The sequence below is a fragment of the Berghia stephanieae genome, chromosome 1 (assembly GCF_034508935.2).
Source record: "Berghia stephanieae isolate SIO BIC M18660-M18661 chromosome 1, UCSD_Bste_1.3, whole genome shotgun sequence".
NCBI lineage: Eukaryota > Metazoa > Mollusca > Gastropoda > Nudibranchia > Aeolidiidae > Berghia > Berghia stephanieae.
In genome coordinates this window covers 47,879,126-47,947,047 of record NC_088360.1, presented here as the reverse complement: position 1 = coordinate 47,947,047, position 67,922 = coordinate 47,879,126, and the positions used below count along the sequence as shown (strand labels likewise).

Sequence of the window (67,922 nt, the reverse complement as noted above, 5' to 3'; positions counted from 1 at the left end):
TCGCCTGGCCGCCGTCCCTTCTCGCTATTCTCATCCCTGTGTAGGGTCAGCTTAGCACCCCCCCCCCCCCCCCCCCCTTCCTCACTACTCTCACCTGATCATCAAATCTCTCGTGGTACTGGACGTAAGGAGGGTGAACATATATGTCGTGCATTTAAAATGTAGACTGGCTGGCTTGAGATATGGGAATCATTGTTGGAAATCTGTCTACGGGACTCTCTCTCTCTCTCTCTCTCTCTCTCTCTCTCTCTCTCTCTCTCTCTCTCTCTCTCTCTCTCTCTCTCTCTCTCTTTTTTTTTTTTTTTTTTTTTTAAGCGAACTGGATTCGCTCAATTTCTAAGAATTGGACTTTTCCTTTTATGGGCATATTATTATTTTGTGTTGACTTAGCTGTCTCAATTTCTCCCTACGTATGGTATTTTAACTTGTTTATATTTTCTCGCTCTCTCCCTCCCCCTACCCCAAACTTTATTTCTCTACATCTTTTATATTGTTTGTATTTCCTTTCTCTCGTCCACTCAATATTTCATATCTCTCTCGCCCTCTCCCCCCCCCCCCCCCCCTCCCCTCTTTCTCTATTTTAATTTGTTGGTATTTTCTTCTTCTCTTTCTCCTCCACTTTCTATTTCGTCTCCCCCCCCCCCCCCCTCCCCTTCTCTTTCTTTCTCTCCCCTGTCTCAATTTATATCTGGCTGTTGGTTAGGTAATAGTAATACGGGATGAGAATAGCGAGAAGGGGTGGCGGCTAGGCTAGGCTACCTACCCTCCCTACATGTTGGTTAACAGGGGTGAGAATAGCGAGAAGTGGCGAGGACCTCTACTCTCATCCCGGGGATGAGAGCTCGATCGATTTTTTTATTCTCATCCCGGGGGTGAGAATAGTCACTCCGATATATTAATCTGCACTTTTTCTTATATCGCACTTCCTCAGCATCATTATTTCAATGGCATACCAAAATGTCCCATCGTCTCAAAATGGCATTATACATGGGTAATTTAATGATAAAAGTTGAATTTAAAGACGGATACGTAACCCATCGTCTCAAAACGGTATTTCATATGGTTAACCAGATGCCAAAAAGTGATTTTAACAATAAAACTAACAAAAAAGTGACATTTCAGTTTATTATATTTTCGGAAATTAGTTCATTTGCTTCAATAAAGCATAAAAGTCCCTTTGTTTTACAATAAATTCATTTAATCGGTTACGAATGAGTGTAATAGTACCTTTTTACCAAAAACACATATCGCCTCTTTTCTCACTCTCCCGCTTCCTCCTCTGCATCCTCCTTCACCTCCTCGCCTCTCTCTCTCTCTCTCTCTCTCTCTCTCTCTCTCTCTCTCTCTCTCTTTTACTTCTTAGCTTCCAAACATCTTCCCACAAATTTGTATTTTCTAAAAAGTTCACCTACTCAACTTCATTTACCCCAACAACTAAAAACATCGTATTCCCTATTAGGGCCGACCTGCTGAAAAGCCCATCTGTGTGTGCCTATCCAACCTTGATCAGCTGGCGGCTGTGGACCCACCCTTCAGTGATCTTCTTTGGAACTTCATGAGGCGATGCTATCCAGGAGGCATCAGCTGTGTGGTCAAAAAAGGAGAGTGGCTAAGGGTAAATGTCATACTTTACATTTTTTGGGCCGAATTTTAAAATATGTTTTCCAGAGTACGATAATCGAATGGTTAATAAACTTTGAAAACTTTTTTCAACCATCCTTTTACCACCGTGCTATTAACATTGTAGGTTTTCACAATTGTGATAAAAGCAGTCGAAGCATCAAATTGGGATAAGAAAGCTCATAAATATAACTAACCTGCCTTTGTTCAATGTATAGTTATAATCAGTTTTCCAATAAATTTAATTTCTCTTTTTATTCAGAGACTGGGTATGGGCGATTCAATTGATTACGTTGGTACCAAAGAAAGCATTTGTATTCGTGTACCCGATAGCTCCGTTCTGGCTTACCTGGTCAGCTTATCAGGACCCATTGCTCTGACGTCAGCGAATCCCAGTGGGGCAGAGGACAGCACACATCACGATATGGTCATCAATTCTTTAGGTAAGTTTCCTTTCCTCTCTCAGTCTCTCTCTCTCTCTCTCTCTCTCTCTCTCTCTCTCTCTCTCTCTCTCTCTCTCATTCTTTATGCTGTAGAAAACATTGACTTTTGTTATTAACCTGAGGTAAAATCGAAAAAAGCTTATGGAAGAACATATCAAAACAAAACAAAAATAAAAACAACAATCAAATAGTGAAATGTGAATGTTTTTACCAAAACGTATCTTAACCTAAAAAACGCCCCCCCCCCCCCCCCCCTTTTTTTTTTCCTCCTCTACTCAGTAGTAATAGTCGTATTAGTATTAGTATTAGTAGAAGTAGTAGTAGTAGTAGTAGTAGTAGTAGTAGTAGTAGTAGTAGTAGTAGTAGTAGTAGTAGTAGTAGTAGTAGTAGTAGTAGTAGTAGTAGTAGTAGTAGTAGTAGTAGTAGTAGTAGTAGTAGTAGTAGTATTAATAGTGGTAGTAGTAGTAGCAGCAGCAGCAGCAGCAGCATTAGTTGTAGCATTCTTCTTCTTCTTCTTCTTCTTCTTCTTCTTCTTCTTCTTCTTCTTCTTCTTCTTATTATTATTATTATTATTATTATTATTATTATTATTATTATTATTATTATTATTAACTATTATTATTTATCATTATTATCTTCATCATCATTACTATTATCCAAGCATAAGAATTGTAGGCAACATTTGGTAACACAAGTATGGTAAAGAAAAAGAAGCTTGGCCAAGAGCTTCATGTTAATATTCTTAAATATTCACAATTGCAGGTGAAAGATTAGACGGAGTGGTGTGTGATGGAAAATCAAATGAACTTGTGGCTTCCACTGTGGTAAATTGTATGAAAATAGACGAAGGTGAGTGACGTTGAAAGTGAATCACTACACGACTAATGAGCATTTATAAAGTTGATTATTCTGTCTTTTTTTAAACCGCTATTTAATCTACACAATTCTATTATAAATCAAATCTGAACTATTGACTTAATGAGTACCGAGTGTACAACAAATAAAGCAAAAGTTTTGATAATTATTTTGAAGAAAATTATATTGTTATAAATTGTAACCCTTTCATTAATTAGATAGTTTAAAAATCTTTGGCTTTTCTTTCAGGGGTGATAACGTACTTCCGGATAGGTTGCACACCACAGGAAATAGTTGACGGACATTTTGAAGCAGCAAAGACAGAAATAGCATCGAGAGCGAAATCAGTTTGATTAGGAAAAGGGGATTTGGACCCACCTCTCCACATTGGATCCATATATGACTACTTTGCACACGACAAAGACGAAGCTAAACAAACGGGGTGAAAAAAAAAAAAACAACAAAAAAACCGTTACCTTCAACTGGGGTCATTTTGCCTTAAGGGGTGACTTTGCCTCTATATATTTGGACAGACTAGATTGCACCCAGATTTGCAACAGTTATTTCTATTGATGAAAAATCAAGGCCTCTAATAAGGGAAATAACTGCAACAAGCCTGAGAATACTCAAAATCGGTTGAAGCAAAGTCACCCCAGTTGACGGTACGTCTGATTAACTAATGGTTTGACACTAGTGTGATGGTAAATCTATCAGACACCGTTTGTATCCAGATATTCAAAGCAGCTGAAAACGCATAACTTATCTATGTATTATAAGATAAGAACAGTCAGTCTATTATTGAGATCGCCGGAAACTTAGCCTTGTCTGAGATTACTCAATTTCTTCTAACCTATGCACAGGCCGCTGGAAGATAATATCTGTAATCTTTTAACTAATATATTATTTGCTTTTACAAGACATACTCTATGTGTCTGAATGCGGGTGTGTGTGTATGAAAGAGAGAGAGAGAGAGAGAGAGAGAGAGAGAGAGAGAGAGGAGAGAGATAGAGAGAGAAAGAGAGAGAGAGAGAAAGAGAGAGAGAGAGAGAGAGAGAGAGAGAGAGAGAGAGAGAGAGAGAGAGTATGTGTGTGTGGCTCGGTGGTATAGTGTCTCGTTTACATTAGAACTTCTGCCCCTATTGACTTGGGTAAGGCACTTTACAAACTCCACTCAGGTGTGGATGATTACTTGGCTTCATGCAGTGGCGGATATTGTACGAGTGTTAGTATGAAAAAAGACGCCTAACAGGCGACTGGTACTATATGAAATGGAAATATGACCCGATATGACCTGCTGGGAGACTAAATGAATCCTTGTGAAAACGCGCCATATAAATGTTGATATTTATTTATCGTTATTTGTGTGCGTGCGTGTCTGTTTATTTATATTTTAAAAAGTACAAGCTTTTGTCAAAGGTTGCTTTATCATAACTGTTTAAAATTTAGTGTATATTACAAAAATTTTAACCACTGCAATCAGAGTATTAGCTAATCAAAATTATATTTAATTTACGATTAAAAGCATTATCATTATTACTAATGATGATGATGATGATGATGATGATGATGATGATGATGATGATGATGATGATGATGATGATGATGATGATGATGATGATGATGATGATGCCGACGATAATTGTTATTACAATTGAATATCTAAATTTTTCTTTGTAAAATGTAAGCCTCTTTTTTTTTATTTATTGATACAATGCCAAACAAAGAAAACAAATTGCGATTTCAAATGCGATTTCATCAAGTTGCTCAGGGTAGTTTGAAAGTTTGATATATCATGATAAATAAACATGCAGCTATCGGAGAGAAAATAAATTGACATTACTTTGAAACTTAAAAAGTCAAAGCATTATTTGTGTCACTAGATGTGTCAAATGAGTCAGTTATTATCGAAAAGCAGCCAGTAAAATTATCTCTCATTTTATGATTATTTTCATTTAGATGTCGTTTTTCCTCTTATACACGAGTGAATGTAGCATAATACAAACTGACAATGTAAAATTTGTTTCAGATGTAGAACTTTTCAACTTATTATTCTCATTGAAAAAGAAAGAGTTATATATATATATATATATATATATATATATATATATATATATATATATATATATAATATATATATGTATATATGTACATATATATAGATATATATATATATATATATATATATATATATATATATATATATATATATATATTATATATATATATATATAATATATAGAGAGAGAGAGAGAGAGAGAAGAGAGAGAGAGATAGAGAGAGATAGATGATAGATAGATAGATAGATAGAAGAGAGAGAGAGAGAGAGAGAGAGAGAGAGAGAGAGAGAGAGAGAGAGAGAGAGAGAGAGAGAGAGAGAGAGAGAGAGAGAGAGAGAGAGATGACGTATCAAAAACAGCATTGGGATAATTATTATGACATTTTTATGTTTGAAATCCAATTGAGTTTTATAGTCTCAATGCACTGATTGTACTCTACGTTTTTTCTTGCTTTAAAAAGTTTACATTGTTTTGTATTAAAATATCGAATGCCGTAACCAATTATATGAATATATAATTTTACAGAGAATAAGAAAGCATAAGCAATGCTATCTGAATTTGAAACCCGTGATATATAGATAGAACGAAGATGTCGTCATTCAGGCCTTTGTTATTGCTTTTTGCCATCCGCGTTTATGAGTAATTCTAAACTGTATTAACCAGACTATAAACGTTCATGGTTACACATAGTTTTATGTGTTGGTCCGTTCTACTTCCGGACTGCAATGTTGTGAGCTTCTTATCCAAGTGCATCTATAGAAGTTCTTCCACGGCTTTTTTAGATAGGTGAATAAAAATGGAGTCAAGTCAACTCTTTCATTAGTCAAAATAAGTTGTGCCCACTACATCAGTCTGGTAATATGTCGAGATGGACCAGCCTTGTTCACAACATTACATTTGAAGTGTAAACTGTACTGTGGAATTTGAGTCAAATTAGGCTCTAACATACTTTATAGTAAACAGAATGAGCATTTTTTAAAGTTATTATTTTTTTTTACGTTTGGTTAACTTCGGCCTAAAATCAGACTGAGGCGACGGGTCACATTAATCAGTGAAGTCCCAGGTTTGAGAACTTTTTTTTCCAAGATGAGGGTCATTTAAATCGATCGATATTTGAAGGACGAGTTTTCTGGTCAAAATGTTTAATACAAATTTTTCCAGAGTACGGCAGTAAACTGAGTAATGTTGGAGGCAAGGGTTTTTCACTTTCAATAATTCAAAGGTTAAATCAAACTAATATCCATAGATGAAAGAAAGTGGGGGAATATTCATGGACGAGTGTGATGCGTTTTTCACCTTAATGGTCAATTGTATAAAACGATAGCTTGGCCAATTCTTTTTATATATTTTTTAAAATTTTCATTTTTACTTATCTGTATGAAAATAACATATAATAATAATAATAAACAGAGTCAAGAATAGACTTTTAAACGTATATTAACTGAATCATTGTATCTATAGTTAAGAAATGAATGAGCTGTTTGTAAATTGTATTTCTAAAATTTTGATATATGTACAAGTTAATATAATAGGATAAATAAGGCTATAGATGTTGTAAAGTGTGGAACAATTTACATTTTAAATTGACACTAAGTGGCAATAAATTCAATATTTGCTCTGACTGAAGTTGTTCAATGATGTTTTTTTTTTTTGTTGTTGTTTTGTTTGATTTTAATAGTTTCCCTTTTTGGTTTCCAACCACCTCACCGCATACGAGACATGGTTATACTAAAAACAAACGATCTCCATGAATATATGTTTCTATTTTCTTTCACAATGATGATGATGATGATTAAGTTGTTTCTCTGGTCCAGAAGTTGGAGATAATTGAATGCCTTCTCATTTGGTCTCTCACCAGTTGAAGATTTTTGAGCCATTGAGTGAGCAATAGTCTATTCAATCCACTGATTGCTTTGGCGCCCCATATCCTCTTTTCACACATTTCTCACAGTTTTCCTAAAAGGCTCAATACACGCGCGGATTTGATCCTGGTTCAGACCCCGATCAGGCAAACCGGGGTGAAAACGCAATGTGTGTGGCCAAATACTTGGCCGATAAACCTAGGGACGGTCCATCGCTCGCAAAGCCCGCTTTGCTTAATATTTTCGAGGCGATCGGCGATCGGGGGCGTGGCAGTATAAAAAATTGGACAATTTTTTTTCGGATTTTCGCTGTTTTGACGTCAGATTTGTGATCAGCGTCCAATTTACAATAGGTTTGATACCAAGAACTATGTTTTTACTCCAAAAATTGATGAAATTAGAAATAACTTTTAATTAATATTGAGGCTATGTGGCCGACAGAACAGTGCCCCTCCCTGTTTTGTGATGCACCAAGTGGTATGACTCTCGCTTTCGGATCGGAAGATTCGGGTTTCGAGACCCGCTCTGAGTGGCGCAGAGTTGAGTCCTTGGAAAAGGCTCTTTACTCCCATTCTCTCACCATACTCAGGTGTAAAACGAGTACATGGCCGTTCGTTGTCTTTGTTGGGAAAAAATGTCACATCGCCTGACAGGCGTCATGTCTCATCTTTCAAGTTTAATATTGCTGTTGCGTTGGGACCCCTTGTAAAGAGCTTTGAGCACGTGGATATTGCGCCAAATAAATGCTGTGTTATTATTTTTTTAAAATAATATTTTTTAAATGTTGCGCCAGGAAGAGGTAGATGGCAAAAGTTTCGTTCTTGATCATTGTAAAATTTATAAAGGATTTCATACAAAATAAAAAATAGTTTTCATAATTTTCAATGTGATGATATAATAATATGCCAATTCTTTTTTTTTTTTCCTCACTCGTTGACACGACATGACGGTCGACCTTGACACATACATTTGGGATTGGCAGATGCCAAAAAGCCTTGACTAGGGGATGACAGGGGTGGGCATTGTAACCTTGAATTATAATCTACAAACAACGCCCCCCCCCCCCCCCCCCAAAAAAAAAAAAAAAAAAAAAAGAAAAAAAGAGCTGTGTGCGTGTGTGTGGGGTGTGGTGGTGGTAGTGGTGGTGGGGGGGGGGGCTGCGAATGCAAGTAGTACCGAGGAGTACCGTTAATTGCCACGCCACGGGAGCACTGTCGCTTGTTTTACAAATAATGTTATATAATAATAATAATAATAATAATAATAATAATAATAATAATAATAATAATAATAATAAATTTTATTATTATTATTATTATTATTATTATTATAATTATAATAATAATAATAATAATAATAATAATAATAATAATAATAATAATAATAATAATAATAATAATATAATAATAATAATAATAATTTATAATAATATATAATAATTATGCCGATTAATAATAAATCTTTTTGTCCACAAAATGGAAAAATGTCCGATGGTCTACATCGCTTTTAAACTTAAATCGGATTGCAATGTATTGATGTTAATGCGTATTGGAAAAATACTTACGACATTCTCCTCGGGTATAACATATAAACACAAATTGCAAACTCGAATGTTATAGTCTGATGATATAACTTAGTGATAGTTAATTATAAAATGGCTGTCTAAAGCATAATATCGGGTTGACTAACGTCAAATTCATTCCTCTATTGATGCTCTGTGTTAAATTAAAATACTCACAAAGTCCGCCAGCCAGAAATATCACTCCAGCCCAAAAATCTACATGGAACCTTGAACTTTATAGTCTGATATATTTTAATGAGAACTAATCATAAAAATGGGTGTCTCAAAACAATAAAAATGAGATGAGTGACGTCAATTTAGTTCCTTCTATAAATATCCAAGAACTTAACTCACTCCATCCGCTCTCTCTCCTTCTTCAATACATATGAATCTATTCTCTCATCACTTTTTTGTGCGTCTATGCATGTGGTCTTGTGAAATGACACTCGCATTTGGATCGGACGGTACTGGATTCGAGTCCCGCTCTGAGTGGCGCATAATTGAGTCCTTGGAAAAGGCTCTTTACTCGCATTCTCTCACCTTGTTCACTGTTAAAATGAGTACTTCGCTGTTTACAGCGTCGTCTCTGTCGGGAAACAATTGCAATATCGCTTAGCAGTCATGTCTCGTCTAACATGTTTTAATGTTGGCCAAAGACCCTTATAAAGTGATTTGAGCACCTTTATTGAATATAGCGGTATATATAGCGCAAGTAAATTTTTCTCTTTCTCTCTCTCTCTCTCTCTCTCTCTCTCTCTCTCTCTCTCTCTCTCTCTCTCTCTTATAGCTATTGCTACATATGATGCGAATATCTTGGACGGTTATTGATGCTATGAGTTTAGGTAAAATACTCACAACATCCATCAGTCGGAAATAACGTACCGTCACACAAAACTACGAGTAACCTTGAACGTTAAAAGTCTGATTGATATAATTTAGTGAGAACTAATTACTAAAATGACTGCCTTAATACAATAACAAAGAGTGGAATGATGTCAATTTCGTTCCTTCAACAGTCTAATTGATATAATTTAGTGAGAAGTAATCACTATTGTGCGCAAGACGAAAGATAGAATAACAGACAGTAACTGGGATCGGTTCTGTCGGCCACATAGCCTCACTATTAATTAATATTTATTTCTAATTCCACCATTTTTTGGAGTAAACACACAGTTCTTAATATCAAACCTATTGTAAATTTGACGCTGATCACGAATCCGACGTGAAAACAGCGAAAATCCGAAAAAAATTGTCCACTTTTTTATACTGCCACGCCCCCGATCGCCTCAAAAAAAATATCTCCCCGTATGTGGGCAAAAATCATCTGCGATAAACGCAGGTCGGGTCACAGCGACGAGGTCATCCGATCCGCGATCAGCGGATGTCAGCGTCTATGGGGGGCTTTACAATTACTTCTCAATCTCAACTGCACTAATCACGAAATCATTTCCAACTTTTTTGCTTGTTGTTGAAAGTTATGTCCACGATATTCTAAGAAGCCTTCAAAACATAAAAACGTGTCGAATGTATTCGATCGCTCGACTTCCATCCCGTTCAAACCAAGATGTGTACAAGTTTTGCAAGAAAGCCGAATGAGACATTTCACTAGTTAATGACATATTACGAGTACAAGATTTCAACACTTGACCTGGCTGTTTTATTACGTTATTTTATTTTATTTCAATATTTATGATCTTCACTTGATGTTTTTATTTTTATCTAGATATAAATAAATATACTTCATTCACCCATAAGGTCATTGGTTTAGTTTCTGTAAATCTCAATTGTTAGTGATTAAAAACGTATAGTCCACGTAATAAAAGGCAATAGTGTGCTATTTAAATATGTGCAGTGTAACGTGTGTCCAATCCAATTTCTTTAAAAGGGCATATCAGGGGATGCTAAATGTCATTTGTTGTCTGTCTGGTATTCGCAACACTTTTAGGTCAAGTAAGCACCTTGATTACAATTTAAAAAAAAAAAAGAAAGAAAATGGCACATTGAAACATCCCCAAAAATGTGACCAACCAACCGGATATCGTTTTATGTCGGAGTGAACCAGATGACAAAAAAAAAGTAAAATTAGACGTAAAAGACCCAAAAATACGACATTTTGGGGGCTTTTATTTGCTTTTTAAGAAACGTTATTCTTTATCCTTTTATGGAACAAATAAACTCTTCAAGGCTATAAATATAAAATCTATTTCTACACCTGAACTTAATACTACGTCTATACGATGTGTCACAGATTGATAGTTAATCAGTTCGTAACACTCTTGGGTTCCAGGTGCAGCTATGTGGTCTAGTGGTACAACACTTGCATTTGGATCGGAAGGTCCAGGGTTCGAGTCCTGTGCGACGCATGGTTGAGTCCTTGGAAAAGGCTTTTTACTCACATTCTCTCACCTTACCCATGTGTAAATGAGTACCTGGCCGTTAACAGCGTTGTCTCTGTCTGAACAAGCATCATGTATCGTCCTACATTTTAAGTGTTGCTGTTGGCTAGGGACCCCTTGTAAAGCGCATTGAGCATGTTTGGGGGATATTGCTCTATATAAAAGCTCAAGTTCATAAAAAGGTTACGCTAATAGGAACAGTTGAAGGAGGGACGTAGAACTCAACAGCAATCTCCATACTATATTGCCAACTAGCCCGGCCGTTTGGTTACCCAGTGAACACATTTACCTGGTTTCCAATACACACACCTTGTGTTGTTGAATGCCAAGTCCAATGTTTGAGAGTTTTGTTTTTTTTTTGCCAAGATCAGGATCATTCAGTTAGATCGATATTTGAAGGACAAGTTTTCTGGCCAAACATTGAAATACGTCTTGTTCCAGAGTATGGCAGTTAAATGGTTAAGAAGAATTCCACCCACCATGAAGCTGTCTTTGCACACACAAATCAAGAAACATTGCTCAAAAACTTGCAACCAACCAGTATTGATTATCAAAATAAATATTTATTTTCCTTTTATTTTCATAGCTTGAAAAACTCATACCATTTAAGAATGAAAACATACAAATTCACAGCTACAACTGGGGACATATATATTAATATATATATATTAATATATATATATATATATATATATATATATATATATATATTATATATATATATTATATATATAATTATATATATATATATATATATATATATATAATATTAGGCCTATATGGGGTGCGAGGAAAAAAACACGGAAAAAAATGACACTATTTTAGTAGTATCCAAAAATATTCGAAAATTGACAAGCAACATGAACAAAAACCTTAAGTTAATTCCTGCCAATTAAAAATGCTTTATTGATTAAGAAACTAGGTCGGCTATACCAAACTCGTATAAAAATCATGATAATGAAAGTTTCCAAAATTGCGTCTTGTTTTAGCAGTGCAGTGTTATTAGTGTAAGAAGTTACTGTGTCTGGTTGAAAAACAAAAGATCAACCAGGGAAAAGTCTAGAACATGTTTTTAGCTTATCATATTCGATTTAGTTTCTAAAGATGAATAGTCTCCGATGTACCCTGACTAAAATCCTATGGACTACAGCATTTGGCCATTGATCGTCTATAAGGGTGTTATAACATTTTACACCCAGAGTTGAAAGAGTCGATTCAAAATGCATGGGATCGACTCACTATTCATGACATTAGAAAATCAATTGGATCATTGAAAAAAAATGCTACGATCAGCTATAAAATAAAATGAGAAATCGAAAGATCACATCAAAATTTGAGAATTACGTCCAAAATATTTGATTACGCATTTTTGCGGTGGGTTTAATAAAACTCTCGTGGAATTAAAATTTGTCAATATAATTTTTTGAAAAATCGTACACATAAATTAAATAATTAGGTTTGACTGCGGTAAAATTTCAGACTTTTATCATTTTTGGTCTGGCACCTGCAGGCTTCTAAACTTTTCCGGGTTTTTTTTCTCACACCTGATATTTGCAAGAAAATAAACATCTTAAACTAAATTTTTTTTGGAATGTCTTTTTAAAAAACATAATAAAAGAAAAATTGACTTAATAAATACAAATCACTTCTATTTAACAAAAGAATACCAATAGTTATTTCGTGTAAAAATAAGTAAGCAGCAAGTTAAGAAGATCTGTCCTAAGACTCTGAGGAGAGATCCTCATAATCTTTCTGGTCATTGTTGTAGGCTGGGAATGTAAACGTAATCATGAATAAATAATAAATAATGATTGCAAGCAAAACACATATCATGGGTTGAGGATTAACTTATTTTATCTCCATATTTCTTGAAATGGACAAAACTTAATTTGAAGCTTTTAATTATTTTTTTTTTAAATATATACATTTAAGATTTACATTATGTTTGTGGCCTATTTCGAATTTATAGTTAGGAAAGGTGCTGGTTTAGTTGACAACCTACCTAAAAATGCATACCAAAAATAATCGCTTATGTCATACTTGTCTTCATATGCCTGTTACGTCTTCACTCGACACCTCAGTCAACTAGGACAGTTAATTTCTGGGTTGATGATAATGATAATGTATATTTTTCAAAAGGTCACTATCATAATATTGTAATATCTAAAATATATACCAAAATCGCTTTTACTTTTACAAAAGAAATGGGACCATTCCATGTGACTTTGGTAAGTAGTCCACTTAACCAGAATTATTGTTTTATCGTCAACTAAACCAGCACCAAATCAAAATATCGAAAATCTAATTCATAACAAACAATTGAGATTCTGAGATTTTTTGTTTTCGTTTTTAAAGGTTTTACGGCGCTTGCAACACATTTAGGTTATATCAGCGCCAGTAAAAAGGAAGAAAATGGGACAGTAAAAAGTTCTAGAATTACAATTAAAGCATCCAAGAAAAAGTAAGACAAAGCGGAATTGGGAACAAATAGGGATCAGATGTAGATTCCAAGAACATACCATCAATGTACTTAGTCTGAGATCACCTATAAGTCTCACCCAGACAAAAGCACAAGATCCAACAAAGAGGAATACATTCAAATGCTTACATTTCATTATACATCAAAAATAGCAAATATAATAATACAAAACAGAGAGATGATTTACAAGGAAAAAAACATCTCCCAAAACAATGACTATGCATTTGACTGTTTCCCTCCCAGCCCAGGACTCCGGCCAGGGTCGGGACAAAACCAAGCAATCTCATACCAAGACAAAGACAGAAAGCATGTTGGAAAACAGATATAAGGGGATAGAAGACACGGTAAGTACCTCCCTGCTCACTGTGGAGGTAGGGAACCCCATCCAGGGAACTGGGAACAAATAGGGATCAGATTTAGATTCCAAGAGCTTACCACCAATGTACTTAGTTTCAGATCACCTATAAGTCTCATCAGGATACAAGCACAAGATCGTTTGTTTTTGTTTTTAAGGGTTTTACAGCGCTTACGCTTGCAACACATTAAGGTCATATCAGCGACAGTAAAAAGGAAGAAAATGGGATAGTAAAAAGTTCTAGAATTACAATTAAAGCACAAGAGAAAAGGCAAGACAAAGAGGGACTGGTTCAAATAGGGAACAGATGTAGATTCCAAGAGCACACCGTCAAAGTACTTAGTTTGAGATCACCTAAAAGTCTCATCCAGACACAAGCACAGGTCCCAACTAAGAGGAATACACTCAAATGTTTACCAATCATATAATATAATATGTAAACTAAACATAATACAATGCATAACAGAGAGATGATTTACAAGGAAAAAAATATCTCCCAAAACTATAACTATACATTCGACTGTTTCCCTCCCAGCCAAGGAACTCCGGCAAGGATCAAGACAAAACTTGACAAGACAATGACAGGAAACAATTGAAAAACGGGTATGGGGGGATAGAAGATACAGTATGTACCTCCCTGCCCACTATGGGAGGTCAGGATCCTCACCCAGAAGCACAAGATCCAACAAAGAGGAATACACTCAAATGATTGCATTATACATTCAAAATAACAAATATAATAATACATAACACAGAGAGATGATTTACATGGAAAAAAAATATCATCTCCCAAAACAATAACTATGCATTTGTCTGTTTCCCTCCCAACTAGGACTCTAGCAAGGGCCAGGACAAAACCAAGTAATCTCATTCCAAGACAAAGACAGAAAACAGGGGGATGGAAGACACAGCAAGTACCTCCCTGCCCACTATGGGAGGTAGGGAACCCCACCCAGGATTCTGAGATTCAACAAGTAATATTCATTAGGTAACCAAAAGCTATTACAATTGACATTTTAAAAACAAAGTGGTTATTCAGGTGTATTTAACGTTAAAAAATAAAACCACAACCCCCCCCCCCTCCCAACCCACTGAAAAAAAATAATTTTAAAATCCAGGATAAATTGTATATTTTTAAATATAAGTCCAGTTTTCAGAAACTACTTCACCACAAAGTAATACCAATATTAGACCTCTGGGTCACACTAGATGAACATAGGGTTGTTCTTATCCAAAATCATGGTAAATTTTAAATTGAAACATTACCCATTAACAATTGTCCTGATTAAAGAAACTTTGCATCTTGATTACAACATCCATTTTAATTATTGAAAAGAGAAAAGAATACATTTTCTGTTATCAACATTTATACACACGGCACAGGTTTGTTAACAAAGTCATTCAATTTTAACTTGAAGTTTGGAAAAAAAACCTTAGTGTTTCCAGAGCTAATCAATGGCAACTTAATTCATCACCACCTTAAAATCATAGTTTCAACTTGCAGACAAAACATTCATTCTTTCCAGCATACATGAAAATGTGAAGTGTGTCCAACCTCCATTATGCTCAGTAATTATTCGTATTATTTCAGATTTTTACATAAATTTTGAGATGCTATCACATGGGCACTTATACGGGAATTGTAGATAACCCATCGAAAAAATATGTAGGAATCTCCATTTGTCTAGATGGGATAATCATATATTCCTTGTAGATAGAAATTCTTAAAGCAGTATTAGGACTAGACTTTGACATTTACAGTGAAATGCCTTTTCAGTGTGACCACTCTCTCCACTCCCAACAACCATTTGTAATTTTAAGGTCGTACCTAAGTAGGCCTACCATTTTCAGCAATTCTTGTAATATTAATGAGCACATTCCTTTAAAATTCTTTTACTTTTTATCTCCCATGGTCAAAAGAATTACAACGGCAACTCAGCATGACGATCAATCAGAAATTGTGTTTTCACTTATCGTAGTGTAACAATGACTCTGGAAAGAACTGAGCAAAATCTTGGCATCCAGGGTAAATTCTCTCCTACTGTTATAAATCCTGCTTACAACAAGTTAAGTAGTGCTTTTCAGTTTGTCTTGTTTTTCGTTTTTTTGGGTTTTTCTCTTGTTTATGTTAGTTTTAGTATAATGAATTTGAACACATTTAACCTTTGTGATCTGCATGCAATAAAATTGAAACATCTTTTGTAATCAAATTCTCGACTTGAACATATAATAATCAACATTTCCAATACGATCAGTGGCCATAAAGTCAAAATCAATATAAAATCCCTTATTCCCATACACCTGTCAATTGGGATATAGAGCATAAAAGGTCAAATAATCTCATTATCTCATGTTGGAATGCATTATCATGAGAGGTTGACTATATTATTCTACTTACATAGTAATAAAATTCATGTAATGAGAATCCATTTTCAATAAAATATTTCAGAGAAGAGTCTGAAAACAACCTAATTTCCATATGTTACAAGTTTCACTACCGGTCTTAGAACTACAGCCTTATAGAGATACAAAAGATTTTTATTGTTTGTCAATATATGAACACAAAATACTCTACATCACTATACTTAGGTGGAAAAATGAGTACCTGGTCAGAAAGTGTCGAGTCTGTTGAAAAAATATTATAATCATGACTTATAGCGTCCCTTTTTCTATATGCTGTAACTGTTACCGTTGCCTTAAAAGCTATTGTAAAAGCTTTGAGCACATATAAGTGAATTTAGTACTAATATTAAAAAGCTCATATTAAGATCTTTTGTTTTTAAGTGAATGTAATTTATTTCGACATTGCTTCAAAAGAAAGTGAAAGAAATGTCTTAATAATTTTGCAAAAGTAATGAACTGAGCTACAAACAAACTATAAAAATGACAGAGCACCATCTTCTAATGCTTATTGTAGGTTAACATTGACATATGTAGGTTAACATTCACATATATACAACTATAAAATATATTCAAAGACTGCCCAAATAGGTGAGTGCAGAAGAAATTGTTTCCTCAGTATAACAGAACAGAAAGAAGTAAAAATATGATAATGCACTAATGCTTTAAACAGCAAATGCTTTTGGAGGAAAATTATTGCTACATCAAAAATCATTTAAAAAGTAACTTATTTCAATACTACAGGATGAGCAAGAAAATGAATATGCTCAAAATAACATGTACAATTATTGTTTTCATCAAATCCTTTTGGGGAGTGATAGTGGTTATAGGAGACTGGAATGAGTAAAAAAAACACATTTCAACCCAAATATTCTTTGAAAATTGTCAATTATTTTGTAAACTGAGTTTATAGCACTGAGGAAGTAAGCAGTTCATAACAAATTCAAGTGATGGTAGACAATGCTAGAATGTGTTGGTTAAATAAAAGGATGCTGATAAAGGATACCACTGCAACTATTTTTATGAAAAACATATCAAAACCATAGCATTTCTATTAAGAGAATGTAATTGTTTCTAGTTTTGATTCCCAGAGATTTAGATTGAAGTATGATCACAAATAAGCATAGAAGACCTGTATGACATGGCATATTGTTTTCTAAAGCAAGTAACATAACAATGGATGAGATGTGTTCATATTTTAGAAAACGATTGACCCTAACAAATATTTCAAACTAGTCATTTGTTATCATCCGAGTGATTGATGAGAATAACACAACTAAGGGACTTGTTTTTGTTTTTGTTTTTAAGGGTTTTACGACGCTTGCAACACAATTAGGTTATATCAGCGCCAGTAAAAAGGAAGAAAATGGGATAGTAAAAAGTTCTAGAATAATAATTAAAGCATCCAAGAAAAAGTAAGACATAGGGAAACTGGGAACAAATAGGGATCAGATAGATTCCAAGAGCATACCACCAATGTACTCAGTTTGAGATCACCTATAAGTCTCATCCGGACACGAGCACAAAATCCAACAAAGAGGAATACACTCAAATGGTTAAATTATACATTCAAAATAACAAATATAATATTAAATAACAGAGAGATAATTTACAAGGAAAAAAATATCATCTCCCAAAACAATAACTCGGCATTTGACTGTTTCCCTCCCAGCTAGGACTCCGGCCAGGGCCAGGACAAAACCAAGTAATCTCATTCCAAGACAAAGACAGAAAGCATGTTGGAAAACAGACATAGGGGGATAGAAGACACAGCAAGTACCTCCCTGCCCACTATGGGAGGTCAGGAACCCCACCCAGAAACTAAGGGACTGAATCAGACCAAATTCACATTGCCTCCAAATGCATTTCTATAAATCTGCATGGGTCCCAGTCCTAGCACAGGTTATACTGTACCTTTTCAAATTTTGAAAATTTAGATTTATGAGGCTGTACTACTGTAGCAAAAAGTATTTTTTGTGACATTCGTCACAAAAATGCTCTAAAAATAAGTTATTTGGAAAAACTAAGGAAAAAAATGTCTTCATTAATTATTATCAATTGAATAATGTAAATTAAACCAAAAACTGCTGATAGAATAGCAGGAATAATTTCTCAAAGGTTTAAAAGAGTGTGGACAGAGTATTAACTTTGTCCACACTTTTTTGACACTTGAAGAAGCTATAACTACAATAATGTTAATGTTAGATCATCAGATTTTGGTTTATTTTTTCATATATGACCCAGAAAAGCTAATAAAGCACATTTTCCCCCTTAGCCATACCAAATAAGCTAGTATTGAAGAATTTTTGTGGCTAACGTTACAATAACCCTTTGACACCAGCTCATATTTAGATATGAATTTGTGCTTAAATCACATTAAACCCATTTTGGCACTCGTAACCTCATTCAGTTAAGTAACTGAGTTGAAAATCAATCAGGTGACTCAATGTTATCACCATTCAGTTTTTAAATCGATGTATTTTGTTGATATAGTTGGACACTTCAATCAAATTGTCATCTGGATCTCGGACGTATAATGACAGAATACTCCCTACAGCACCAGTTCTTTCAATGGGTCCCTCTACTATGGGAATGTCACATTTCTGTAAGATAATAATACATACAAGATACATATTAATTGACACAACTGCTTTGTCTACAACAGTATAAAATATGACATCTTGACATTGTATTAAAAAAAAGTCCATTGACAGAAACTTGTCTACAATTTTTGTTTAAATTACAGAAAATGAGAATATTTCATAAAAACAGGTATATGAGATGAAATCGTGAAGTCATTACATCATGCTTAATTCAGCCTTTCACATAGTAAAAAAATAATTCAAAATATACAATAAATACATTAAAATAACAAAGAAAGGAAAAACATAATACTCTTGGAAACCTTTACAATCTCTTTATTGCATTATTATATTATTATATGAAGAAGTGTCATGATCCCTGTATTGGACAAGATCTGAAAATTGTTTTAAAATACATCCAATCTGATATTCCTTTTCATCAGGTATTTTTAACAAGGAGAATTAAATGTGCCTGGAGTGGTACTCAAAAAGTATGCCTAATAGATAGACATTTTATTTCCAACTTACTTTTAAATGGCATTCAATATCTTCCAATGGTGTTGGGCTTATAAAACAAAGGTCAGCTGAACCAGGGGTAGGAATTTTTGCTTTTGGTTCAAACTCTTTCCCATGTTCGTGAAGATTGATTTTCTGGTCTCCAAAGGTTAGAGCCTTCCTCCCTCCCTTCGGAAACAATAAAAGAAATGGAAGTTGTTTATTCAATGGTCGTCAAAGTTTGGTAAATCTTCAATGTTCTTAAAATACTTTAAAAAAATAGGAAACATTGCAAAGATTAATTCTTTCTACTCTATTTATGGGGCATGCTGTACCAAACAAAATTAGTGGGGGAAAAAAGGACGCACAAGGACTAGAAGGTTGGAGAGGGTAAAGGGAAGAATATGAAAGAAGTGAGCCTGGAGGAAGATGATGCAATGAACCGAGATGTATGGAGATGTGGCATTCATTATGGCAAACCGGCAAAATGCGGGATAAGCTGAAAGGCAAAGAAGAAGAAAAATAATAATAAGAAGCTGTAGCAAAAAATTAAAACTTTCATAATTTTGGTATAAACCAATTCACTTATACTTAAAAGCTAATGATTCAGGAATGTAAAAACTGTAGAATGACATGAGGAATAAAAATTCACCAGTTGCCATGGAAATTGAATTTGTTTGGTGATTATTACCTTTAAAAAAAAAGACAAAGGCTCAAAAACTGATGGACATAGCATAAAAATAAGGGGGAAATAGATTATTAGATTAATTAACATATACCTATCTGACAAGCATTATGAGATAAAAGACTTCGTTTTTATTGAATTCAGGAAGGTAAAAAAAAAAGCATAAAATTGACAAATTCCAGGACAAAAACATTTTTCACTGTATTTAGATGCATTATCAGATGTGCATCTCTAAAAGTTCATTTTATTCACCTATGAAATTGAGTGTTTAACTTTCTTTAAAAAAAAAAAAAAAGAAAAAAAAAAGGAAAGAAATAAAGAAAAAAGTATTGTATTCAAAATGATTGTGTATTCAAATAAATAAATATGAGCATTTATATAGCAAGTTTGGACAAGATTTACCATGCTCAATGAGCTTCACAATGCTTCATTTATTCCCCCATATGAAACCATATTTCCAGGTAACACAGTATCAGTCACCTATTAAGTATCCTTTTTGTCCTAACACATACAACAATATCTGTCACTCCAGTAGCCAGATACTCATTCGCACCGGAGTCAAGAGGGATAATGTGTGTGAAGAGTCTTACCAAAGGACACAGAATCGGGACCAGCACTGATTATGCATAACATTGCTTGACTTTTGTAACAATACAAGCCACCATAATTTTGAGTCACTGAACCAAAAGTTAATTTAGGCAGTTGAAGCCGAAATTTTGAACTCTACAAATGGTTTGTAGTATTTGCCAGAGCAGATCATGCAAGTGACTATCATAAAAGCTTTCAGTGTATTTTTGCCTTCCACATCTACTCTCAGTCTAATGGCTAAGATATAAATATATTTCCTACATAAAAGTAAAACTGACAAGAAAGTTTAAGAAAAGCAAAGCAAAAATTATATGTTTATGAAATTCATACTTTAAAAGTGGTGACTTCCATCCCAAGAACTCTGGTATAGAAATCAACAGTTTTTTCAAGGTCGTCAACTGTTAGTACCAAATGGTCTAGGCTGGTAATCTTAAATGGGCGTGTAGCCAAAGTTCTCACAACAAATTGGGCATTGTTGATATAGAAGATGCCAGCTTTCTGGGGAAAGAAAGAAGGAACATAACATGATAATTTGAAAGCAGTATCAAACAACAAAGCAGTGATCATTTTTAGAATTTGAATCAGAGTACTCTCAAAGTCATCTAGCTTAGATTCAATGAAAACAGGGTTTGGTTTTATCTCACCAAGAAAGCAGTAAATAGTGATGCAACTTGGACAACGATGAAGCCAAAGTTGTTGAACTTTTAATTGAAACACTGTTACTGCTCTCTTGGTGAAAACTGTAAGACAACATGTCAAGTTAGAGTAAAGGTGAACCCCACCTGAACAGGATTAAATGAGAAAAATTTGACTCCGAGTTATAACATTTTGCTATGGAACTATGCTTCAACAAGACCTTATTAAATTTGTTTAACAAATCATTAATCTTGGTGACGGACACAACAAATGAATTGGCAAACCTTTGTACCTAGCTTCCCCGAAATTAGAAGGGAGTAAATATATGAGATGGAAGTCAACTTGGGTCCATCATGGGGACAAGGATGTTGAATTCTCAAAACTGGAAGAGAAGTTGGCAGCAAGAGGATACATTGGTTGGCTGCCAACAGACTCAGGTTTAGAGCCTGTCTAATGGCAGCAACCCTTCATCAGTGGGACCTGATGACATTGACCACTTGTATTCATTGTGGTAGTGGCATGGAGAGAGCAGAGCATCTGGTTGAACATTGCATTGTGATGTGTCTGCCAGGTAAGTTCACAACTATATATGAATGTTATGATGAAGTCACTGCCTAGATAGATCGCCATGAATCGAAGTGTGACAACATTAGAAACGGACGCTGTACCTTCCATTCTCAGAATGTATCTCAGATACAACCAGTGCTGACCTCCAGGCCCACTGACTTCATTGCATGCATAGACCAAGGCACTGGCCAGCATTAAATGACACACAATGTATTCAACATAACCTCATCTATAGAATCCAAGATCCTTCTGGCCTCTCTGTATCATGTCATGTATTGTAAATTACATTTCACACCATATCTTATTTCTATATTCAGTAGATTATTTTCATTAATTCGTTTAAATGTTGCTGCATTTCTAGGGTCAGATTATTATTTTGCAAAATATAGAATTTTACAAAGAATATGAAGAAAAATGTGAGGCAGGGGGGGTAAACGTTGGTTGATTTGGTGAGGTCCCATTATAAAGAGGTGTAGTGTTAAGTGCATATGCTTCTTGTTTTACATTCAAGAACAGGTGGAATAATTTTCCCCTTTACGTGTACTATAATAGGAAGAAAAAGCCAGCACATCCCATTGTTGATTACACACACAAAATGTGACGTCTTTACACGTGAATCAATAGCAAATGAATGATTACGTTCGCAACTTACCGATCAACAAGGAAGAAAACGAAGATCTGTCCTAAGACTCTGAGGACAGATCTTCGTTTTCTTCCTCGTCATTCATTTATAGTTGTAAGTTGGGGCGAAATCGTTAACTTGCTATTAACAGTACAGTAACAGCCTCATGTCATCATTGCCTCACCAGCCCCCACTGGTACTGGTACACATTCGAGTGAGGAATCCAATGCATCAAACACTGGTCAAACGTGCTTCACCCCCTCCCCCTACACACACACACACACATACTCCACATATGCCCACATTTAACATATTATTAACGAATTACATTTAAGCCACATAGAAAGCAACGGCAGTTCTTTTTTCCATTCAATACAAACATAAGGCATAAAAATTTTATCAATAAATGTGAACATTAAGGTGCATTGCATTTTCACATCGGCATGCAATGAAAATAGAGGAATTAAAACAGGAAATTTACACATATGTGTGTTCGAGATTTACATGATTTCAAGAGTTTTGTGCTGCATTTATATTATTGTCTGCCTGCTTGTGAATCTGAATTTTTAGTGACATCAACACCTACTACTACACAACTACCACACTACAGAGGTGTGCCCAAAAAGAAAAACCCTAGGGTCTGACCTCTCTGAGGGAAATTCTGATGTTCTGATCAAATTCGCATTTTATATTATTATCTAAAGTGCGGCTATGTGGTCTTGTGGTATGACACTCGCTTTCGAATCGGAAGGTCCTGGGTTCGAGCCTCGCGCTCGACACATAGAGAGTCCTTGGAAAAGGCTCTTTACTCACTTTCTCTCACCGTACTCAGGTGTAAAATGAGTACCTGGCCGTTAACAGCGTTGTCTTTGTCCGAAAAATTGTAATATCGCCTAACAGGCGGCATGTCCCGTCCTACATGTAAATGTTGCTGTTGGCCAGGGACCCCTTGTAAAGCGATTTGAGCACATTTAGTGGACATTGCGCTATATAAAGCTCAATTTTTTCATTTATTTAATTTAAAGATTTTCCTTCAATTTTGAAGGAGTTAACTAAGAAAAAAATTTTTTTTAAATATTACTTTCTTTTATTCCTCCTCTCCATCTTTTTTCTTACTTTAGTATTAAAAAAAAAAATTCTTCATTATCTAAAGTTTTTTTTTTTAATTGATTTGTTCATATATAATATATATATATATATATATATATATATATATATATATATATATATATATATATATATATATATATATATATATATATATATATATATATATATATATATATATATATATATATATATATATATATATACAGTAGAATTACTTTAAACTGAAATTTTGGGGACCTTCTAAACCATTTCGGTTTAAAGCAAGTTCCCGTTTTGCAATGTTTTTCAAGGGTAGTAATTATTTAAGGAATTTGCTCATTTAATCGTATCATGGGTTTCCCGTTAAATGGAGTTGTTGAATAAATGCCGTCTTCGTAACCATTAATTTTTTTTTGTTTGTTTTTTGTGTTTGTGGTTTTAAAAATATTTTTGGGGGTTTTCGTTTTCAATTCAAAATTGTTGAAAGAGTTGAGTTCGGGATGCCGTGTATTTTACATATCTCCGTCTTGGTCAACTTTTTTTTCGTCGACTTCACATAGTATTTTGATTTTAAACTCAAACGTGTAAGCACAGTGCTTTCTTTTAGTTTAGACATCTTTTAGTAAAATGCAAAGCTAAAATAAGATCGAAAGTTCTTGTGCGATAATTGATAATGAATGATGCGCAGCTACTCAGAGGTGAAGTGAAATGGAAATGAAAAGGCGTGTCAATGCCAAGCTGTCTACTACATTTTGTTGTTCTTTTGTTGAAAAGCCATTAGGTTCAAAGGCCTAATTACATAGATCCTCCCCCCCCCCCCTACACACACACATTTAAACAAAGTGGAAATGAAATGGCATTTCAATGGCAAGTTGTCTACCCCCCCCCCCCCCCCCCTCCTTATCGTCGTGTTGAGAATCCAGTCAGTTCCAAAGCATCAACACACGAGCGAGAACATCTCGCTTGCGTGATTCTACACCCCAACTCCCCCTCTTTCCTCATTTTTCGCCTGCCAGTCACCCTCTGTCTTCCTTTTCCAGTCTGTTCGACTCACAGACTAGGGTCCTGTATTCTCTATGGTGCGACCGTGTTGTTGGCCAAGCCCAAGTGCAGTGATTGAAGTGTTTGCCTCCCCCCCACTCCACCCATCACCCTCATCTTATACTTACGCTCTGTTTAATATCGCTGGGCATTATTACGTGCGGCCTCCTTCCCGAATTTTTGAAGAAAAATATAGAGAGAAAAAGGGAAGGTGCTCTCAAGTTGTTTCGGTTTAAAGAAAGTCCTGCTTAGAAGTATTTCGGTTCATCGTAAGAATTAGTACAAAGAAAATGAAGAAACTAGTACAATTTATTAAATTCTTTGCGGTTTAAGGTATTTTTCGGTTTAGCTTCTTTCGGTTTAAAGTAATTTTACTGTATATATATATATATATATATATATATATATATATATATATATATATATATATATATATATATATATATATATACTAGTAAAAAGCCCGCAATTTTGCGGGGAAAGAACTATTTTCATACAATATAGCCTGAATCATTTCCTTGATTAGCTTGATTACGATTAGATGCACCCTTTAATCGATGTGCTTGTCGTCGCTGCCATGCTTTATTCGGCATGATTTTAGTTTATCAGTCAGTAGATATCAATATCAATAAGTCACAAGTCTTTACCACGCTTGACTTGGGAGGCCTTCCGAAAGCTCCTACAAAGGGAAACAACTTAAATAATATTCCCTCAACTAACCCCAAGAAAAAGTAAAACCTAGACTACCTTTAACTAACCCTAAGAGGAAAATAAAACCCTAGCATTATGACTAACCCTAAAAGAAAAAAAAACCCTCGGACTGCTTTGCACTACCTTTCAATATTTCACAAATTAAAATGGCGGCCGAGAATCAAAACAATGGTCAAATTAGGAAATTTTAAACTTTCCCAAATCTATCAAGGTTTGTTCTAGAGTTATTAAAATGCTTCTTTATGATGACAAATTGAATAAATAAACGCCTGACAAAAGATCTATGGTGAAAATACAAATTGAAAGAATACTGGGGATGTAGGAGCTTTCGGAATGTCTCCCCTTTACCTAACTTATGTGAGGTCAAATGAAAATCTGAAGACGCGAAAAATATCAAGTTTGTTCGGGCTAGAAGCAAGACAGATACAATTGACAGTTTGCCGACAACGTTTAATTAAATATTTCCCAGGGCAATAATTATCACATCGATGGCATAAAAACGACCGTAATATCAGCAGTAATATTAGTTGACGTTGTTAATCGGTGAAACTTGTTTAAAATTTGTGTAAATCCGAATACCTTCATGTGCTCAAGTGAATAATATCACTAAGAATGCCACGATTTGCTGAAAAGTGCCAACACACACACACATGTATACACCACACACAACACACACACACAAACATACACGCAATTAGAACATACTACTACATAACAACACTGATCACCGCTAAATCAACAACACAACGGAAGTAATAATAATACTTGATGTCATAAATAGATGGCGCAAACTGACAACTTTTACAGTGACGAAATTGGTTGATGTTGAGATGTTAGTGTCGTCGGTACGTATTTTATGATATCTATGTGACTCAACGAACTTTCAAACTGATTTTAAATTATAAAAGGAAATCAAGTTATCTGTTTATCTATCTGTAAAAAATACATTTCTAATTTTCAAATCTTTCAGTAGAGTTGTGCGCCGTATCATTTTTTTATTGACTCAAATAAGCACAATGTTCTCCACAATGCTATATTTTTTAAAGAAAGGATATAATATATATATATATATATATATATATATATATATATATATATATATATATATATATATATATATATATAATTTTTCTTTTTTCCTTAGTATTATTAATATTATCATTATTATTATCAGGCAAATAAACAACACTGTTGTCACAATAGTAAACTTATGACTTATGAAAGTCAATGCAGTCGGGGGGGGGGGGGGGGGGGGGGGGGGATTTCTGAGCCATACATAACACGACCAAGCAGGTAACACTGGATATCGCTCTCAAATTTTTATTATTATTATTATAGAATTAGACCTTTTTTACCTACTACTATCCGGATTGTACCAGACTAGACGGTCCCCATCATTCATTGCTATACTAATTACGCTGTGATTATCCCAGACACCTGTCTGGGGATAATAAAAATTTGTTATCCCAGACACCTGTCTGGGGATAACGAATTTTTATTATCCCCAGACGCATATTTGAAACTCCGCTCTTTTAAACAACTATCCACATTCCAGAATATGGAATGTTTCCAGATGCACATAGAAATAAGGAAATTTACTAAAATATCTATAAAAACATAAAATTAACCAACATTAAAATCAGTTGTTACTACATATACACAAAATGCGTCGACTTCGAAGTGGGTGTCATGGCCGAAAGGTTTAGTCGTCTGCCCTGGAAGTTTGACCATAATCGACGTTCTGGGTTCGAATCCTGGTAACGTCACTTTTTTTTTTTTTTTTTTTTAAATTCCCTCTTCTTTTTACAGAACGTTGAAAGGGATAAATGTCCCATCCATCCTCCCCCCACTCTTTTTTTTTATTATTAAACTCCATCTCTCTCTCTCTCTCTCTCTCTCTCTCTCTCTTCTCTCTCTCTCTCTCTCTTCTCTCTCTCTTTTTCTTTCTTGATTTTTTTTCTAGTTTCTAGCAAATATATTCGTCCCCACTCGATCTCAAATAGTGTCTAAAAAGAATAAATAATTAAAAGCAAACAAACAGAAATATTCAGAGAGCGACCAAATGGTCAGATAGAGGAGAAAAAAAACAATAATTGTTTTAAAAATAAAAACAATAATTGTTTTAAAAATAAAAACAATAATTGTTTTAAAAATAAAAACAATTTAAGAAATTCATGCTCAAAACGGAACATTTACATAAAGGTTTAGCAAACAAAAAACTCTTAAGGTTTAGGTCAAAATATAAAAAAAAAAAGAAAAAGAGAGATTTCCCTCGGAGCAGGGAATAGTGTTAACAATAATAATAATAATAATAATAATAACAACAACAACAACAACAACAACAACAACAACAACAACAACAACAACAACAACAACAACAACAACAACAACAACAACAACAACAACAACAACAACAACAATAATAATAATAATAATAATAATAATAATAATAATAATAATAATAGTATGATAATAAGAGTATTAATAATAAAAATAATACTATTATTTATAATAATATAATAATGATTATGATGGTAATAGTAATAATAATAACAAATATTACAATTATTATTATTATTATTATTATTATTATTGTTATTATTATTATTATTATTATTATTATTATTATTATTATCATTGACCAAAACAAAAAAAAAAAACAATAATAGATCTAGAGCAAATTAAATAATGAAATAATATTATCGGAGAAATAAAAAATTCAACTGATTAAAAAAAAACTCTTGCTCGGAACTCGGAACAAACGTGAAAACAATGAAAATCAATTGGGAAGAAAGAAAGAAAAGTAAAAAAAAAAAAATGAGTGGGGGGGGGGGGGGGGGGGGGGCGGTCGCGACTGGGTCGAATCTGTGCAGCTAAAAGGAGTAAAATGAAAGGTGGCCTTACCCACTGAGCTGCCTATCCACACCGCTATCGGAATATTTTAAATTCATATATGAGCTAAACATATTTCCACCATTTTTGCTTCCTTGTTTTGGTACGGTAGTTATTTTCATCTCTGATTCGAATAAAAATAGTTGTTGGATCTAGTTTTGTGGACGTGTGATACTAAATTGTATTGTCTTGTGCGAAGCAGACAGGAAAATGACAGGTGTGGGTTTTGGGCTTTGGGGCGAACAACACCATGGCCTAGGAATTCGTCCGCGACATAAAAATTATTCCCGGTCGTCCCCAAAATTGTGGCCAGAATGAGCAAATTATAGAAACAAGAGATGATCAATAAAGTTAACAGGTAGGTTGGTAATGAAAATTTAAATGGTTGGTGGACTATGAACAGATTTGATGATTAACAACTTTCTTCCTGGTTGAAAATATAAAGTCGAATTGCCAGTTTGACGTTTTCAGATCAAAGTAACAAAAGAAATTTCATTGATCCATTTGCTTTAAAATATTTTTTTTTTAAAGAGCTGGATTTGACATTTGATCACTATTTACTTTCATCTTGTGTTAAATATCACTTGATATATTAACTGTTTTGGGACACAACCACTAGTATTTTTTCCAGAATATTTGGTATTTTTCACGCCTAGTTTGGCATTTTGCATAAAATCTTTCTGCCCACTTGCTACATGCGTCTGGGGATTGTATCCTCAGACAGGTGTCTGGGGATAACAAAAATTGGTTATCCACAGACACCTGTCTGGGGATAACGAATTTTTATTATCCCCAGACAGGCGTCTGGGAATAATGACAGCCATACTAATTAATATGTCTTACCAATACTCTCCGATTTGGAACCAGGGATGTTGATGCAAGTAATTTGAGTACAGTGTTCATGGTTAATGTTTGAGTCAGGTCAGATAGTAAGAACCTGTAAAAAAACAGAGGTCCTCCACTCCGCTTGCACAGCACTTCTAGTGTAGGCACAGTAGACAGTAGTCTAATTCTTTGGCTGCTTTTTGCTTTCTCGACGTAGAAAATGAATAATGATCCAAAACAAAAAAACTAGACTGGTGTCCAAAAGTGCGTTCTAGGGTTCGGGGGCCTGTTGAAATTGAAAGGTTAGGAAGAGGATAGGTTATCTATAAGTTTTATACTTATACGATAAAATTTACATGAAGTTCATGATGAAGGCTGAAGCTGAAGGGTAGTCGGGTCAATTCCTGTTAAATTCAGGTTCATGACATTATCACTTTCTGATTTGGATCATTGAACGATAATATTTTTGTAAATACCAAAGGTAGAAGTCAATTGTGATTTTTATCCTGGATTATGTATGATGATGAAACAGTTTCAGGCCGGTCTTATTAGACTCTATTACCTATGTAATGAAACTTCTCTCACTTACTTTTTCCCCCAGCCTTTTCGAGTTTCGTTTCGTTTTACTGGCTCGTTGAAGCAGAGAGCGTAGAATAAGAGGGAAGAAGAAGAAGAAAAAAAAAATGACAATTTTGAAGTTACCAAAGCAAATAATAACCGAAACGAGTTTTTGCAAGGTGTTACTAATCAATCAATTAACTTGTAAACAAACTTTTGTCAGGGTTGAGTTGGCAAAAAAAAAAAAAAAAAAAAAAGTCCGTTCTCACGAAGCAACTTCGGAATACAATTAGGACCCCAAAAATGCTCGGAGATTTAGTACTATTCGGGTAAATCGTGAATTCCAGATTTTGATGTAATTAGAAATGATTAGACATTAAGAACCCCTACCTTTCTGATTCACATGTCTATCTAGACCCAAGCAATCAGACAACTATTATCTACTCTAGCCCTCCTAGCAATCAGACTCAGACAACTTAGTCTACTTCTTACTATTACACTTACACTCTTACGTCTTACTCTTACACACTTACTCTGACTCTATCCTCTATCTCTATCTTTATCTATAATAACGAAGTGACTATTTTCACCTCCCGGATGCTAGTCTTCATAGTAGTAGTAGTCCTGTAGTCCACAATTGTTGGTTGTAATGCAGTAATTTGTTAAGTTTCTTGTCACAAGTTGCACAATTTAAAAAAAAATCAATCAAATCCAAATCGCAAAAAGCCGGCGACGTTTTTTTCGGTAATCCAATCGGCCGGGGGGGGGGGGGGGGGGGGGTGAGAATAGAGGCAGCCCTATAATAATAAAGCCCCCCCCCCTCCCCCAATAAATTGCAAAAATGATTAGACATTAAGAACCCCTACCTTTCTGATTCACATATGTCTATCTATCTATTACTATTATCTAGCCCTAGCAAGCAGACAACTTAGTCTACTTCTTACTCTTACACTCTTACGTCTTACTCCTACACTTACACTTACTCTGACTCTATCCTCTATCTCTATCTTTATCTATAATAATAAAGCCCCCCCCCCCTCCCCCAATAAATTGCATTATATAAAAAAAGGCTGCCTCTATTCTCATCCTGGGTGAGAATAGAAAAACAGTCGAGCTCTCATCCTGGGTGAGAATAGAAAAACGTTCGACCTCTCATCCTGGGTGAGAATAGAGGGCACCTTCTCGGCGAGAATCTCGCTATTCTCATCCCTGTATTTTCCAACAGGTAGGGTAGCCTAGCCGCCGCCCCTTCTCGCTATTCTCACCAGTGTACCAACAGGTAGAGTCAGCTTAGCCCCCCCCCCCCCCCCTCCCCTTTCAATATTCTCACCTGCTCCTCATCATCTCTCATGTGACTGCTTTTAGTGGTACAGGACGTAAGGAGGGTGAACATACATGTCATGCATTTAGAATTTAGACTGGATTGCTTGAGATATATGGGAATCATGTTGGAAATCTGTATACGGGAGTTAATCTCTCTCTCTCTCTCTCTCTCTCTCTCTCTCTCTCTCTCTCTCTCTCTCTCTCTCTCTCTCTCTCTCTCTCTCTCTCTCTCTCTTTCTTTCTCTCTCCCGAACTCTGTTTCTCTACATCATTTTCTATCGTTTGTTTTTCCTTCTTTTTTGTCCACTCAATATTTCATATCTCTCTCGCTTTTTCCCCTATCCCCCCTCTCGTTTTCCCTGTCTTTCTCTCCGTCGTTTTAATTTGTTGGTATTTTCTTCTTTCCCTTTCTCCTCCACCTATACAATAAATGTGAATGTGTACATACCATTCTGATTATCACCCCCCCCCCCCCAACCACTGGTTAAACGAATCTGAGGTTGGCTCTGAGATAAGTTGGCTCCATAAGAGGTATTTTACTGAAGTTGATGAAAAAAAAAAAAAGGGGGGGGGGGGGTGTCTGTTCGCATAATGCAAGGTGTTCGTTGAGTATGTTCCTCTCCTTACGTCCAGTATTACTAAAAGTATCACTAAGAGCACAGACTATTCTGTGTGTGAGAGTAGCGAGGAGGGGCGGGGGCTAGGGGGGTGTGAATAGCGAGAAGGTGCCTCTACCTCTATTCTCATCCAGGATGAGAATAGTCACTCCCATAAAAAAAAAAGTTTCCCCCCTCCCAAACCCCTACCTACTAAAAACTAAAACATTAAAAAAAACTGAAACCTTCCCTTCATTTTAATTTTTTTAAAAGTTCTCCCCCTCCCAAACCCCCTACAATAAAAAAAAACATTAGAAAAAAAGTTTCCTCCCTCCCATTATCTCATTTATATCCATTGACTATAGAATTGAAAACAAATTACCTGGAATGAAAATATTAAATAAGAACTTCTGGCTTTTATTAGCTAAACAAAGAAAACAGGAAGAATAAAGAAGAGGGGTTGAGAGTGCTTTGTATAAGTAATGAATTGGAAGGTGCGGCAGTGTCATTTCTGTGCTATATGCAGAAGGGAAGGGCAGGAGATTACACTTATAGTACGTTTGTGGTTAGCCCTGAATTTCATGGCAGCATCACTTTTAATTTGGCATGTCTCAAGAGCCAAGTGCCCTCTCCTGTGTCTCATGACTCTATGAATAGGTTAGGATGGCAAGGCTAGTTCTGACAAAGCAGGGATACAACAATTCTCACTCACTTCACAAATATTAAGCCCCCCCCCCCCCATGCTTCTTCTCCCCACCATTCTTTCATTTTCAGTTTAACCAAATGGAATGATTACAAGGAAAGCAAACATTAAATTTATTAGACATATTTTGATAAATTTAAGATATGCGGTTAGACATTCAATACATTCAGGTTATTATCTTGTCAGCTAATGCTAATCCACTTGTCTGAGAATAACACAATGATCTTAATCAATCTTTCTGATTTTGAAGGTTATCAGGAACTGAGTGGAAATACCGTCTTTGAAGTTTAGTGTTGGCACTTATAGATCAAAGGTTTGAATTTAATGAAAGAAGTTAAAATCAATATAGCGTTACACAAGATTCCTATCTTGTCCTTCATAAATTCAGAGCTTGCTGTTGGCCTTCATGTACCCCTTCTAAAGCGTTTTGAGTGAGCACATGGAGACGCTCCATTAAAATCTCACGTCTGTTTTGTTTTATTATATTTTCATCTTTTTAAAAAAAACAACTGATTGACTTAGTAATATTTCACCATGCAATCATATGTATGGACATCATTATTTTTACATCAATTAGAATTGGATTTGTATTGAGTGGTTCTGTTCTTTCTATGGGAATTTTTTATTTCGACATATTCTTGTATAGTAATCTAATTGTGGTGGATATGTGATTGTCATTTCAATTATTATATGCCTCTGGGAACAAAAAATAAATGGATGCTATCTATGGTGCAGTAGTACACTATTCTTTAAGTCTAGTGTTTGGAATTTTGAACATGTTATCAATACTGTTACTCAACCTTTAAGTTAAAAAAAAAAACAGGTTTCTGAGTTCATTCACTGCAATTTTATAAACAAAACATCTAAAAAATGGAAGGAGTAGTCGAAGAAGAATTAAGGATAGAAGAAGAAGAGGCTGTAGTAATTGAAGAAGAAGAATCTCATTAATATTGAATTTTACAGATGACGTATACCTTTGAAGTCATGTACCTGCTCTTAGCTTAGAATTATTCTCAACACTTCAAATCCTCAACGAGACAATTGATATCATTATTATTCTTTGTTTTTTGTCGGGTTTTTTTCTGTTTGTTTCTTTGTTTTTTTAATCGTTTATGCCAAAGTCTCATTATCATCACTACCATAAACTGCATATTTTGTAGTCATCTTTTTAAATCCATTTTAATTAAAGTTTAAACTTTTTTTCAGGACCCTGTTAGTCAATGCAGGAGCAGTTCTCAACTTCAAATTGTAAGACAACTGCTTGTTATAATAATTTATTGTTATTTGTCACTATTACCACCACTCCCACCATCTTCATCATCATATTAATCACGTTCATTATCGTTCATTATCATCATCAAATCATCTTTATCATGTCTGCTATTTGAATAGATACGTTTCTAAATCGTGAACTACTTTCATTTCGTGATCATATAATTTTGTTAGCTCAAATGACTTTAAGGTTAGCCACATTTTTTCATTATCCGAAGGATGGAACAATTCAGGGCATCACCTGACAAAAAGTGTAATCCCCAACATCTGTTCAGATAAAAGGATTTCTTTTTTTCAGAATAACTTTTTTTTTTCATTTTAAGCTTTAATCAAAGGCTGTTCACTTAGATCTTTTTTAACAGGGATATTTCTGTTGCGAGTCAAGGGAAATAACGAGGTTATATCATTACTCTATTATCATTATATAGTATTATCCCTTAGTGTTATATCTTCTCTCAAAAATTCTTCTCATTGAAAAGAAAATGAAGAGCTTGAGATTTTGGCTTTTCATTAAAAAAATGTTGTTCCTGGATTTATTATTTTAATTACTCGCATACTAATTTTACAGAAACTTAAATTTAAATTTAATGAGATGATTAATAACACCAGTTTCAATATTAATCACATCATATCTATAATCTAAATTGATGGTTGAATTATGATAATGTAGTCATTAGGAGCTACAACAAGATATTCATCAGCAAATACAATAAGTGTAATATAGAAATCAGCATCAATTGAACAAAGATATAATATCAGTAAAGAAATTATGTGGTGTAAGGAAAGATAGAAAATTAGATTGATAAATAAATAGATGCAAGGACCCGAACTTTGGTATCTTGTAAACTCTTTAATAAAATTTAATCCAATCCAATCTTTCATTGCTAATATCTGGGAAGATTTAGATAAAACAATCATGATGTGACCCATGGTCTCATAATGGCATTATGTCAGGATGATGAACCAGATGCTATCCCCATCCCCAATCTACACTCCTTTTCTCTATTGTATTGCAAGCTGTTGTATTACAATACATAATAATAATTCCCAGGTGCATAGTTTCTTTCCTCCAAAGTGATAGGGAACAAGAACTGCATTTTTACTTTGGCTCCATCCATGGTGAAACATTTGACTTTTATGAGAAAGTTGATTTACAGTGGAATCCGTATAAATTCAACTTCTGCTTAAGGTCAACACATCAGATTGGTCCCAAATTTTCTCTCCATCATCTATTCCATTGTTAATGGATAGAATCAACTTTTCTTAAAGTCAACCAAACTTTCTGGTCCAGCGATGTTGACTTTTTCGTGATTCCATTGTATTTGATCTATCTTTATTTTATTTTCTTATTTACATATTCCATGGGGGCAGATTCTGTAATAAAAAACAAACCCCAACTTGTTTGAAAATCAACTTAAGTGTCGACAACTTTTGTGGTGTAATCTGTCAGTGGTAAAACAAAATAAGATTTAACTATTAGTTTGTTGAAGAAAATGCAAGTTCATAATGTATTCAAGCTGGACTATATATGACCAGAGTGTGATATTGAGTTTATTTAAGAAAAAAAAGGAAGAAAGTACGACATTGCACATGTTTTTTTTAAATTATTGTTGTGACTTTAATGTTTGCTTTTAACATTTATTGGGGGGGGGGGGGGGGGGGGGGGGGGGGGGGGGGGGAAAGGGGGTTATGTACTTTCATTGTGTAGAGGGTTCCATTCAAAGGAGCTAAAGGTTATATGATTGTGCTCTTTCTTTTCCCAGAAAAAGATCAGAGGAAGACCTTGCATTTTCAAGTGATGATTCAACCACAGGTATATTTTATTAACTCCTCACCCTATGCCCTATGCTATTAGTTCTATTACAAGAACTACTACTGCTACTACAACTGCTATTACGGCAGCAACAACAAATTTTACTACTACTACTACTACTACTACTACTACTACTACTACTACTTACTACTAGTGCTATTGCTTCTGCTACGAATACCACGACTACTGCTGTTTCTTCTTGTCGCACTCATCCTCATCATCCCCACTCCTCCCCTACTCCTCATTCTTCTTCTTCTTCTTCTTCTTCTTCTTCTTCTTCTTCTTCTTCTTCTTCTTCTTCTTCTTCTTCTTCTTCTTCTTCTTCTTCTTCTTCTTCTTCTTCTTCTTCTTCTTCTTCTTCTTCTTCTTCTTCTTCTTTTCTTCTTCTTCTTCTTCTTCTTCTTCTTTCTTCTTCTTCTTCTTCTTCCTCTTCTTCTTCTTCTTCTTCTTCTTCTTCTTCTTCTTCTTCTTCTTCTTCTTCTTCTTCTTCTTCTTCTTCTTCTTCTTCTTCTTCTTCTTCTCTCTTCTTGCTCTTCTTCTTATTATTATATAATTATTATCATCATCATCATCATCATCATTATCATCATCATCATCATCATCATCATCATCATCATCATCATCATCATCATCATCATATCATCATCATATCATCATCATCATCATCATCATCATCATCATCATCATCATCATCATCATCAGTGTCAACATTCATCATTGTGTATTTAGTACAACCAATTATTCATTTTTAAACTAACCTATAATGTCTTTGTTGTTTACTTCAGACTTAGACTTTTGGTTAGGATAGTCAAAGCGAAAATCTGATAATAGAGGCAAATTGAAATTTTTATATCAGTCTTATTAAAGATAGAATATTACTAAATATTTTATAAATGGAATTTCTGAGTCAAGAATATGTGTGTGTTACTTGTCCCAATTTCTTGGATAACACAAAATATCAGATTTTATCCCAGTTTTTATAATGTGAAACAGACAATAGCAATTGTTTGCTATCCTTTGGATAGGATGCTAGTCTATCACAAGTACTTTCCACCAAATCTAACAGACAGCTTCCTGTTCACTGCTATGTGAACAGGGGGGTCAGAAAAAATTCTCGACCTCACCTGGGATCGATCTCGGTCTCTTTACCTGCGAAGCAATTGAGTTATCGTGACCCCTGACATATGATGCTATACTGTCTGATTAATGATAAGGCTACCAAGGTAAGAGAATTGTTAATTTTCTCTTAATTTTGGACTTTTTTTTCTCTCCAGGTGACAAGATCAGAGACTTTTTACTGAGCCTGCGTCATCTAAGAATATTTATTGGTTTATGGAATATATTCATTATTTTTCTCATGTTGGTGTAAGTAACTATCACTTTTTCAAAAATATGCAGATATATGACATCATTTCATATTTTTTGGGGGGATATGATTGCCATCTTCAGACCAAATTTTGTTTTTGTTTTCGGGCAAAGGAAGTTTGTAAAATAATCCATTATATTTAGATGTAGTACAAGGGTATCGGCTTAATGAGCTATTATTTTTAGTTAATTTTAATTCTTCACTGTTTGACAATTGCCATTGTAATTGTAATTATAATCAATTTTGAAAACTTGAAAGCAAAGAAATTAACACTTGTGGGGGTAATTGTTCAGCAGTGTGGTTGTGTATAGCTTTTATTATTATTATTATTATTATTATTATTATTATTATTATTATTATTATTATTATTATCATTATAAATTGAGCTTTTATATAGCGCAATATCCACTAAATGTGCTCAAAGCACTTTACAGGGTGTCCCTGGTCAACAGCAACATTTAACATGTAGGACGGGACATGCCGCCTGTTAGGAGATATTACAATTTTTCGGACAAAGACAACGCTGTGAGCGGCTAGGTACTCATTTTACACCTGAGTACGTTGAGAGAATGTGAGTAAAGAGTCTTTTTCAAGGACTCAACTGTGCGCCGAGCGCGGCTCGAACCCAGGACCTTCTGATCCGAAAGCGAGTGTCATACCACTAGACCACATAGCCGCATTATGGTTATTATTATTATTATTATTATTATTATTATTATTATTATTATTATTATTATTATTATTATTATTATTATTATTATTATTATTATTATTATTATTATTATTATTATCTTATTATTACTTTTATTATTATTATTTATTATTATTATTATTATTATTATTATTATTATTATTATTATTATTATTATTATTATTATTATTATTATTATTATTATTATTATTATTATTATTATTATATTATTATTATTATTTTTATCATCATTATTATTATTGTTATTATTATTTTGATGTTGTTGTTGTTGTTACTATTATTATTATTATTACTGTTATTATTATTATCGTTAGACCACCCGATCCGCATTGTTGGCATCACTTTCGTTATATACAAAATTAAATATTAACAGAATCATAATCCAGCAAAGTCTCACCTGAATTGGTGGATTTCCCTTGTCATTGTATGCAGAAGTCAGCAAGCTAAAGTAGGACTCGAACTTGCCACTCGTAGAATGTAGTCCTTAGAATATGTATTTTACCAGCAATGTTACCACCATTATGGTCTTTTTATTTTGATAATGTGGTATTTATGTTTATTGTTTTCTTTTTGTTTTCCCCAGATTCTTCAGCTATTAGCTCAAGGTTTTAATTAACTATAAAGTATTAAAGTATGATTTATGACTTTGTACATAATATCTTTTATTGCCTTGTTTCTGTAAATAAGATTGACATTTACTGTAATAAATATGGAGAACTGACTTTTGTGTGTACAGTCTGTGTTATTTGTAAAAAGTTATTTATTTATAATATTTATTATACTTTGCGAATTGTTAACCTCTGGGTGGCGTCTTTTGACCTCCCATTGTGAGCAGGAGGTCACTTGCTGTGTCTTCCATCCCCCTATATCTGTTTTCTGAGTTACTCTGTCTTTGTCTTGGAATGAGATTACCTGGTTTTGTTCTGGTGCTTACCGGAGTTCTTGGCTGAGAGGGAAACAGTCATATGTATAGTTTTTGAGAGATGGTATTTGTTTCCGTGTTAATTATCTCTCTGTATGTACTATATTAAGTTATGTATTATATTTGTTGGTTTGGATATTTTATGATTTGTAAACAGTTGAGTGTATTCCTCGACTTTTAGGTGATCTCAAACTAAGAACACTGATAGATTGCTCCTGGAATCTACATCTGTTCCCTATTTGAACCATTCTCCTTTGTCTTACATTTTCTCTTGTGTTTTCAATTGTAAATTAAATCTACACTTTTTATTTTACTATCCCACTTTCTTCCTTTTTCCTGGCGTTTAAATGACCTAAAAGTGTAGAAAGCGTCGTGAAACCCTTAAAAACATTTTTTTTAAAAAATCATCTTTCAAGTGGGGACCTATGTCTATATCTGGGTGTGAATTTATAGTAATTTCAGACCAGGCACACAAATAGATTCAAGGATGCCCAGTTACGGCTAGAGTAAAAACTGGCTTTTTGAAATTTTCTTGTTCACCTTATTCAGTATTCATGAGTGAATTTTTTAACAGATGAACGCAGATGAACGGGGAAAATTTAAGGGGAAGCTAGATGGATATGTATATTTTTCTATAATTTAAGGGTGATATCATTTGATGAAGAGCAGTGTTGCGCGAAATATTTTCATATAATATATTATGAATTTATTTGATCTCTAGAAAAATGTTCATGCTTTTAAAAAGTTTTAGCAAAAGGCATTTCTGTTGATTCTTTGGTTCAGTCCCTTAATTTTTGTTAACAAATCTGTCAATATGATAACAGGTAGAATTGTTTACAGAGGGTGAATAGACCTCTCTCATCTTTCTTGTTCTTTAAAACCAATAAGCATTATAGCTTGAGCTCTATATAGTAAAATAAATATAAATTTTTATATAGCGTATTTCCATGGATTTACCATGCACAATGCGCTTCACAATGTTTCATTTATCTCCCCGGAAGGCCATATGGAACCATAATTCCATTTCATATAGTACTAATTGCCTCTTAGGCAGTCTTCTTGTAGTAACACTCTTTCAATTCCCGTCACCGCCTATAGTCAAGTACTCATTCACATGTGAGTCAAGTTGGGCAATGTGTGCAAAGGACACTGGATGGGACTTTTAAGTGATCTCAAACTAGGTACGCTGACAGTGTGCTCTTGGAATCTACAGCTGCTCCCTATTTGGATCCTTCGGCTTTGTCTTACTTTTTCTTGTGTGCTTTCGATTGTAAATCTATAATTTCTTTGACTATCCCATATTCTTTGGACTTTTTATTGGTGCTGGAATGACACAAGCCACAAGCGCTGTAAAACCCTTAAAAACAAACAGTACGTGTCTGGTTAGAATCTTTAATCAGAGCTATCAGATTCATCGTTTTGAGAAAAGTGCTTTTTATTTTTTAACTCGAGCCATCTTTCAGTTGAGAGTTATTGTACTGTTATCATGATGTATCCCTTTAGATTGTGATCAACGTATATATCTAGGCATGACTTTGGAATCAGGTTCATTTTAGACTTAACGCAATAACAACGAATTATCTCTTCTCAGGCACTGATAAACAATAAACTTTTGATCTTGACCATGCGTATGATCAGTTTCCTTTTTCTTTGCTTCGATGTGATTGATTATTAAAAATAATTAAACAATAGACTTATCGCCTTATATATATATACCATCAAGTAATCAGTCTCCACAATGGTAACAAAGTAGAAATGGGATTGGTGTAGAATGAAGAAAGCAATATCTGCTGTAAACGGTTCTCAAGAGAAATAAGCAAATTAAATAAATGCAATGTAAATTTTATATAGTCAGAAGATTTCCTGAGATTAGCCCGCTCTCAGGATGCCATATTAAATCATTCACAAGTGTGTTTTTCTGCGAGGGAGCTTCTGACCTTCTATGGTGGGCAGGATGTCACTTGCTGTGTCCTCTTTGTTATTGTCAAATTATGCCCTCATACTATACACAAACTCCATTGTTACTTGTTTGTCCATCAAATAGACAAAAAGTGAAAGTGACTGGTCTTGACTTCTAGCTTAACATGCCCTTTCATGTTAATATTATTGAACGGCACGGTTAATTCTATAACAAAGTAAGTTAAAAAGTTAGTTGACTTACCAAAAACGTATTGAGCACTTTGCTTTAGAATCAAATCAATGAACCCTCATCAGCAGTATTTAGTATGAAATGTTTAACCGCTTTGTTAACTACAAGTATAAACAATAAACACCAGTACAACATACCTTTTATTCTTAACAAATCAATGAAATGAAGTTACTGGCTTTGATCTCTATTGCTGCTTTTCATTCATACTCAAAAGTTGTAAAACACTTAATTGTTCTTTGTGAAAATGTCATAGCATGATGATATGAGCTGGTATGAATGCAACCACGTACCGAACGGCCTGAGGGTCGCAGTCAAATGTTATAGGTAAGTACCAAGCGATAAGGGTATAAGGATCAAGAATAGGGGTACATAATACCGTTTGTGATCAAATAATATGTCAAAGCGCCAGGTATTATGTCGGGGTAAATCACAAACCCCTCTCACTAATCTATGGGGTAAACTAGGTGCTGGAACTTGAATCTGTCTCCACAAATGTGACCCACCGTCTAAAAATGGTATTATGTCCGGATGAACAATGTGCAGGAAATAGGATTTATAGTCACAAATATGAAAACTTGGGGTTTGTTTCTCTTCATCATGAAGAAGAACAAAAACTATTTATTCGTGCATTCTAAAAGATAACTCGAAGCTTTTATCCCTCATTATCTTATTTCGAAATCCACTTTTTGGGTACCTATTCATCCCGACATACCTAATACCGTTTTGAAACAGAGGGTCACATGTGTGAAACTTTGGTATAAAAGTTAAATTAGTTATGAACGAGAATGAATAAGATTTCTTACACCCCGCCCCCCTCGCCAAGTATATATTTCTTATGATTTTAATTCTAAATTAAATTTACTTTTCGTGGTCCTATTCATGCCGACATAATACCGTTTAAAGTCTATGGGTCACATTCACATAATATCAGAGATATATCCCATAATAAATAAAATAAGATTCCCTTTATTCATCCTATAGGGGAAATTTGTCTCTAGGGTCTATTCCAAGGGAAGACTGGAATAACCTAGGCGTCAGCCGCAGTGCAGCTAGGGCGAGGTGACTTGCTCAAGGCCACACATCGCAGCGGGTAATCGAACTTGGTACCTTTCGGGTGCGAAGCGAGGACCGTACCGCTGAGCAATTGTCACTACAGTCCAAAGACAACCCAAAAGGCAATTATGTCAATATATTGCATCGCATCACTTGACAACAATATGCATTATTTTTCAAACGTTGTGTTAAATTTGGAAGCAGATGTCACACCTTCCTCTCTTCCAGTTATAGGGGCCAGATTCAGCGTGGGTGCGCAACTGGATGCGCGGGTTGACGGAGGCAGGAAAACAATAACAAAGCCACATGGTTGTCATTACCTCCACCATCATTCTAGCTCACGGTTTGTGGAAAGCACTTCATTACAGGCACGTAATAGTGAATCTAGGTTTTGTTTTAAACATTTCTATTATTATTCTTTGTAGATTGACCCATATTAAAAGAAACATACAAACAAAAAAGGCATGACCAGTCACTAACAATGCAGTGTAGTGTGTAGACAGTAACACAGTACGGTGAAGTAGTAGTAGTAGTAGTAGTAGTAGTAGTAGTAGTAGTAGTAGCAGCAGCAGCAATAATATTACTCTTGCTATAGATAGTATGCGCTTGGCTAAGAAGCTCATAACATTGCCATCCGGAAGTATAACGGACCAACACACAAAACTGTGTGTATCCATGAACGTTTATAGTCGGGTTAATACAGTTAAGTGAGCATTACTCATAAACGCGGATGGCAAAAAAACAATAACAAAGACGTCATCTTCGAACTATCTATAAGAATATTTCATGATTATATAAATCTTATGTAAGCAAATCCCATTGTACAGTATAAAAAATCATTATCATCATGTCATATCTTATGTTGATTCATAAAATGTGAATTATTTGAGTTGTACCAAGGACTTAATTTTTACATTATTAATTTATAATTCAACCTATTAAATAACTAATCTATTAATTAGAAGATTTTACATTATTATTATTATTATTATTATTATTATTATTATTATTATTATTATTATTATTATTATTATTATTATTATTATTATTATTATTATTATTATTATTATTATTATTATTATTATTACTATTATCATTATTACTATCATTGTTTGCCTTGCTTTATTATTGATTTTATTTACTTGATTTGTTGATGAAAATATTATATTCTTGTATGAGTTATATTGGCAATTGCCTACAAATAAACTTTTGAATCTTGTAAAAAAAAAAGATGCATTCGGGCAGGTGTGTCCTGGGACAGTCCTGTCCTAGTGCGGTACCCCTTTTGAATAGAAGTTTTCTCCAGTGGGACAGGACAAATTTGTCCTGGGACAGTTTTGTCCTAGTGCGGAAGGAGTCTTACAGAGAATGAATGTGTATGAATCGGAGTATGCAGTGTGAGTGTGTGTGTGTGTGTGTGTGTGTGTGTGGAGAGAGAGAAGAGAGAGAAAGAAAGAGAGAGAGAAAGAGAGAGAGAGAGAGAGAGAGAGAGAGAGATGGCTTTAAAATCATTTAAGAAATTTTTCATTGCAAATGTCGTGTGTGTGTGTGTGTGTATATATATTATGTATATATGTGTATGTGTGTGCGTGTTTTTGTGTGTCGTGAATTTGCAATACGTCGTATAATGAAATAGCCAAAGATCACAGATACTATTTTTCTTGCAAATTTCTGGTATGTATGTGCGCGCGCGCGCGTGTCTGTGTGTGTCTGTGTGTATGTGTGTTTTTTAAATACTTCCTTTGATAAAATAGCTAACTAAGCGTTATTCAAATGGATCTAGATAAAATATATCAAACAACGTATGTTAGAGGGTAGAGTTATAGGTTTGAATGACTGGTGTGCGAAGCGATGAAAACGTGTGCGAAGCGATGAACACAGGGGTATTTTTTGGGGAAAAAACCCCCGGTAATATGACTAGTTATAAATATCGCTAGAAGAAAGTAATCGCATTCAGAATAAAGACTAATAAATGGGCTTCAAAACAGTTTGTGCAGATTTGTCCCTTCCCTATGGAACTCCCGCCTACTGTCATTCTAATGGGGACAATCGAAATTCATGTTTCCGTCCAACCAAGTCATCAATCATATAACTTGTTGATGTTCAACGATTGGATGCTTCTTAACAAATGTAAACACGCTGTTTTGTTTATGAAAATTGTACACATACTCATGTGTCAAGCTGAACAAAAGGACCAATCGTGATTCTAGATATTTCAAAAGCTGTGAACACTTTTCACTATTTAGGTCATTTTGAGCACACTTTGCAATGTGACCAATGGCCTCGAGCACATGGAAAGGTAATAAAGATCGCTCCCATTCAGTCATGTCTGCAGATCGGGATATTATTATTATTATTATTATTATTATTATTATTATTATTATTATTATTATTATTATTATTATTATTATTAGCCAACTGGGTCAAATTTCATAATTAATTATTAATGCCCCCCCCCCCCCCCGTTTTAAGAATAGAACTCTTAACATGCCAGATCCTAACGTACCATCACAAACAAAAAAATGTCTAACATTAAACCTTTGTAGTCTGATGAATACAATTGAGCGAGAACTATTCATTGAAATGGCTGTCTAAAAGCAAAAATGTACAGTTGAATGACGTCAATTTCGTTATATCTTTAGGGTTTTAAATGCAGATGATATTGATGCATTGCGTTTATCTAAAACTAGATATCTAGAATGGAGAAAAGAATGGGCAAATAATACCCCAACAGGAGGCCAAATTATTGAAGACCCTACCAATGAAATTCCTGGCTCACAGCTTGGTAACTTGGAAATACTGGGTGGCTGCAAATAGGCTACGCTCCAGATATGCGAAAACAGCCGCAAAAATGAACAAATGGGGTCTAAACAACTCAACAGAATGCCCCAAATGCCAAACTGACCCCCAAGATGTAGATCACCTTGTGCTCCACTGTCCTGTTACCAAGCTGAATGGAGGTTATGAAACCATTCACAAATGTGAAGATGAATTCAAGGCTTCGCTCGACGCGACAGATCTGAAAGTGTGACCCCACCATACGATACTACTATCTAAAACTTTACAGCATCCGCCAGCCGGGCATAACATACCGACATAAAACAATGTGTCACCTAAAACGTTTATAGCCCGATTAATACGATTTAGTGAGAACTCATAAAAATGGCTGGCTAAAAACAATAACAATGAGCTGAGTGACGTCAATTTTGTTCTATCGATATCAGACCGTAGCCATCGTTATGCTATAGATAGAATGCGCTTGGCCAAGGAGTTCACAACATTGCCATCCGGAAATATAACGGACCAACACACAAACTCTGTGTAACCATGAACGTTTAAATAAATAAATAAATAAATAAATAATAAATAAATAAATAATGAATTTATATAGCGCCTAAACATCCACGTTAATCGTGCTCTGCGGCGCTTTACATAATAAAAATAAAAATTAAAATGTTTAAAAACAACAAAATTAAAAATCACGGCACTACATGATACATAATAAGCATGCATACAAAAAACAGAATCAAAGCAACATCTATTTTATGAAAAATAAGCCTCGCGGAACAACTCAGTCTTCAGACATTTCCTGAAAGATGATAAATTTTCACAGGACTTTGTCCGAGGACTAAGTGCGTTCCATAGGCGTGGAGATATGAATGAAAAGGCTTTTTCACCGAAAGTGGATTTTGAGGTGGTAACTTTTAGAAGTTGGGACTGAGATGATCTTAGATTCGAGTGGGTTCTATTTTTTAATCAGTTCCTGCAAATATTCAGGAGCCAATCCATCCAGACATCTAAAAACATAGCACAATATTTTAAATTCTATCCTATACTTCACAGGAAGCCAGTGCAATTCCTGGAGAACTGGTGTTATATGATCTCTTTTTTTCGTTAATTTTATAAGTCTAGCCGCTTTATTTTGATTTTTTTTTGTAGTTGATGAATTAATCTACTTTGACAGCCAATGAGAAGGGAATTGCAATAATCTAATCTGCTAGTAATAAACGAATTAACAAGCATCTTTGTAATATCTTCATCAATATAATGTCTGATTCTTCTAATGTGGACGTTTATAGTCAGGTTAATACAGTTTAGTGAGAACAACTCACAAACGCGGATGGCAAAAACAATATCAAAGGCCTGAGTGACGTCATCTTCGAACTATCGATAGCCTGATACTGAAATCCAAAAGGACTGGCAGTTTGACGTCATTATTTGGTTTTTGCACCGCTTAGTGAGTTGTCGTTAGTAGAACTCATGGAAACAAGTGATTTCATTGGTTGATCTATTGAATACAACCCACGATTTGCTTTCTTTTGTGGCAAAAGACTGGCATTTTGACGTCATTTTTTGGTCAGTGTCAGGCCATAACTTTACGAAGGCCACGATCAGACCCTGTCAAGTTGGTGAGCATTCTCTCGCTCATAATATTTATTTCTATATGTGACCCTTCGCCTCAAAACGGTATTAAGTCGGGATGGTTAAGATGTTGAAAATTGAATTTATAATCAGAAATATCAGACTTGTGTTGAGTTTGTATGTTTTATTGAGGAGAATGGATACCTTATTATTGAGTGCTAATGCCAACAATTTATATTTTTGACCAGTTTAAATTTAATTCTGATTTTAAGCATCTGGTTCGTTCAGACATAATACCGTTTTGAGACGATGGGTCACATATTATCTTAAATTTCGCAGCTTCAGTTGGGAGATTACTTCTCACAAAACTCTCTTTGACAGACTATAAACTTTTAAGTTTACACATTTGTGTATTTTGACGCTTGCTATTATGGTGGATAGAAATGGTGTGCATATTATTTAAACACATACCGACTATGTTGTTTGTTAGAGCTTTCATATAAAGCAACATCCACTAAACGTGCTCAAAGAGCTTTATAAAGGGTCCGTGACCAACAGCAACTCGTAACATGTAGAACGAGACATGACGCCTGTTAGGCGATATTATAATATTTTTCCGACAGAGACAACGCTCTTAAGGCCAGGTACTCATTTTACATCTGAGTACGGTGAGAGAATGTGAGTAAAGAGCCTATTCCAAGGACTCAACTATGCGCCGAGCGAGGCTCGAACCCAGGACCTTCCGATCCGAAATCGAGTGTCATACCACAAGACCTCATAACCGAGTTGACAATGACACCCACATACTGAGTTTCAAGTCCCGATATTCATTTCAGTCTTGGTCTATAGATAGTATGCAGATGACGTCACTCAGGCCTTTGTTATTGTTTTTGCCATCCGCGTTTGTGAGTTGTTCTCACTAAACTGTATTAACCAGACTATAAAAGTTCATGGTTACACAGAGTTTGTGTGTTGGTCCGTTATACTTCCGGATGGCAATGTTGTGAACTCATTGGCCAAGCGCATTCTATCTCTATCATAATAAGACAGACGATTGGTGAGTACTACTCAATATGTGTGTGTGTGTGTGTGTGTGTGTGTGTGTGGTTCATTGTGTATAACCATGAACAAATACAACAGATGAACCGTCGCCATCGTTATGCTCGGTTGCCATCCATGTTTATGAGTAATTCTCACTAAACTGCATTAACAGACTATATATGTTTATGGTTACACACTGTTTTGTGTGTTGGTGTGATTGACCTGGCGAGAATAATGGAGTTTTGAGCTTTACTCAGCGTTGTTTTTTTTTTTTTGGAGATTTTTAACGCGCAACCTTCTTCGTGATATTCATTACAAAATTTTGTCGACCCTATTACTTCTGTGCACAACTTGAAAAGTTTACAGTTTGCATTACACGTTTAGAAGGAAATGGGAGAAATGAATGGAAAAAACAGTCCTCGGCAGGTAAGAAAAGCTTTTATTCTGTCACATTTCAAATATTGTCTTATTGTAGAATCCGGTTTTGTGGTCTGAATTTATCTACAGAACGATGTAAATCACTGATATTCGAACTGGCTTATTATAAAACTGCTCCTTTCCTCCGAGGCAAAGCGAATAACATTGACATAATTTGGGAGGCCTTCCGTACGTTACTCAGAGTAATAAACCGTCTCAACATGCTACTATCGCTAACATAACCAAAATTACCGATAGAACTACGTCTTAAAATACTGGTAACCGTGCAGTAATAGACGACAGTTTTTTTTAATTTTTGATTTGTTTTTCTATCAGGGTTAGCAGCGTTTTGAAGCAGCAGTTCCTTTACCCCGAGGATCGTACGAAATGCTCCCCCAAAATTAGAGCAAGTCCCCTTACTAATAATAATAAAAAAGATAAAATCATTGTCTATGCATGTTAAACGTATTCGAGCCTTCGCTTAAACATCCGTCCAGGGTGCAGTCACGGTAGGTTTTTGTTTTTTCTTCTGAATTACACAGCAGTGGTTTGATAACTAGGTCTGCTAGATCTGGCGGAAAGAAATTTGTGATAGACTGCTGGCCTATCCAAATAGGTTTCTCAACCCACTTCACGACTCTGAAAGACTAGAATGTCTGTATTGAGATCCTTTTTAGGTGACTTCACGGTGTCTTGAATTGAATAGGCCTAAAGCAGATTAATTGCTCTTGCTTGATTTAGTTGTTTAAACTATTTCACTTTTCATTTTTGATGGATACCGATATACTCATGATCAAAAATAAGTACACAGATTTAAAATCAAGGCTGAAATGCAATATACATGGGATGGACTTCCGTAGTTTCACAGCTCTTTACAAGAGAAACTATAACCTGATGAAACATGTTTGCCATCACTTGCAATATCGAAACTGAATGGAAACACAGTAAGTAATAATGGCGTCAAGCAACCAGTCAGAAAATTATTTTTGACGTTAGAAAAATCACACCACTTATAAAAATGAAACTTATATATTATATAGTAGTAATATTGGGCATTGCAACTTAGTCAAATTCCAACATCTCTAAAAGATTAAGTGACATAAATAAAAGTGCTGTGAAACTAAGAAAGTCCTGCCGCAAACATTGTTTCATCGGTTAATTAATAGTATCTCGAGTTAGGGTTGAGGATAAAAACTGGGTGGGGCGTTCAGGATGCCCCTTCCCTTCCCTCCCTCACCCCCTACCCATTATATATATATATATATATATATATATATATATATATATATATATATATATATATATATATACACTAGTAAAAAAGCCCGCAATTTCGTGGGGGAAAGAACTATTTTCATTCGATATTGCCTAATTAGCTTGATTACGATTAGATGCATATTTTAATCGATGTGCTTGTTGTTGCTGCCATGCTTTATTCGGCATGATTTTAGTTTATCAGTCAGTAGATATCAAAATCAATAAGTCGCAAGTCTTTACCACGCTTTAATTGGGAGTGCTTTGCACTACCTTCAATACTTCACAAATTAAATGGCGGCCGAGAATCAAAACAATGGTTAAGTTAGGAAATTTTATACTTTCACAAATCTATCAAGGTTTGTTCTAGTTTTAAAAATGCTTCTATATAATGACAAATTGAATAATTGCTTGACAAAAGATCAACGGTGAAAATACAAGTTGAAAGAATACATGGGGATGTAGGAACTTTCGGAATGTCTCCCCTGAAGCAGACGCGAAAAATATCAAGTCCCCGAATGTGTCTACTTTTGGTTTGTTCGGGCTAGAAGCTAGACAGAACCAATTGACAGTTTGCCGACAACGTTTAACTAAATATTCCCCAGGGCAATAATTATCACATCGATGGCATAAAAACGACAGTAATATCAGCAGTAATATTAGCTGATGTTGTTAATCGGTGAAACTTTTTTGAAATTTCTGTAAATCCGAAGACATTCATGTGATCAAGTGAATAATATCAGTATGAATGCCACGATTTGCTGAAAAATGCCAATCTGACAGTTCCTAGCAATAACCCCCCCCCCCCCCCCTCCTCACTCGGGAATTTCTGTACTTTTTTTTTCCACGCAACCTCATTCCAACACACACACACACACACACACACACACACACACACATGTATAGATAGTTCGAAGTTGACATCACTCAGGCCTTTGTTATTGTTTTTTGCCATCCGCGTTTATGAGTAATTCTCACTAAGATGCATTAACCTGACTATAAACGATCATGGTTGCACATAGTTTTGTGTGTTGGTCCGTTATACTTCCGGATGGCAATGTTGTGAACCTCTTAGCCAAGCGCATACTATCTATACACCACACACAACACACACACACACACACAGACGCACACACACAAACATAGACGCAATGAGAAGACACTACTACATAACAACACGGATAACCGTTAAATCAACAGCACAACGAAAATAAGGACTCTACTGGACAGATAGAGTTGAGGGTGTGGTCGTAAGTTAAACTTGGGTATTATCCACCCGAAACCATCACACTGAAAGCATCAAAGGGGCAATAATAATACATCCTGTCATTAATAGATGAAAACTGTTGAAAACTTAGTGTAGGTCTGAAATCCTTAAAGTAATTAAGTGAATACATTATTTCGAAGCGGGTGGTTGGATGGGAGCATCACCCTTGAATCGTATACCTATGATGTTCGCATGGGTGTACGATCCGATAGTGATGTCGTTTCTTCTCTTTACTAGCCTATCCTGCTTCTTTGGTTTGTGATTGTATTTTTGACAGGGGATATTTTTTTTCCTGTAAATCCTCTGCCTGTTTGTTCTTGGTTATTTATAATTTAGCTTATATCTTTAGGTTATGCTTTTGATTGACATTTGTACTATTTTTGTTAGATTGCTTGTTTTTTTTTGTTTCAGCGGTCTCTCATCTAACCTCAATTGTGTTGGAAGAGACCTTAAGCATCCCCTCTTTAGATGCTGTGAAACTATAGTCCCTCCCCATTGATTATTGTATGTTAAAAAAAAAACCTGCTCTCAAACGTTAATAAACGCGGCTATGCGGTCTTGTGATACTACGCTTGCCTTTGGATCGCAAGGTCCGGGATTCGAGTCCAGCCATAAGCAGCGCATAATTAAGTCATTGGAAATGGCTCTTTACTCACATTCTCTAACCATACGTGGATGCAAAATGAGAACATGACCATTAACACCGTTGTCATTGTCGGAAAAAATGCAATATCGCCTAACAGGCGGCATGACTCGTCCATGTTAAGCGCTGCTGTCGGCTAGTGATCTCTTGTAAAGCGCTTTGAGCATTTTTAGTGAATATTTCACTATATAAAGGCCCCATTTGTTTTTAAAGTATCTAATTATATTGTCAAGGCTTTACTTCGAATATATTTAATATCAAATATTGCTTTTGTCTCAAACGGGTCATAATTTCATGATACCTACAACCTCCCCCTTCATCTGTAATGCTTTCCTAAACGCCATACATGTGATCTTGAAAGCCACATCAATTTGATCATCACAAAAAAGGAAAATATCACACGGGTAAAAATATTTTGTCGTATTTCAAATCGGCAATTTCAATGAATAACTTTGTCTAAAGAAAATAGTAGTTAAACACGAAACAAGGACAATATCTGATTTACAACACCTGGCACGTCATAATTTGTTTTTCAACAATTTTGATTTTTAAAAATTCCATCATTAATTAGAGATTGTTGAAACTATAAAAATGAATCAGATAAAGACGGAGTGGATCTACATACTTTGTCTTTGTTCATAAATGATCCCGTTTTGATTTATGTGGAGTATGCTGGATTTATTTTTTTGAGCCGGAGGTATTTTATGTGTTAAAAAAAATCAGTGGAATCGCATATCCATGTTTTTATGATTGACACCAAAACTACAAATCAATGCCTTTTAAAAAATATGCTCTGCACAGTCGTGAAGACGGAATAGATCTTATCTCCAGGCTCACATTTACATCTTAATAAAAATAATATTCCTTCATAGCCATGAGATCCTGAGGACCTGAAAAAGCCTTTAAAACAAACAAAAATGAGAAATGATTTTATACAAGAGAATAGATAAAAGCATAAAGTTAACCTATTGCATATGATTTGAACACAATTGATTCGGCGATGATAGTGTGGTGGTGGTGGTGGTGATGATGACGACGACGACGACGATGATGATGATGATGATGATGATGATGATGACGATGATGATGATGATGATGATGATGATGATAGATGGAATCAGCATAAGACGACGATGGTTTTACACAATAGAAATCCCACAGTTTTCATTTTCATGTTTTTCTTGGTTTGCAGCGCTCTTGTAAAAACCCTAGCAGCACCTCTTGCTCCTAGTCACCAAAGATACATTTCTACTCATAGAGAACAGCCCGGCTTTTCAGTGGAAAGGATAACAGTCAAGTAAGTCTCCATTGACATTTGTAACCCATCGCGTGAAAACGGTATTACGTTGGGGTAAGCCAGTTGCCACTAAGATATTTTAATGTCAAGATTGTCAGGCTATGTGGTCTTATGGTATGACATTTGCTTTTGGATCGGAAGGTCCTGGGTTCGAGCTTTGCTCGGCGCACAGTTCAGTCCCCTGGAAAAGGCTCTTTACTCACATTCTCTCAACGTAATCGGGTGTAAAATGAGTACCTAGCCGTTAGCAGCGTTGTCTTCCCTGTCGAAAAAAAAATGTAATATCGACTAACAGCCGTCGTGCCTCGTTCTACTTGTAAAGCGCTTTGAGCATTTTTAGTGGATATTGCGCTATATAAAAAAGCTTTTTTTAACCAAAAAAGAATGTATACTTATTCTACTCGTATTGTATGACCTAAAAGGTCAATTTCGTTTTAATCCTCGGGTCACCTTTATCCTGTCGTTTCAAGAACTCATACAGTAGATTCCGGTATGTGGTCTTAACCTATTTTAAATCGGATATAAAATCACCAGCCGTGGGACGGGAAGACCTAGTTGTATTTTTTAAACTCCTCTCCCCTACTTCTTCCATGTCAGCTTCAACAACGCTTTTTTTCTTAAAATGAGATTACGCTTGTTCTGACCGAGCTTGTACTTGGATCATTTGCCAAGAGGGAAGTTGTCGGGATTTTTTTTTTAGGAAGGAAGGGAGGGGCGGGAGCCGGGAGATATATTTTATTCATTGTAAATTACATTGTTACATTTAAATGCTTTTAAAATTGTTAATGCTTCGTGAAAATTTAAATATCTAAGTCGCTAATGTCGGGTTGATATCTTGTGTTCAAAATTAGAATTTCACAATGTCTCTATTCTGACCCATGCACTAATAAATATGAATATAGATAATGAATACCTTCTATTTCTTTGTCGTCCTTATACTACTTTACCCTTTTTCCTTCTCATTGCAGATCATCCTTTCTACAAGGCATCATTTCAAGAAATCCTGTAAATGAAAATTTGTCAAGAAGCTACCAAGTCATCTCTCGTCTTGCATCTGAATTTATTGTTGCACTCCGGTTTCAAGTATGGTGAGATCGTCTTGATGGTGGTTACCTATAATTTGTAGGATTTTTGTGTCATATTATCTGCTCTCCTGTAACAAGATTTATTGCTTTTTATTCGTGTTATCAACAAACCATAGATGAAAGTCTATTTTTTCCCTCGTAAATCATCAATGCTGGATGAAACTTGCCTCAAGCAGTGACGGACAGGATGATTCCTATGAAGTGGGAACTTGGTTTAATAATAATGTAACCTTATAGATAGATTAATTTGATAAGTATTATAATGATATTGAACATTATGCCCATGTGGCTTACACCCAGTCTAGACATGGCTGGGATGTAGAAACCAGGGCTACATTATACCATCTGTCGGTTTTTGTCAAAAATGAGAATGTTCAGATTTTTTAGATTTGTTTTTTTCACTAACCATCCCCCTTGCAGTGTGATGCGAGACAAAAACGATTGCAGTATCTTACTATCTCAATAGACTTGAGTACATTTGTACACATAGGGTGATGGAAATTATGGGTGGGCATCACAGAACACGATTGAGGATGGTTGCTGGTACCATGCACCTATTTCTCGTAAATCATATTTGATCTGAACAAAGCCATTATGATTCTCATTCTGAAAACAGGCAGAGGAACATTACTCCTTCCTTTCTATTTCTGTTCTCCTTTTCATCTAGTCTTGTCTTACTTCATCCTTGGCGCTTATATGAACAAATGTCTTGCAAGCGCAGTTGAAAAAAAAACCACTTAATAATGATATTGATGATTGTGATAATGATAATTAATTATGCTGATAATAATGTTAATGTGGATAATGATGATATTTGTGATAATAGTCATTATGATGGTGGTGTAGTGGTAGTAGTAGTGGGAGAGGGAGTAGTTGAAATATTTGCAGCAGTTGTAGTTAAGATAATTCAAGTAGCAGAAGTTTGTTTCTTTAACCTCAGGAATAATGCATTTGTCGACATTTTTTTAGTTTACCTTTTTTAGTTTAAAAATCGATTTATCTAGTTTCGATTTAATGTCATCTCATTTTTGTTTCGCTCTTTAAAAATCCATTTTACATATTATAAATCACATGCTTGTTTTGCTCTTGGCTTCACAGTCAATATATTTACAGTTTTAATTAAGAGGGAAAAGCACGAAATAATTGAAATGATAGGGAAATTCATAGACATGAGTAAATAAAAAACAAATGATGAAAAGCATAATGCAGAAATGGATAAATAAATCAATGATTAAATAAATGAAATATAAATAAAATAAGTGGAAATTGAAAGAATATTGAAAGAAAAATAAATGAAAATAGCTGTCCGTAAGTGGAAAAAAAATAGAAAACTGAAGTCGGAGATTTGTCTAAGAAAAATCCAGTGGTCATCCGGTTATGTCAAATTCAATGTCAGTTATATTGTAGGGTCATCATTTTATAACTTTTTATTTCATGTTGAATCCTCTTTAAAACTAGTTGGTTTTTTTGTTGTTTTTTTTTATTTGGAAGCCATTGTGTTTGTGGAATGACATTCTTAGAGCAATCACAACATTGATATTTTAAAACCTTTTTTGATAGGACATTTCCATTTTTCTCTTGAATTTTCACCTCGATATTCATCAATATTCATTATGCGTCATTCACCATCACAACAAACTTAAGCATTGCATGCCCCTTGACATGAAACACAACCCCATTTATACACTGAACATTGTTGCTTAGTTTTGAAAACAAAGACACTTTAAGTAGAAATGTGAAACAGAAACCCAGATAAAAATATTAAAATACGTAGTTGCATTATGAAATACAAGCTAGGGTTTTAAAAATGGATAATTCGATATTTATTTTTTTCATACTCCAAGGTTACAAGTTGGGTTTGTTTGAGCATCTTGTTATATTTAAATTTGTTGGTTTTCCAAATAGTTCAATATCTGTCTTGCTTTATTCAGATTGGTACCTTTTGTTTCCTTTTCATACAATTGGGACGCAATCTTTCATCATCTGAGATCCCCCAAAATTTAACAGGGTTTCTGTCACAAATCTTACATTAAGTAAATGTTATTTGTCAACAAAAATTGATTTCATGAAAATGTAATCTAAATATTACATTTCCATGAAATCAATTTTTGTTTGCCAATCAATTAAATCATTTAATATTAAATACACGTTTTAAAGCTATGGGGATAGAATTTTGCTTTTATTACATAGTTTAAAGATTTTGAAATAAAATAGTTTTTGCACGGGTAACCAATAATTTATCAATACTTTCCTACTTTTATCCTCGATGCGTTTGAATCCCTCTTTGGCATCTTTTCTTTTGTCGGCCTTTTCTTTGCCTACTTTCCATATTTCCATTGTTTCATTCTTTAATCTCGTTGATTATGCTTTGTAAAATAGGCATTTCAATTATTAGATTATCTCTGGTGTAATGGTAACGCGACTGATCAACTAATCAGAAGATCTGTGGGTTGACTCCCAGTAGAGCAAGGCTGATTTTTGGGATGGGTTTTTTTTTTGCTTTCATTCTGCTTAACCTAAGTCTTACAATAACTACAATGCGTATAATGACGCTCAGCATAATTTTTTCGGATTATAATTCACTGATTGCCTACAAGTAAAAGTTATAAAAATTAATGCCGGTATCTAAACAAGACTGAAATATGTAATTTTCCGGACCAATGATCACCTTTATCAAAATACGGTATCAGTCGTGACAATGCCAATTAGTCACAACACTGCTTCAACAATGCGGCAGTCATGACTGACATAACCTCTTCACCCCTTTCTCCGCATCAATGATTCTACCCGAGTGTTTTCCCATTTATCACACCTATCAATACCGAAAAGACGTCATCTCGTTCCTTACCGTTGCAATCTATCTCATCCTGTTCCCGAAAACTGCTTCAATAATGCCAGTCATGCCTGACATCTTCAACATCACCACAGTCACTTGTAAGGAATTTCAGCTATACGATTGTTGGTTCAACATTTTTCACTAAAAAACCAATATGATTTAATACACTAAAATTTGGGCATTCGGTATCAAATACAATTTTGAGAAAGTCTCTTTTCATGAAATCTAACAGGACGGAATCTCTTGACAATCATCAGTTAAATATGATTTTAAATAGTATTAAACAGTTCTGGAAGCTACGTAGATTCGGCTTTTATTCACCAATTTAGGGATTTTATATGCATCTATTTATATATTACTGAACACTGATAATGAAATCGCTTATGAGGGAGCGGGTGGTTGGATGGGAGCATCACCCTTGAATCATATACCTCCTTGAATCATATACCTATGATGTTCGCATGGGTGTACGATCCGATAGTGATGTCGTTTCTTCTTCTCTTTACTAGCCTATCCTGCTTCTTTGGTTTGTGATTGTATTTTTGACAGGGGATATTTTTTTTCCTGTAAATCCTCTGCCTGTTTGTTCTTGGTTATTTATAATTTAGCTTATGATATCTTTAGGTTATGATTTTGATTGACATTTGTACTATTTTTGTTAGATTGCTTGTTTTTTTTTTGTCTCATATAACCTCAATTGTGTTGGAAGAGACCTAAAGCAACAAACAAACAAACAAAGCTTATGAGGGAGATGGTTGTGGGGGCTGGTGTTGGTAAGGATTGTGACGATGGAGGTATAATTGGGGATGTAATTGTGGTGATATATTTTAGGACTTGGATTCCAAATCATGCTTCGACATTCTGAAACCAAGTGAGTCCACACTAAGCCTTTCTTTCCACTGTCATTGTGGTCATTATTCATGTAAGATACTGAGAAACGTACTTCTACCGGTCGAAGTGCACTGGCTTTTTTAGTATTGAACCTCATACATAAAAGTTACTCGGAGGTCTACGAAAAACTGGATTGTATTTGTATGGGATGTTGTCTAACGGTGACTTTGGTAACAAGAACGAATGTAATTGGCTTGACTCTTCCTTGTCGAATCACCTTTGGTCTGGAACTGTAACACTATTTGATCTCCGTCGCTGAATTTGCGTCTATGGTCATCTCCTTAACACCAACACCCATTGCCACCAATCTTGTATTGGGGTCTAAAAAAACAATTCGATTTAATGTACACAATTTTTGGCATTCGATATCTTAATACATTTTGAGAAAGTCTCTTTTCACGAAACCTCATAGGACGGAACCTCTGGACAATCATTAGTTAAATGTGTAAAAGTGTTATTAAACAGTTCTGGAAGCTACCGAGATTGGGCTTTTATTCAACAATTTACGGATTTTTATGCATCTATTTATATGTTGCTGCACGGTTAGGGCTTTAAAATGGTCGTTTTAAAAAAATGTATCCCTTCGCAAAGGCGTTTGAATCAATTCGTACTCTAGCATATTTTTTGTCGGCCTTTTCTTGGCCTACTTTCCCTCTTTCCATTGTTTCATTCTTAGTCTCGTTGCTTATTCTTTGTGAAAAAGCATTTTAATTATTGGATTATCTCTTTGATGTAATGGTAACACGAATGACCACCTAATCAGATCTGAGGTTCGATGCCCAATGGAGTAAGGTTGATTTTTGTGATGATCCGTTTTAATTTCATTTTGCTTAATCTAACAGTCTTACAATAACTACGATCCGTATAATTACGCTCAGAATAATTTTTTCGGAAGATAGTTCACTGATTTCCTACAAGAATAGTTATAAAAATTAATGCCGGTATCTCGAGAAGACTATGTAATTTTACGGACCCATGAAAGCCTTGGTCAAACAAAATAGGGAATGAGCCATGTCAATTTCATGGTGTAAATGTAGATTGGATGCTACTGTCATTATTTCTCCCGTCGTTGCCTATTTTTTCAAGTAGTTTTGATTTTTATTGGAAGTCTGTCAAAAATGTGCGTCCAGCTGGATTTCCTCTGTTTTTATCATTGGTGCTCATTTCATTTTCAGTGGATCACTAAATGTCATAATGCATACATTTTGGTTATTTGCATAGTTCACCAGTAATTCAACAATACTTTCCCACATTTATCCTCGACATCAATATTATTCATCATTCACCAATCACCATCAGCTTGCGGGCGGATGGAGGGGCTGCTGGTAGGGTCTGTTTTCTATCCCGCTTGTCCCTTTCTTTGCGGATTTCTGTCTGTGTCGTGGAATGAGATTACTGGGATTTTTCCAGGCTGTTTGTAACCTCGGGGTTAGTGGTAAGTTGGACACAGATAGATTTCTGCTCTATCTTTTCCTATCCTTCTATTGTCTTTCTTTTTCTAAGCCACTTGTGACCCAAACGTGTCGCAGGTGGTTACACCTAACTCTACCTATCTGTCCTGTTGTGTTGTTTCAAGATTCTTTATATCATTGACTGTTATATGTGTATCAGTTTGCCAAGAATATCTGCTAATAAATTAAGTTTTATTTAAACCGATTGTAGGTAAAATGACAAATTTTATTAGTCACAATAACACTGCTTCAATATTGCGGCAGTCATGACTGACATCTTAACCTCTTCACTCCGCATCAATGATTCTACCCGAGTGTTTTCCCATTCATCACACATTCATATCAATACCGACAAGACATCTCGTTCCTTACCGTTGCAATCAATCTAATCCTGTTCCCGAATACTGCTTCAATAATGCCACAGTCATGCCTGACATCTTCAACATCCCCACAGTAACTTGTAAAGAATTTCAGCTATACGATTGTTGGTGCAACATTTTTCACTAAAAAAACAATATGATTTAATACACTAAAATTTAGGCATTCGGTATCAAATAAAATTTTGAGAAAGTCTCTTTTCATGAAATCTAATAGGACGGAATCTCTTGACAATCATCAGTTAAATATGATTTAAAATAGTATTAAACAGTTCTGGAAGCTACGTAGATTCGGCTTTTATTCACCAATTTAGGGATTTTATATGCATCTATTTATGTATTACTGAACACTGATAATGAAATTGCATATGAGGGAGATGGTTGTGGGGGCTGGTGTTGGTAAGGATTGTGACGATGGAGGTATAATTGGGGATGTAATTGTGGTGATATATTTTAGGACTTGGATTCCAAATCATGCTTCGACATTCTGAAACCAAGTGAGTCCACACTAAGCCTTTCTTTCCACTGTCATTGTGGTCATTATTCATGTGAGATACTGAGAAACGTACTTCTACCGGTCGAAGTGCACTGGCTTTTTTAGTATTGAACCTCATACATAAAAGTTACTCGGAGGTCTACGAATAACTGGATTGTATTTGTATGGGATGTTGTCTAACGGTGACTTTGGTAACAAGAACGAATGTAATTGGCTTGACTCTTCCTTGTCGAATCACCTTAGGGCTAGGTCTGGAACTGTAACACTATTTGATCTCCGTCGCTGAATTTGCGTCTATGGTCATCTCCTTAACACCAACACCCATTGCCACCAATCTTGTATTGGGGTCTAAAAAAACAATTCGATTTAATGTACACAATTTTTGGCATTCGATATCTTAATACATTTTGAGTCTCTTTTCACGAAATCTCATAGGACGGAACCTCTGGACAATCATTAGTTAAATGTGTAAAAGTGTTATTGAACAGTTCTGGAAGCTACCGAGATTGGGCTTTTATTCAACAATTTACGGATTTTTATTCATCTATTTATGTTACTGCACTGTTAGGGCTTTAAAAATGGTCGTTTTAAAAAAATGTATCCCTTCGCAAAGGCGTTTGAATCAATTCGTACTCTCTCTAGCATATTTTCTTTTGGCGGCCTTTACTTGACCTACTTTCCATTGTTTCATTCTTTAATCTCGTTGCTTATTCTTTGTGGAAAAGCATTTTAATTATTGGATTATCTCTTTGATGTAATGGTAACACGAATGACCACCTAATCAGATCTGAGGTTCGATGCCCAATGGAGTAAGGTTGATTTTTGTGATGATCCGTTTTAATTTCATTCTGCTTAATCTAACAGTCTTACAATAACTACAATCCGTATAATTACGCTCAGAATAATTTTTTTGGAAGATAGTTCACTGATTTCCTACAAGAATAGTTATAAAAATTAATGCCGGTATCTCGAGAAGACTAATATGTAATTTTACGGACCCATGAACGCCTTGGTCAAACAAAATACGGAATCAGCCATGTCAATTTCATGGTGTAAATGTAGATCGGATGCTACTGTCATTATTTCTCCCGTCGTTGCCTATTTTTTCAAGTAGTTTTGATTTTTATTGGAAGTCTGTCAAAAATAAATGTGCATCCAGCTGGATTTCCTGTTTTTATCATTGGTGCTCATTTCATTTTCAGTGGTGCACTGAATGTCATAATGCATACATTTTGGTTATTTGCATAGTTCACCAGTAATTCAACAATACTTTCCCATATTTATCCTCGACATCAATATTATTCATCATTCACCAATCACCATCAGCTTGCGGGCGGTTGGAGGGGCTGCTGGTAGGGTCTGTTTTCTATCCCGCTTGTCCCTTTCTTTGCGGATTTCTGTCTGTGTCGTGGAATGAGATTACTGGGATTTTTCCAGGCTGTTTGTAACCTCGGGGTTGGTGGTAAGTTGGACACAGATAGATTTCTGCTCTATCTTTTCCTATCCTTCTATTGTCTTTCTTTTTCTAAGCCACTTGTGACCCAAAAGTGTCGCAGGTGGTTACACCTAACTCTACCTATCTGTCCTGTTGTGTTTCAAGATTCTTTATCTCATTGTGACTGTTATATGTGTATCAGTTTGCCAAGAATATCTGCTAATAAATTAAGTTTTATTTAAACCGATTGTAGGTAAAATGACAAATTTTATTAGTCACAATAAAACTGCTTCAATATTGCGGCAGTCATGACTGACATCTTAACCTCTTCACTCCGCATCAATGATTCTACCCGAGTGTTTTCCCATTTATCACACATTCATATCAATACCGACAAGACATCTCGTTCCTTACCGTTGCAATCAATCTAATCCTGTTCCCGAATACTGCTTCAATAATGCCACAGTCATGCCCGACATCTTCAACATCCCACAGTAACTTGTAAAGAATTTCAGCTATACGATTGTTGGTGCAACATTTTTCACTAAAAAAACATGATTTAATACACTAAAATTTAGGCATTCGGTATCAAATAAAATTTTGAGAAAGTCTCTTTTCATGAAATCTAATAGGACGGAATCTCCTGACAATCATCAGTTAAATGTGATTAAAAATAGTATTAAACTGTTCTGGAAGCTACGTAGATTCGGCTTTTATTCACCAATATAGGGATTTTATATGCATCTATTTATGTATTACTGAACACTGATAATGAAATCGCTTATGAGGGAGATTGTTGTGGGGGCTGGTGTTGGTAAGGATTGTGACGATGGAGGTATAATTGGGGATGAAGTAATTGTGGTGATATATTTTAGGACTTGGATTCCAAATCATGCTTTGACATTCTGAAACCAAGTGAGTCCACACTAAGCCTTTCTTTCCACTGTCATTGTGGTCATTATTCATGTGAGATACTGAGAAACGTACTTCTACCGGTCGAAGTGCACTGGCTTTTTTAGTATTGAACCTCATACATAAAAGTTACTCGGAGGTCTACGAATAACTGGATTGTATTTGTATGGGATGTTGTCTAACGGTGACTTTGGTAACAAGAACGAATGTAATTGGCTTGACTCTTCCTTGTCGAATCACCTTAGGGCTAGGTCTGGAACTGTAACACTATTTGATCTCCGTCGCTGAATTTGCGTCTATCGTCATCTCCTTAACAACACCAACACCCATTGCCACCAATCTTGTATTGGGGTCTAAAAAAAAAATTCGATTTAATGTACACAATTTTTGGCATTCGATATCTTAATACATTTTGAGAAAGTCTCTTTTCACGAAATCTCATAGGACGGAACCTCTGGACAATCATTAGTTAAATGTGTAAAAGTGTTATTGAACAGTTCTGGAAGCTACCGAGATTGGGCTTTTATTCAACAATTTACGGATTTTTATTCATCTATTTATGTTACTGCACTGTTAGGGCTTTAAAAATGGTCGTTTTAAAAAAATGTATCCCTTCGCAAAGGCGTTTGAATCAATTCGTACTCTCTCTAGCATATTTTCTTTTGGCGGCCTTTACTTGACCTACTTTCCATTGTTTCATTCTTTAATCTCGTTGCTTATTCTTTGTGAAAAAGCATTTTAATTATTGGATTATCTCTTTGATGTAATGGTAACACGGATGACCACCTAATCAGATCTGAGGTTCGATGCCCAATGGAGTAAGGTTGATTTTTGTGATGATCCGTTTTAATTTCATTCTGCTTAATCTAACAGTCTTACAATAACTACAATCCGTATAATTACGCTCAGAATAATTTTTTTGGCAGATAGTTCACTGATTTCCTACAAGAATAGTTATAAAAATTAATGCCGGTATCTCGAGAAGACTAATATGTAATTTTACGGACCCATGAACGCCTTGGTCAAACAAAATACGGAATCAGCCATGTCAATTTCATGGTGTAAATGTAGATCGGATGCTACTGTCATTATTTCTCCCGTCGTTGCCTATTTTTTCAAGTAGTTTTGATTTTTATTGGAAGTCTGTCAAAAATAAATGTGCATCCAGCTGGATTTCCTCTGTTTTTATCATTGGTGCTCATTTCATTTTCAGTGGTGCACTGAATGTCATAATGCATACATTTTGGTTATTTGCATAGTTCACCAGTAATTCAACAATACTTTCCCATATTTATCCTCGACATCAATATTATTCATCATTCACCAATCACCATCAGCTTGCGGGCGGTTGGAGGGGCTGCTGGTAGGGTCTGTTTTCTATCCCGCTTGTCCCTTTCTTTGCGGATTTCTGTCTGTGTCGTGGAATGAGATTACTGGGATTTTTCCAGGCTGTTTGTAACCTCGGGGTTAGTGGTAAGTTGGAAACAGATAGATTTCTGCTCTATCTTTTCCTATCCTTCTATTGTCTTTCTTTTTCTAAGCCACTTGTGACCCAAACGTGTCGCAGGTGGTTACACCTAACTCTACCTATCTGTCCTGTTGTGTTGTTTCAAGATTCTTTATCTCATTGTGACTGTTATATGTGTATCAGTTTGCCAAGAATATCTGCTAATAAAGTTTTATTTAAACCGATTGTAGGTAAAATGACAAATTTTATTAGTCACAATAACACTGCTTCAATATTGCGGCAGTCATGACTGACATCTTAACCTCTTCACTCCGCATCAATGATTCTACCCGAGTGTTTTCCCATCTATCATACATTCATATCAATACCGACAAGACATCTCGTTCCTTACCGTTGCAACCAATCTAATCCTGTTCCCGAATACTGCTTCAATAATGCCACAGTCATGCCTGACATCTTCAACATCCCCACAGTAACTTGTAAAGAATTTCAGCTATACGATTGTTGGTGCAACATTTTTCACTAAAAAAACAATATGATATAATACACTAAAATTTAGGCATTCGGTATCAAATAAAATTTTGAGAAAGTCTCTTTTCATGAAATCTAATAGGACGGAATCTCTTGACAATCATCAGTTAAATATGATTTAAAATAGTATTAAACAGTTCTGGAAGCTACGTAGATTCGGCTTTTATTCACCAATTTAGGGATTTTATATGCATCTATTTATGTATTACTGAACACTGATAATGAAATCGCTTATGAGGGAGATGGTTGTGGGGGCTGGTGTTGGTAAGGATTGTGACGATGGAGGTATAATTGGGGATGAAGTAATTGTGGTGATATATTTTAGGACTTGGATTCCAAATCATGCTTTGACATTCTGAAACCAAGTGAGTCCACACTAAGCCTTTCTTTCCACTGTCATTGTGGTCATTATTCATGTGAGATACTGAGAAACGTACTTCTACCGGTCGAAGTGCACTGGCTTTTTTAGTATTGAACCTCATACATAAAAGTTACTCGGAGGTCTACGAATAACTGGATTGTATTTGTATGGGATGTTGTCTAACGGTGACTTTGGTAACGAGAACGAATGTAATTGGCTTGACTCTTCCTTGTCGAATCACCTTAGGGCTAGGTCTGGAACTGTAACATTATTTGATCTCCGTCGCTGAATTTGCGTCTATCGTCATCTCCTTAACAACACCAACATCCATTGCCACCAATCTTGCATTGGGGTCTAAAAAAAAAATTCGATTTAATGTACACAATTTTTGGCATTCGATATCTTAATACATTTTGAGAAAGTCTCTTTTCACGAAATCTCATAGGACGGAACCTCTGGACAATCATTAGTTAAATGTGTAAAAGTGTTATTGAACAGTTCTGGAAGCTACCGAGATTGGGCTTTTATTCAACAATTTACGGATTTTTATTCATCTATTTATGTTACTGCACTGTTAGGGCTTTAAAAATGGTCGTTTTAAAAAAATGTATCCCTTCGCAAAGGCGTTTGAATCAATTCTTACTCTCTCTTGCATATTTTCTTTTGGCGGCCTTTACTTGACCTACTTTCCATTGTTTCATTCTTTAATCTCGTTGCTTATTCTTTGTGAAAAAGCATTTTAATTATTGGATTATCTCTTTGATGTAATGGTAACACGAATGACCACCTAATCAGATCTGAGGTTCGATGCCCAATGGAGTAAGGTTGATTTTTGTGATGATCCGTTTTAATTTCATTCTGCTTAATCTAACAGTCTTACAATAACTACAATCCGTATAATTACGCTCAGAATAATTTTTTTGGGAAGATAGTTCAGATTTCCTACAAGAATAGTTATAAAAATTAATGCCGGTATCTCGAGAAGACTAATATGTAATTTTACGGACCCATGAACGCCTTGGTCAAACAAAATACGGAATCAGCCATGTCAATTTCATGGTGTAAATGTAGATCGGATGCTACTGTCATTATTTCTCCCGTCGTTGCCTATTTTTTCAAGTAGTTTTGATTTTTATTGGAAGTCTGTCAAAAATGTGCGTCCAGCTGGATTTCCTCTGTTTTTATCATTGGTGCTCATTTCATTTTCAGTGGATCACTAAATGTCATAATGCATACATTTTGGTTATTTGCATAGTTCACCAGTAATTCAACAATACTTTCCCACATTTATCCTCGACATCAATATTATTCATCATTCACCAATCACCATCAGCTTGCGGGCGGTTGGAGGGGCTGCTGGTAGGGTCTGTTTTCTATCCCGCTTGTCCCTTTCTTTGCGGATTTCTGTCTGTGTCGTGGAATGAGATTACTGGGATTTTTCCAGGCTGTTTGTAACCTCGGGGTTAGTGGTAAGTTGGACACAGATAGATTTCTGCTCTATCTTTTCCTATCCTTCTATTGTCTTTCTTTTTCTAAGCCACTTGTGACCCAAAAGTGTCGCAGGTGGTTACACCTAACTCTACCTATCTGTCCTGTTGTGTTGTTTCAAGATTCTTTATCTCATTGTGACTGTTATATGTGTATCAGTTTGCCAAGAATATCTGCTAATAAATTAAGTTTTTTTAAACCGATTGTAGGTAAAATGACAAATTTTATTAGTCACAATAACACTGCTTCAATATTGCGGCAGTCATGACTGACATCTTAACCTCTTCAATCCGCATCAATGATTCTACCCGAGTGTTTTCCCATCTATCACACATTCATATCAATACCGACAAGACATCTCGTTCCTTACCGTTGCAATCAATCTAATCCTGTTCCCGAATACTGCTTCAATAATGCCACAGTCATGCCTGACATCTTCAACATCCCCACAGTAACTTGTAAAGAATTTCAGCTATACGATTGTTGGTGCAACATTTTTCACTAAAAAAACAATATGATTTAATACACTAAAATTTAGGCATTCGGTATCAAATAAAATTTTGAGAAAGTCTCTTTTCATGAAATCTAATAGGACGGAATCTCTTGACAATCATCAGTTAAATATGATTTAAAATAGTATTAAACAGTTCTGGAAGCTACGTAGATTCGGCTTTTATTCACCAATTTAGGGATTTTATATGCATCTATTTATGTATTACTGAACACTGATAATGAAATCGCTTATGAGGGAGATGGTTGTGGGGGCTGGTGTTGGTAAGGATTGTGACGATGGAGGTATAATTGGGGATGAAGTAATTGTGGTGATATATTTTAGGACTTGGATTCCAAATCATGCTTTGACATTCTGAAACCAAGTGAGTCCACACTAAGCCTTTCTTTCCACTGTCATTGTGGTCATTATTCATGTGAGATACTGAGAAACGTACTTCTACCGGTCGAAGTGCACTGGCTTTTTTAGTATTGAACCTCATACATAAAAGTTACTCGGAGGTCTACGAATAACTGGATTGTATTTGTATGGGATGTTGTCTAACGGTGACTTTGGTAACAAGAACGAATGTAATTGGCTTGACTCTTCCTTGTCGAATCACCTTAGGGCTAGGTCTGGAACTGTAACACTATTTGATCTCCGTCGCTGAATTTGCGTCTATCGTCATCTCCTTAACAACACCAACACCCATTGCCACCAATCTTGTATTGGGGTCTAAAAAAAAAAATTCGATTTAATGTACACAATTTTTGGCATTCGATATCTTAATACATTTTGAGAAAGTCTCTTTTCACGAAATCTCATAGGACGGAACCTCTGGACAATCATTAGTTAAATGTGTAAAAGTGTTATTGAACAGTTCTGGAAGCTACCGAGATTGGGCTTTTATTCAACAATTTACGGATTTTTATTCATCTATTTATGTTACTGCACTGTTAGGGCTTTAAAAATGGTCGTTTTAAAAAAATGTATCCCTTCGCAAAGGCGTTTGAATCAATTCGTACTCTCTCTAGCATATTTTCTTTTGCGGCCTTTACTTGACCTACTTTCCATTGTTTCATTCTTTAATCTCGTTGCTTATTCTTTGTAAAAAAGCATTTTAATTATTGGATTATCTCTTTGATGTAATGGTAACACGAATGACACCTAATCAGATCTGAGGTTCGATGCCCAATGGAGTAAGGTTGATTTTTGTGATGATCCGTTTTAATTTCATTCTGCTTAATCTAACAGTCTTACAATAACTACAATCCGTATAATTACGCTCAGAATAATTTTTTGGCAGATAGTTCACTGATTTCCTACAAGAATAGTTATAAAAATTAATGCCGGTATCTCGAGAAGACTAATATGTAATTTTACAGACCCATGAACGCCTTGGTCAAACAAAATACGGAATCAGCCATGTCAATTTCATGGTGTAAATGTAGATCGGATGCTACTGTCATTATTTCTCCCGTCGTTGCCTATTTTTTCAAGTAGTTTTGATTTTTATTGGAAGTCTGTCAAAAATAAATGTGCATCCAGCTGGATTTCCTCTGTTTTTATCATTGGTGCTCATTTCATTTTCAGTGGTGCACTGAATGTCATAATGCATACATTTTGGTTATTTGCATAGTTCACCAGTAATTCAACAATACTTTCCCATATTTATCCTCGACATCAATATTATTCATCATTCACCAATCACCATCAGCTTGCGGGCGGTTGGAGGGGCTGCTGGTAGGGTCTGTTTTCTATCCCGCTTGTCCCTTTCTTTGCGGATTTCTGTCTGTGTCGTGGAATGAGATTACTGGGATTTTTCCAGGCTGTTTGTAACCTCGGGGTTAGTGGTAAGTTGGACACAGATAGATTTCTGCTCTATCTTTTCCTATCCTTCTATTGTCTTTCTTTTTCTAAGCCACTTGTGACCCAAACGTGTCGCAGGTGGTTACACCTAACTCTACCTATCTGTCCTGTTGTGTTGTTTCAAGATTCTTTATCTCATTGTGACTGTTATATGTGTATCAGTTTGCCAAGAATATCTGCTAATAAATTAAGTTTTATTTAAACCGATTGTAGGTAAAATGACAAATTTTATTAGTCACAATAACACTGCCTCATTATTGCGGCAGTCATGACTGACATCTTTTGGCATTCGGTATCTTAATACATTTTGAGAAAGTCTCTTTTCACGAATTCTCATAGGACGGAACCTCTGGACAATCATTAGTTAAACGTGTAAAAGTGTTATTTGAACAGTTCTGGAAGCTTCAGAGAATGGGCTTTTATTCAACAATTTACGGATTTTTATGCATCTATTTATGTTACTGCACGGTTAGGCTTTAAAAATGGTCGTTTTAAAAAAATGTATCCCTTCGCAAAGGCTTTTGAATCAATTCGTACTCTCTCTAGCATATTTTCTTTTGTCGGCCTTTACTTGACCTACTTTACATCTTTCCATTGTTTCATTCTTTAATCTCGTTGCTTACTCTTTATGAAAAAGCATTTTAATTTTTGGATTATCTCTTTGATGTAATGGTAACACGGATGACCACCTAATCAGATCTGAGGTTCGATGCCCAATGGAGT

General features: G+C 35.1%; 3 protein-coding genes and 1 long non-coding RNA gene across 6 annotated transcripts in view; 3 read left to right on the top strand and 1 right to left on the bottom strand.

Moving 5' to 3' along the window:
- The window catches only part of LOC144976586 (uncharacterized), a 21,083-nt gene extending 16,107 nt beyond the window's left edge, over positions 1-4,976 (top strand). Inside the window, exons 9-12 of the mRNA XM_078920882.1 lie at positions 1,460-1,615; positions 1,883-2,063; positions 2,826-2,912; positions 3,168-4,976. Of these exons, the coding sequence (XP_078777008.1) occupies positions 1,460-1,615; positions 1,883-2,063; positions 2,826-2,912; positions 3,168-3,271 (528 nt within the window). The 3' untranslated portion in view covers positions 3,272-4,976. The remainder of the gene's footprint in view (positions 1-1,459; positions 1,616-1,882; positions 2,064-2,825; positions 2,913-3,167) is intronic.
- Positions 4,977-15,722: 10,746 nt separating this feature from the next.
- LOC144976561 (glyoxalase domain-containing protein 5-like) lies at positions 15,723-29,856 on the bottom strand. Of its 2 annotated transcripts, none has more exons than XM_078920864.1 (5): positions 29,710-29,856; positions 28,780-29,047; positions 20,709-20,876; positions 19,139-19,294; positions 15,723-18,631 (listed from the first exon to the last, which is right to left on the bottom strand). In XM_078920864.1, exons 2-5 carry the CDS (start codon positions 28,837-28,839, stop codon positions 18,488-18,490), a joined length of 528 nt encoding a protein of 175 aa, XP_078776990.1. In that variant the 5' UTR covers positions 28,840-29,047; positions 29,710-29,856; the 3' UTR covers positions 15,723-18,487. The 2 variants fall into 2 exon arrangements, with proteins under 2 accessions (XP_078776990.1, XP_078776984.1); XM_078920858.1 differs by lacking the exon at positions 29,710-29,856 and adding an exon at positions 29,351-29,384.
- On the top strand, positions 29,486-37,825 carry LOC144976576 (small integral membrane protein 7-A-like). Of its 2 annotated transcripts, none has more exons than XM_078920873.1 (5): positions 29,486-29,648; positions 33,148-33,189; positions 34,977-35,026; positions 36,301-36,391; positions 37,688-37,825. In XM_078920873.1, the coding sequence occupies exons 1-5, from the start codon at positions 29,623-29,625 to the stop codon at positions 37,701-37,703; spliced, it is 225 nt and encodes a 74-aa protein (XP_078776999.1). In that variant the 5' UTR covers positions 29,486-29,622; the 3' UTR covers positions 37,704-37,825. The 2 variants fall into 2 exon arrangements, with proteins under 2 accessions (XP_078776999.1, XP_078777002.1); XM_078920876.1 differs by having other exon boundaries at positions 29,524-29,674.
- A 9,033-nt stretch (positions 37,826-46,858) lies between these two features.
- Positions 46,859-53,119, top strand: LOC144976640 (uncharacterized). The gene is made up of 3 exons (XR_013646131.1): positions 46,859-47,057; positions 51,405-51,509; positions 52,478-53,119. It is a non-coding gene; the product is annotated as an uncharacterized LOC144976640 (long non-coding RNA).
- The last annotated feature ends 14,803 nt before the right edge of the window (positions 53,120-67,922 follow it).

Coding starts and splice junctions, on each gene's coding strand:
- LOC144976576 (XM_078920873.1), top strand. CDS start 29,623: ATGCTCGGAGATTTAGTACTATTCGG. Junction 29,649..33,147: donor GGAGATTTAGTACTATTCGG/GTAAATCGTGAA, acceptor ACTTTTTTTCAG/GACCCTGTTAGTCAATGCAG. Junction 33,190..34,976: donor GCAGTTCTCAACTTCAAATT/GTAAGACAACTG, acceptor TTCTTTTCCCAG/AAAAAGATCAGAGGAAGACC.
- LOC144976561 (XM_078920864.1), bottom strand. CDS start 28,839: ATGAACACTGTACTCAAATTACTTGCATCAACATCCCTGGTTCCAAAT. Junction 19,295..20,708: donor TGGAAGTCACCACTTTTAAA/GTATGAATTTCA, acceptor TTGTTTCCGAAG/GGAGGGAGGAAGGCTCTAAC. Junction 18,632..19,138: donor ATATTGAATGCCATTTAAAA/GTAAGTTGGAAA, acceptor ATTATCTTACAG/AAATGTGACATTCCCATAGT.